This window comes from Arachis duranensis, chromosome 10 (genome assembly GCF_000817695.3).
Source record: "Arachis duranensis cultivar V14167 chromosome 10, aradu.V14167.gnm2.J7QH, whole genome shotgun sequence".
In the NCBI taxonomy this organism is placed as follows: domain Eukaryota; kingdom Viridiplantae; phylum Streptophyta; class Magnoliopsida; order Fabales; family Fabaceae; genus Arachis; species Arachis duranensis.
The window spans coordinates 91,311,070-91,383,158 of NC_029781.3; the positions used below are offsets into that span (position 1 = coordinate 91,311,070).

Below are 72,089 nucleotides of genomic sequence, written 5' to 3' on the forward strand. Positions count from 1 at the left end.
TTCAAAGGCTCTTTATGGCCTTAGGCAAGCTCCAAGAGCTTGGTATGAAAGGCTTAGTGCATTCCTATTAGAAAATCAATTTCAAAGGGGTGCCACGGACACAACTTTATTCATTAAAGCATCTAATGATGATATTCTCCTAGTCCAAGTTTATGTGGATGACATTGTGTTTGGATCGGCCAATGAGTCCTTGTGTGAAGAGTTTGGAAAACTCATGACTAGTGAGTTTGAGATAAGTTTAATGGGAGAGCTTACTTTCTTTCTTGGCCTCCAAATTAAGCAAACTCCTAGTGGTATTTTTATTCACCAAGGAAAGTATGCAAAAGAACTTATCAAAAAGTTTGGCCTAGAAAACTCTAAACCAATGGGAACACTAATGCATCCAAACACTAAACTTGAAAAAGATGATAATGGAAAAGATGTGGATGAAACACGGTATAGAGGAATGATTGGTTCACTAATGTATCTTACATCCTCTAGACCGAATATTATTCAAAGTGTGGGTGTATGTTCAAGATTTCAATCTCACCCAAAAGAATCTCATCTTTCGGCTGTTAAGCGCATCATTAGATACATTAAGGGAACAAGTGATTATGGCTTGTGGTATCCAAAATCTGATGATTTTTGTGCAGTAGGATTTTGTGATGCAGATTATGCGGGAGATAGAGTGGATAGAAGAATCACCTCCGGCATGTGCTGCTTCCTTGGAAGCTCACTCAACATGTGATCAAGCAAAAAAACAAGCCACAGTAGCTCTATCCACAGCTGAAGCAGAATACATATCCGCTTCTGCATGTTGCTCACAATTAATTTGGTTAAAAACACAGTTGGAAGATTACAAATTAAAGATCAATAGTGTACCATTATTTTGTGATAACATGAGTGCCATAAATATTTCAAAAAATCCTGTTTTGCACTCAAGAATAAAGCACATTGAGATTAAATATCATTTTGTTAGAGAACATGTGCAGAAAGGTACTATTGATATTCAATTTGTAAAATCTGAAGATCAACTTGCTGACATTTTTACAAAACCCCTCTGTGAAGACAGATCTGTTCATTAAGAAAAAGTTTGGGAATGATTGATCTTGTTTCTATTGATAATTTGTGAAATTCTGATTTTGTCTAGTTTTGTCTCGTAGGAATGGATGAGATAAAAACAAGAATGATGGAAGGGATGTGATCAAGGGGAGGCTGCGCAGACTTTAATTCTAGTGGGCCACACAAAATTTCCTTGACCCCACTCTGACCGTTTTGTTAGTTTTCCTCTATGAAGATCAAAATCTCTCTTTGTTGTCTTATCAAATCTTATTGGAAGTGGTTATTGTCAAATCAAATCTTTCTCTCCACCTAATCCCTTGATTCTAGGAAACCACCTTTCAATTTATTTCAAATAAAAGAGAAACCTCTTGGTTAATAATCGCACCATAATGGTCATTAACTTCCTTCACTATCTCTTTCCAATCAACATTTAATACCCTCTAACTCCTCCACTCACCTCACCTTCGGCTATCACTTCATTTTCCATCCACATTCTTTCCCTTCACTATGAAAAAAAAACGGCACTTAGAAGAAGTGGCCGAACCCCCATTCCAAAAAGTCCACCTTTTTCATCACCTCAAACTCACACCCATATCCACCTTCATTCCACATCCTCTTCTACTCATACACCCCTTTCCAAAAAGACTAAAACTATGCGCCGGAAAGTCATTGCTCAGAAAACTTCAGGGAGAGGAAAGACAGGAAAGAACAAGCAACAGAGTGTTGAAGAAGATGAAGAGGAATCACACACTTCACCCTCTCCATCACCACACAAAAAATCCACTCCACATGCATCCGGAAAAAGCTCTCAGAAGATGAAAAGTTTTGTGTTACATGATACAAGAGAACCTGCAAATTTGGAATCACTGGATTTCAAGAACAAATTTCACAAAACTCACTCACATTTTGATCCCTCTCGGTTCTACTCTTGTGCCTTTTACGAATTCCACAAAGAGGTGTTACAAAAACGTCATTTTTGTCCATCATACTTGGTGAATCTTGAAAATCTGGCTGCTAAAGGAATACACTTTTCTTCTCTGTTCGATGCCCTGAAGTGGACCCCATTGGTTCACATTCAGAAACTTGTCTACTCGGGGCTGGTCCGGGAATTCTATGTGAATATGCGTTTGATAGATGGCTCAATTCATTCTTACGTCAAGCATGTTTACATGACTCTCAATCCTCAAACCATAAGCGCTGCTCTTGGGTACGAGGATGAAGGACCAAAATTTACATGATTGATAAATGGGATGATCAGGTTGGAGTCGCACAGCAAACTGTCTTGCAACACATATGTGCAAATCTTTCTGGATTAGATGAATTAATCCCAACTCATAAAGCACTCGGTCCTGAGAACTCACTACTGCACCGGATCATCACTCACATCCTAACTCCACAAAGTGGTTCTCACCATAGAGTAACAGTTTCTGACTCCATTATTCTCTTTGCCTTTGTTACTTCTTCTCCAATTTCTTTTGCTTATATTATGATATGTAATATGTGGGAAGCATTTAAAAGTACTAAAAAGGCTAATCTTCCTTATGGAATGTTTCTCACATGTATCTTTGAGTTTTTTAAGGTTGATTTATCTAATGAAGCTGTTGAGAACAAGGTTTCGATGATTAAAGGAGGAGGAGTTTCGGGTAAGAAAAGTAAGCGTTCCATGCCCTCCGAGCCGTCACTCAGCGATCTTGAGAGTCGTCCCCCTGAACCATCCAAAGTGACTACATCCATCAGGGAAGTTCTTAATAAATTCCTCAACATGTCAAAGTTAATGGTTCAATCCCACAAGGCTGCCCGGAAGTTAGCATATGAAAATGAAAAGGCCTGGAGGAAATGTCATGAAAGGATGGGCTTCATGGTTCAAAGCTTTGAGGATGAGATGGGGATAGAGGATAAAGAAGAAGATTCTGACTCAGAGTTCAATCTTTCAGACGATTGATGACTATTTCTTTGTTTTCATTTGATATTGACATCTTTAAGCTCAATCTTATTTTGTAGAGGCATGACTTGATACTCACTGCTCTATGACACTTTGACACACATTTGGCATTTTATTATGGATATTTTGTTGTGCTGCCAATACTTTTCTTTGCAGGTGCCCCTTGATGACAAAAGGGGAAGGAAAATGATTCCAAAATTGAAACTGGAAAACAGGGGATGAAATTCTCTGTGAAAGTTCATGATCACCGCTGTCGATGATTGATAATGCATGCTAATAATGCATTTGGTTTATGATGTTTGATAATGCATTCGGTTTATCTTGATTGCTGCCAATATTTGATGTTTATCTTGGTAAAATGTGTGTTTACTGTGTTTATAATACATTTGACTTATCTTGATAAAAGGATTTATGTTGGATTTATTTTTGGTAGTTCCTTTAGTTCTTAATGGTGAAAGTTGCTGTGTTTGGAAAGATTATATCATGATTGAAAAATATTTTTTCTACCAAGATTGCTCTGATTTATTGAAAAATATTTTTTAACCAATTTGAACAAGTCCTCTTTCAAAAACAAATTTTGTTTGATTATGTTGAGTTTGAGTAGAAAATCAAATTATTGATAACAAATGAGTTTTGTATATCAATCCAACTCTGCTCATAAATCAAGCATTTAGCATCATGTGATAAATATGCTAAATAACATTGTTATTTGAGGCTTAATTAAATTGTTACAGGTTAATGCTTCCCTTGGTAAAAAGAGCATATATTAAGGAAAACTCTAATAATGTTGTGACAATTAGAAAGGGGGAGAAATTCAAATTCAAAGGGAGTACTCTATACTCAAATCTTTAAATTTCTTTCCATTTCAATTTTAATAATGTTTGTCATCAAGGGGGAGATTGATGAGTTTGGAAAACTCTAAATTAATATTTGTGATGACTAAACATTATTAAAATAATTAATTACAAAATTATTAATTTGATTTTCAATTAACATATATTAATTAATAATTTTGTGTTGCAGGTTTTATAATTGGGCCGAAATAAAAAGAAAATGTTGCTAGCCCAATGTTAAATATACAACATTGATATGAAGTTAGTCTCTTATGGCTGAATGGGAGAAATGCCACTTGGGCCAGAATGAATTTTATTACTCCAAGCCCACTGATGATCTATGCTAAGTGATCCAATGCTTGATCCAAAAATCCATCAGGAAAGCAAATGTTATCATTTGCCTTGAGCCTTCCAACGGATTCTATTTTCTCATTAAGGATGGATTTTAAAATTTAACTTGGTAGCATTGGAAACATAAATGAGAGAGAGAACATGAGTGACATGATTGATGTGTTCAAGCTACACGCCACTCTAGCAAGGAAAGTAAAAGCAACTTTTTATTCAATTGTTTAACTCATTTAATTGCTTTCCTTCCAAGTTTTTTATTCTCTCTCATCTCTTTCTTCATCTTGTTTCGGTCATTATCCAGGAAGCCATGGAAGCTACACCTACTCACCGAAAAGAAGATGAAGCAAGTATCAAGACCATCATGATGATGACAAGAAAACATAACAAAATAAAAGTATGCAGTGGCTGAGATTTTCACCAAAAATGGTAAGATTTGGTGAGGTCATCTCGAGCTCTTCATACCCAAAAAGAAAGAAGGAGATTCGGCCAGCAAGGAGGAGATCCTTGGAGGTGGGCTTGTCTTTGATTCTGCTCAACCACCACAGGAAGTAGCTAGAGTGGCGAAGTGATGGAAGAGGTAGAGATTGGAGCAGATGAAGCCATCATCATCATGAAGCATCAAGGGCCAGAAATCCATCTTGGAGAGCAAGCCAAGGATGGAGCGCTCAGATTGATGAAGAGTGATGACCAAGGAAGAACTAGAGGTATTTGCATGTTGGGTTTTGCATGGGTTACCTCCTTTCTCTCTTTAGCCGAACCGTTTTTGTGTAAAGGAAAAGGAGTTAAGCTTGGGTTTTGGTTTCAACTGTGAAGGCTTCTCTTCTCTATAAAATGGGTGAACAGTCACGGTTTGAAAAAGGAGAAAGTGTGAGAGTGCAAGGCACAGAGTTCTCAGAGCTACCCGAGCTAACAGATTTTTTCTCCTTCAATATATTCTGTTTTGTAATTTTTCTGTTTAATTTTGTCATGTCTTGAGTCTCATGAAAAAAAGGCAAACAGTGAGGTTTGTATGAAAAAGCCATAGAGCGGAAAAAGACAGAGAGTGCAAAATTAAAAGAAAAAGCCATAGATGTCCTTAGAGGTTCTTTGTACATCTGTGTTATGTTTCATGATTCTGTGAGAATCCCCTTGTAAGTTGGGTTATCACTTTACAGTTTGTAATCAGGTTGATTATAGTGAAATTCCATCATAGTTGTGATGGAGACTGGATGTAGGCTGCATTGCACTTAGCAACTGAACCAGGATATATCTGAGTGTAATCTTCTTTCTCTACTACTCTATTTCTGTTTCTACTGCACAGGAGATAAAACCAAAAATATCTCGTGCCAAGTGACGAGACAAAAATAAAAAGTCTCGTGGCTAGGGACAAGACAAAAACAGAAAAGTCTCCTCAAAGACCAGAAAGTGTAATCAAGTAAAAAGGGGGCTAAGATTCAACCCCCCTTCTCTTAGCCACTGAAACCATCATTTTTTTTTTTAGGGAAGTAGATATAACCATTGTGCAATAGAAAAGGGGCTTTGTTTTCTACGACGAACGAAGCTTTTTGGGAAATATTTATGTTGACAAAATGTGATTAATTAGAACTTCCAAGGTTCAAATTTTAAAATAATAAAAATAACTTTTTGTTATAACTATATATGATGAATAATATTTTAAGAATAAAAGATTATGTACTAAATATTTTTCAATTCTTATTATATATAGTAAATTACAAAGTAATATCCATAAATAATTTTATACATTTATGTTAGTTTAGTATATGATATTTCGTATAGAGCTTTTAGTTGCGAAAATAACATTACTACTATATCAAATTAAAAATTAAAGAGACACCAAAAAATAAAAAATTAAAGAGTGGATCAACCAATCAAGTTTTAACCAATTTTGGATGAGTGATGGGATGGTCTCTTAACATCTTTTCAATGTGACTTTTTAAAAATGCTGTTTAATATAAATTAAAATGATTAACCTTTAAACTTTTTCTCTTGATGAAAAATGACTTTTATATTATATTTTTGGATGGATCCAAAACAAAAATTGGTATAAAAAATAAATTGAAAATGTTCATGTTATCTCTCAGACATATATTATATTACACAAAATTTAAATTTTTAAATTAATTTTTTATGCTGAGTTAATAGTTAAAATAGTCCACGAAAAATATTTCGATTTCTATTTTCGTCCTTAAAAAAATAAATTAATCGAATTCGTCCCCAAATCAGTTTGTTCACATTCATCCTTCTGTTATTTTTTTTATTAACAGCACCAACAAAAAATGACATGGCAGTTATATTTTTTTTGTCAAGGCCTGGAACTAAACAAGTCCAAACTCGGAAAAACGAACTCTAACCACTATCCGATCCAGTTTCCTACTAGAACTCCCTCACTGATCGTCTTCTCCTACTTCTTCATGGTGGAACATTGCGCAAATCCTCACGTCTCTGCCATCACTGCCTTGGTTACGGTTGGTCCTGTCGCTGCCAACGACTCTACTTTCGTTGCCTCTACCCATGCCTATGCTCCCGCTACCGACGCCTTTGCTTGCGCTGCTGCTGCTGACACCTCTGCTGCCTCTGCTGACTTCGCTTCTGTTGCTAATGATTTCGATGCTGCCGTTGATGATGCCGGTGCGACCTCCGAAGTTGGCCCCCATCTCCGCTTCACTTCTGCTATCACACTCACATATTAGCTATGCTTTGAGCTCCTTCATGCGAAGAAGGAAGAACAATAAGGCAAGTGTCTTGTGAAAATACCCTAGATGGAGATGACACCATTATCCTGGCCAGAGATGACGGATTGGAATTAAAGCTACCCAAGAAGGGGGTGGGAGCCAATTCGAGAAGTCAGATTTATTATCACTGATTGTATTGTTATCTTCTGGTTCTGCCTAACCCCACTTTTTCATCCATATATTCACTTTTTATTGATAAATCAAGAGAAGAGAGGGACAATTTTCCAATTGATGAAATAAAATTCTTCTTGTTGGCATCATTAATTTTACGATTCATTGCTGTGTTTGACCAAGCATCCATGAAAATTCTTGTTTTATTAGATTGGAGAGTTTTCATAGAAACCAAAACAGGGTTAATGAAAGTTGGAGAGCACTTGTTGTGTTGTTGATCTAAGCACATTCTAAGCTCCAGAACGGACATACTATCAATGCTCTACAACTACTCTAATAGTTGCGGATGATATCGCGATCTTCTTCGTCTTTGTGATGGTAAGTCATGGGTTAGAGAAGCAGAGAGTGAGAGTGAGAGTGAAGAAAAATCCTAGACTATTTTAAGTGTAAAACGATGTCGCTTACTAAGCTGTGTTGTCATTTCATATTTTAGGTTAGTAAACCGTTAAAGGTATTGTCAAAAAACTAACAGAAGGATGAACGTGATTTAAAAAAAATTATTTAGGGACTAATTTGATTAAAAAAAATCATTCAGGGATAAAAATAAAGAATATGTAATCTTTCAGAGACGGATTTGACTTTTAACTTTTTCGATGCATCCAAATTGACCATTCCATTTGATTCATGCTTCAAATGTTCGTGATATGAAGAATTCAAGTGTTATTTAGAAGATATTAGTTTATATTTTTAGAATGTTTTAATTTAATTTGATGTATTTTGATTTTATTTATTTAATTACCAGATTGGGCCTTATGTTTATGGGTTTTAGGATTTTTTTTTTGTTTTAACCTAATAAGAGATTATAAATATTTCCTTAGTTATTCTTGTCATGGAATGATTTAGAAGTTTTGAAAACCCCTTTTTTAGTTTCATGATGGAATCATGGCGTGGACAATTGAAGTTGAGGAGTCCCGCTCTTGTTGCATCAGAGTAATTAGGTAAAAGGTTTAGGAGCTCCTTCGATTCAATTCTTAAACTATGGCATTGATAAATTAGGTTGAGGAGTCCCTTTTTTAATGCATAAAAAAATTGGATAAAAAGTAAAATGATTCTCTTTATACTCAATTTCAACTTATCTTTTTTGTTTTATTTCAATAATAATTTATCTTTTCTATTCAATTTTAATTCTTATCTTGTTTATCTTTTATTTCTTTATCACTATTTTTGTTATGTTAGTAGAATCAAAAGGTTTAATTAAGGCAAATTTTGTGGTACCACTATTAAATTAGTGGCATTGTATCATTTATATTATTAGATATCATTGATTGTGTTGTTCTATGGAAAGTTATTAGTTATTACACCATAAGAGAATCTGAAAAAAGAAGTGATGGTAACCTGAAAAAAAGGAGGTTGAAGTTTTGTAGATAATTAATATAGTTTTGGAATTGTTTTTTTTTTTTTGGTGACTAGTTTTGGAATTGTTTAGACTTATTATAAAATGTTCCATAGAACTCAAGGAAATTAATGGGCTAATAACATTTTATGATGTAATTTTTTCATAAGAAAAAATAAACGGATGTAATTTTTTATTATTATTAGATTGATGAAAAAAAAGGCTTAAATTGAAAAGATCATATTTGTTCCACCATTCCAGCTTTGCTTGTAAAGAAAGTTTTTAGGAAGTTTTTGAAGAAAAATAATAAATAATAAATAAATAATAGTTATAATTCCATATGAAACAAAAAGATAAAAAAAAATTAGAAGTGATGGTTTGCCTTGATTCCATTAAAAACTAACAATTAAAAATTGAATTTACAAAGACTAAAATAATCTGTTAATACTAAATAAGATTGTTTTAAGTTCTTGTATTATAGCAGAGAGCATTCGTTCAAGTTCTTTTCGGGACTTTGGTAGATATGGCGAGTAAGGAATAATGACATCTTTAATCCTCATGAAACTTGACCTCCGAAAAGGAGTTTAGGAATATTTTTGAATTACAACGTATGTCCCTTCCCTCTACGCTAAATGGTTTTTGGAATCCCCCATCCATTGGTACTTTTAAGATTAATTGTGATGCTAGTTATTTTGGTTCGGGTGATAGTGTTGGTTTTACTTGTGTTATTAGAGATTGTAATGGGAGTTGGTAAAGGGGGTGTTTGAGAATGATTGAGAGTAATAATATTTTTCAAGGAGAATTGTTTGCTATTTAGAGAGGATATCTCTTAATTTGGGATGTGGGTCATCGAGATGTTATTTGTGAGACGGATTGTTTAGAAGCATTTAATCTTGTTACTCAAGATGGTTTTGGGTTTATTGATCCATTGGTACTTAAAGATATCATGCATTGAATAATAAAAATTATTCATAGTTTATATTATTAATCTCTTTAATTATATTTAAAGAAAAAATGAAGTTTGGTGGTGCTGTAAACCTGGAAAGAACACAAGAGATGATTTTAAGATTTGAAAAAAAATAAAATAAAAAATTTTGATTTTTTTATTAAATAAAAAACAAATCTGTAATTACATCATTATTTCTTCCTTTTTTATTAATTTTTATTTCATAGTTGAAGAGACAAATTTTATGTAAATTCCACTTCACTTTTTTCTTTTTCTTTTTATTTTTTTTTATAAATCAAACAATAAAAAATTTAATTTTTCACCTATTTTTTTTAATATTTTCTTTCTTCTCATATTCTTTTAAACCAAACACAAGGTTAAAGTATTAATATAACCTAAATAACCTAAATACTCCGTGGAGGGCTGGAGGCTGTCCCAAACATTGGGTTAGCTGCCCTGTCCAACCATGTCGGCTGGCTCTGGATATTGATGGTAATAAAAAAATTTGATAAATAAAAAATAAAAATATAAAAATAGATCGTTATAATATTAATTTTTAAATTAATTCAATTCTTATTTTACAAATAATAATTCATTTCTAGTTCGATTAATTTTAAATTAAATTCAAGAATATTTTGTTTCAAACACACCATCTCTTGTATAGATATTTTGTTTCTCTAAAATAAATTAATAGATATTTTAGTCATTTTGAAATTATTCTTAAAAGGTTATTTAAGTTATTTAAAAACTAACTAAAGAGGTATTCTGATCTTTTTAAATTAGAACCAAATTTCTAATGTTTAATACAATCAAACAATCAAATTAATCTTATAAAGGTATTTTATTTTTTTTTAGAAATAATGCTAACCGAGTTTTTTTTTGGGTTTTTCCAAATGAATTTAAATCAATATTTTAGTCTCTTCATTTAACTATAATCTATTCTATTTATTCTATTGTATAAAAATCAGATTTCTGCACTTAATAATGTTGCTGACGTAGCATACTTCTAAAAGTGTTTTCCGATTTATTTCTTTTAACTCAATACAAGTTATTACCATAAACTAACTATATCAATTAATTGATTTGATTAGATATTTAAATATCATTTAATTTAGGGATAAGTACTATTTTTGTCCCTAACATTAAAGGTCAGAATCAAAATTGCCCCTACTGTATTTTCGATTTAGAATCATCCTTAACGTTTCTTTTCGTATTAAAATCGTCCTTTTAATTTTTTCGGACAAAAATACCCTCACCACTACCAGAACAATTACCTCCTCAACCAGCACCAACACCAACACCACCACCACAACCAGCACCAACACCACCACCAGCACCACCACCAACACCAATACCACCACCAGCACCACCACCAGCACCAACACCACCACCAACACCAACACCACAACCAGCACCAATACCAACACCACCACTAGCACCACCACCAACACCACCACCACTACAACTAGCACCACCACCAACACCAACACCAATACCACCACCAATACCAACACTAAACCAAGGAGTAGAAATAGATACAAGGAAGCAGAAGCAAGAAAGTAGAAAAGTAAGAAAGCATAAGCAAGAAAGCAGGAAGCAAGAAAGCATAAGCGAGGTTGCGAGGCGGAGGTGGCGAGGTGGTGAGGTTGCAAGGCGGCGAGGCGGCAGTGGCTCACATCTCCTCTCTCCCTCGCGATCCCCAACGGCGACGGCGGCTCCAAGCTTCACCGCCGCCGTCCCCCTCCCCCCTTTCCCTAACAGCAGGGACGGTTTCGATTCTGACCCTCAATGTTAGGGACCAGAACAGTACTTATCTCTTTAATTTATTATAATTTATATCAATTTGATTTAGTAGTATTTTTTAATTTATTTATTTTAATAGTCTGTTAGTAATTTTTAATTTATTAGTCATTAAAATAATAAACCTATGAATAAAATAGGCAATTAAAATATTTTCAACTAATAATTGAATCGAATCGAATCAAATCATATCATATATATTGAGCTAAATTCAAATAATGTGAATTAAGGACTAAATTAAAATGAGATAATTTCTTACTTATTCAAGTTGAGTGCAATAAATACAAATTAATTTTGTTAGATAATCACAGTTACCTGGTCTACTATATATAGATGGCCACACAAAATTATAAGAATCATAATTTTTATCACTCTTACTATTTCAAGTCTTCTTTTCTTCTTTTTTTTTTCCTTTATGTATAATTTCTTTTATGTATAAGTGTACCCAAAATGAGAAAGTACCGAAGAGTGTTTTATTGATTGTTTGTTCGATGAATATATCTCAATTTAGGCATTCTACTACTATGGATGGAAGTTGACCGGTAGCAATTCAAAATGGCAAATGTATTTTTTTATAGTATTAGATAGAAGAATATTTGTTAAAATAAATATACCCATTATTATGAATTTTTTTCAATTGTTATATTTTTATGTCAGTCGTATAAATTCTTTGAAAGCACAAGATAATAAAATAGGTTGACTTTAATATCATTAGAAGCTAAATTTAATAGTTTAAATAAGCACCACTAATTATGTTAAAAAGGTAATTTTATAATAATAATGTGATTTACATATTAATTTTTTCGAATAAATTTATTTCAAAATTAAATGTAGAAGTTAGACTCAATTACGCTAAAATTTAAAGGTAATATAGAATTTGACAACAAAATTAACATTCATTAAGGAAATAAATTTATTTATGACTATTTCCTAATTATAAATAATAACAAGATTTATGAAAAAATATTAATGTCATCATTTTTATTAATTAAATCATAATATTAGGTAGTTGATAGTTTTATAAGCGGAAATTATTAAGTAATTACGTAAAAATTAGCAACGAACAAGTAATAAAGATTCAGAAAAAATCGATTATATAATACTAATTTTATAATTAAAATATGTCATGTATCATATTCTCATATATTCTATTTATTATCTATTCTATCACATAAAAATTAAATTTCTGCACTTAATGATGGAGTTAACGTGACATGCTTATGAAAATGTTTAGCGATTTGTTTCTTTTAACTCATTAAATACAATTTATTGATTTGGTAGTATTTTTAATTTATTTCTTTTAATATTTTGTTAGTATTTTTTAATTTATTAAACCAAATTAATTATACTAATTATCTATATTAATGAACTAATTAGATTAATTAATTAATCATTAAAATAATAAATCTATCAATATCATAAGTTCTGGAGATATTTTTTACTAATAATTAAATCAAATCAAATTATATTTATTGAACTAAATTTAAATTATGTGAATTAAGGACTAAACTAAAATAAGATTATTTTTTACTCTTTCAAATTGAACGCAATAAATAAAATTAATTTTGTTAAATAATCATGTCTTTTGGTCTTTTATATATAGATAGTCACACAAAATTATAAAAATCATCATATTTTTTAAGTTACTACACAAGTATTATATTTTAGGTAATTGTATATTTTTTATGTTATTTTGAAAATTATTATACAATTTTAAGATCATTTAATTATGTTTATTTTTTTAAAAGCATTGTTATTATTGAGAGTAACTAATGTTTGCAATAGTCTAAAATTGAAAAATAAAAATACAAAATATTAATATACTGAGTTTTAAAAGTATAAATCTTGAAGTAAATATATGTGATTATAATTAATTATCATAATTAAAAGTCTTTATTTTATTTCAATTTGTTCAGGACATGTTTATCTTAAATTTTATTTCTTTATTAATTAGTATTTTTTGTACATTTAATTGTCATTAATTTATATAAATTAAAATGTATAACTTTAAAAAATAGATACGTATTTAAAAAATGAAAAAAATATATTTTTTATTAGTAAAAAATTTATGTCGCTTTAACTTTTTTTTGGCATCATATCTTACATTTTTACTATAATTAAAAGTTCGAGATAAATTATTAAATATAAATTAGCAAAAAAATATAATACTTAATGAATTATTCTAATCATATTTAAAGATATTTAAGTTATTTTTATATAATAAAAGTGATATGCTTCAAAAAATATTTGTATATTATTTACTAATAAATATATGAGATATTTATCATAATTTTATTTTTAATAAAATGTCATTGTATAAAAGTGATGCATTTTAAAGATGTATAGATGAGATTTTTATTAAAAAAATTTACAAGATAGTAAATACAATTTTATTTTAATTTTATCCTTAACATTTAGTTTTAATTTTTACCTTTAGAGTTTTAATATATTTCAATTATACCATTAGAATGAACAACATTAATTATAACTAATCAATTATATTATCTGATCTTTTAACCAAAATTAAATAAATATTAAATTATTTAATAAATAATAAATAAAAATAAAATAAATAAATTTAATTTGAATTATTTTTTATTATTTTCTATATCTAGGAATTTTAATGTGCTTTTATGTATTTTGATTAATAGTTCTCAAACGACTTACTATTTTATTTACTAACATTTTAAATTTTTTTATAATATTTTCATAAAATTTGATTAATAAGTTCTTTTTCACAATATTTTTCTTGAATTTTTTACAAAAATATATCTTAATTTTTGTCTTTTATCTTTTATATTTATTTATTATACTAATTTTTTTACAGTATATTTTTATCAACTACATACATTATTTTTAGTCTTTTTTTACTTTTTTAAATTATTTTATTATCTTATTTTTAATTATTTATTTTATTTTCACTCCTTGTATGTTTATTGTATTTCACTTCATTTTAGTTTTAATTTCATAGTTAACTTTCAATTATATAAAAGTCAATAGTTTCTTTCAAAACATGGTTAAATATATTATCTATTATATACAATCATTAGGATAAACAAACAAATATAAATTGAATATATAATTTAATTTTAATTTCAACTAAAAACTAAATGAATTGTCAGAAAAATAGCAACTAATTTTGTTTTTAATTTTTCTATAATTTATTTAAAGGTAAAAATCTCTTTATAACCACTAACATCGCCGATAACAAAATTATAAGTCTCTATAAAATAAAAAATATATAAAATAAATAACATATATATAATTTTAAAGTTATTAATCATAGACTATGGACAAATTTAAAAAAAAAATCTTATGGATCAACATGTAATTTTTTTTATATTTTTATTTTTTTCTAAAATTTTTCAGACTTCTCAAATTTTTTATATTTTTTATTTTTTTCAAAAATTTTTCAGACTTATCAACCTTTAAGTTGTCTATACATCACTTCTCAAAATATTATGATTTCACAAGATATAATATGTGGGGTAAATCACTTTTATAAACCATTTGCATACTAATTTTACATATATCCCTCAAATTAAAAAAGGCTACGACATGCATATCTCAATTTACATATCTATGTAAATCAAATTTATGAAGTTCGAATTATGTGTTTTCGTAGTAAATCGAATCTATAAGATTCGAATTACTTGGATGCTATCTATACTACTAAATCGAACGAAGGAGATTCAATTTAAATGAGTTGGATTGCTGCTAAGTGATTATAAATCGAACCTTATTATGCTTCGATTTAGCATGGACCACATAAATCGAAATTTATAGATTCGATTTAGTAGGAAATGACATAATTCGAATTCTTTGAATTCAATTTATTTTCGAGTCACAATGTCAAGTAATTCAAATCCTATAGATTCGATTTACTTATTACCCTAATTTGAATTCATTAAATTCGATTTATATAGAAATGTAAAAGGAGACAACTAGGTAACGTTTTTGGATTTGGAGGATTCAGGTAATTTTGGGGTGACTTTAGTTTATCAACGTAAATTAACCTAATATGTGATATTAGTTATTGTTATATATATGAAAAACGTGACTTATTTATGCATTGTTTGAATTAGAAGAATTTGTAGGAAAATAAACTGCTGGAGAAGAAAATATATGAAAGAAAAAAAATTTCTCTATTTTCTTTCCATTTATTTTTGTTTTATCTAAACAACACACAAAAGAAATATACTTTTCTTTCTTTCATTTTCTTTCTTTTCATTTTCTTTCCTTTTATTTTCCATCTTATATCCAAACAATAGTTTAGTGTTTATCCATTTATTTTCTATTAATATTGTTATAACAAGAATACATACGACTTTATAAAAATGATATAACCTAAACTCTGATTATCACAAAAATAGTCAAAATGGATATTTGCAGAGATCACTCGCGTTTTAGGGCTAGATGGGGACTTGTGAAATCCTCACGACCTACCACGCAAAAAAGGATAGGGACTAGGGGTGGCAAATGGGCCGAAACACATCGGGCTGGCCCGCATAACCTGCCAAAAAAGGCTGGTTGGGCTAAAATTTTGAGACCACCAAACTTAAAAAGTCTGCCTATCCCGCACCGCTTAATCCATGGGTTTCGGCAGGGCAGGGGCAGGGTGGTACAGACTTTCTCGCTGGGCCAAGCTTTTATTTTAATAGGCAATTTTTTTACAAATTTCTATGATGTTATTGATTTACGAGAGGATAAAGATGATAATTGAAAATGTTCTAAGTTATATTTTAGATTACGTTTTATGTTTGATTAATTATAAACTTGAAGATGTTTAATTATATATTTTGGATAATATTTATTTTGGTTTGAACAATGTTGGTTTTATTATTTTGTTTTAAAAAATTGTTTATAATTATGTTTATTACATATTTATAATTATTAAAATTTTAATGTGTGTGAATTTAAAAATTATAATTTTTTTATATTTTTAAAAATTATAAATTTATTGAAATTGTTGTGAAATTATATATATTGTTTAATATTTAATGGTTTATAAAAAAAAAGAGATCCCGCCAACCCGCCAGCCTATCATTAGGCAGAACGGGGGAGAAATTCAAGACCGCCTTACTAAGCGGGGCGAGGCGGACCAGTCCGCTAGATGGCTGACTTTTGGCGAGACAGGCGGGTTTTCCCAATTGTCACCCCTAATGAGGACACGGACATAAGTACCCACTTCATGGAACCTATTAAATATACACAAATATAAAATTATTAATTTATCCTAATTTATATATACATAAATCCATTTCTTAAATTTAGTAACCCTAATTTCTGCTTCCAATTCAAATTTTTTCTTCCAGACTCATTCTCAGCCTCAATCCTCTCACTCTAACTCACTTTCTCTGCCTCTCAAGTTTGTCACTATGTCGCTCAGTATCATCTCAAAAATGTATGTTATGTTATTATGTTGGAATATGTTTTTATGTTTTCTCTTTTTAAAATGTTATTTTTCATAACGAATATGTTATAAATTGTGTTGAATTATATTAAATTGATTATTTTATGATTATTATATTATGTCTTTTTGTGTTAATTTTTTTCAAAAGTTTTCAAAAGAATATTCATAGATATCCGAGAAGATCTGCGTTTCCTAAGGGATAATTAAACAAAAACTTGCAATGACAAAAAAGGAACGCGGGCATTTTTTTTAAAAATAGGAATGAGGGGTGGGAAGGAGGCTTCTCACGCTCCCCTAAGTACTCACTACTATATCTAACTAGCACTGGAGATCCAATTTGAGTTGATTTAAGAGGGGACGCGTGGACTTTATCTATATTGGGCCTTTAAGGTAATGAACCTAAGTTAGATTTGAAAACCTAACAATGAATTTTAGTTGATCCTACTTGCATTGCGGTCTTACTAGGCCCAAATATGTCTTGAATTAATATTTTGAGTCATTGTTATAACAAATACTATACTATTTGACATTATAACACTTAGTATATATAAAAGTTGGATATATTTACAAGACATTTTTAATTCAAATTAAAAAAATTAATTATCTCTTTTTTAGCTTTAAATATTATTTTCTAATGTAATGAAAAAATAAAAATAACAATAATTACTCACATAATTAAAATAGATAATCTTAATATATACATGACATTATATATATCAAGAATGATTATATATGATATATAATTTTTTTTCTGTTCTATAATAACTGTTTATATAATTTATTCAACAATTTTTTCATCTTAATATTTAATAAATTTAACATACAAAATATTATTTAACATACAAAATAAGTAATTTAAGTAATTATCTAATACAATAAACATAATAGTACAAATACTTATTTATTTATTAGTAGTGAAAAATATGTAAATAGTATAAATTGATATTTTTTAGTATAAAAGTAATAATAAAAATTAATTACATAATTAAAAAGTTATGAAGAATTTTTTAAATAATAATAAAAAATAAGATCACCATTTTCTTATATTACAAAGTTTATGAACAATTTTTTGAATAATAAATCAATTTTCAATAAATTATACATTAATTCTGTAAAAAAATAAATAATCAATACATTGGATATTATTATTTACGTACTAATATAATATATATTATCGATTATTAAGTTTATAATTAATTTTTAACCTAATTTTCGGTAATTAAAATTTAAATGATTGAAATTACTAAATGTTAAATATTTTGCATCTAACTAATTTATTTTTTATTGAAATTAAAAAAGGATGAGTTGTTAATCAATTCTAAATTTAAATTTAAATTTGAGTTAGAAAATAAAAATATTTGAATAACAAAAGTTATTATTGATTTCTCTTCACACTAACTAATACTCAACAATGGTGTTTCGGTACACCATGTTACCAAGAAATATTAATCGATCTAATAACTTTTGTAATGATATAAGTTTATGAATTTAAAAATTTAAAAATTATTTCATAAAATATGAAGTTTTAACGAGTAACAATGTTGGTCATATTGTTTTGACTTCAAAAATGAATATGTACCAACGAATAAAATTGTCCAAGTAAATTTCAATAAAGACAAAAAGTCCATAAGTATTGCTATTAATGATACTAACAAATAAAATTGTCCAAGTAAATTTCAACAAAGACAAAAAGTTCATAAGTATTGCTATTAATGAAAAATTAATCGATTTTAAAGACAAATACAATTTTTTTCTACAGATTCCTAACTCAGCAATTCGAAGACGGTTAATCCATTACATATTGATGTTAAGGGTTTATCGTTAACTAATGGATTATTATACACATAAGACGAGATTGGAACTCCAAATACTTCTTAACCGGACAAATTAAATAAGATATCATTCAACCAATCCAAATTGATTAAAATAAATATTAATTATTTTTAATACTTTTAAATTGTAAAATATTTATAATAATAATTACTATATATATTTTTATTTAAATTTTAATAAAAAATTTTGGAAAAGTCTAAGAGGCCAGCAGTTTTATTAAATTTTGGCCAGCATGTAACCAGCAGAGAAATGTGAGCCATTGGATGAAATCTCACACCAATCTCACACTATCAAATCATCATTAATGGCTAATTGATGGCTAACAATCACAAAAATTGCTGGTCCTCTAACATTGCTAAAATTTTTTTTATATAATTTTATGTATTATCCTGTATAAGGTACGAAAACATACACTAGTTCACAATAAAAATTAAACAAAGTTAATATTAAAAATATTTTTTATTTTAAAAAAAATATTGTTAACCTTAATTATATTCTAGCAATAAATGTCACTTCTTTATAAAGATGTCGTTCTGTCACCAAAAAATAAAGATGTCATTCTTTCGTTTTTAATTTTTAATTTTTTTTGCTGGTTGTCTTATTTACAATTTTTTATTAGTACTCCTTAATTTATGCAACTTTCTATTTTTTTTCACTATGGATAGTTTATATTGTTTTTCATATATATTACTTATGTTGCAATTTTTTTAGTAACATAAGGAATAAAAATGATTTGACTTACAATTGGATATTTTCTGTTAGAGTGAAAGAACAACATAGATAAATAAATATAAGAATGTTCGAAACACACAGACAAATTTATTTCATTGTTTCAAGATTCAAATTACATGTATTATTAATTTAAAAAAAATACTTAAAATTTTTTTTACAGTAAAAGAGAAACAAAATTTTAAACAGCATAAATGGGCTAAAAAATTCAATATAAAAATAGAATGAGTGATATATTTTAATATTATAATTTTTGGTATTTTTTAAAATTATAGAAGGTACATAAATGGAAAGATTTGATTTATGTCTAAAGACTTAAAAAAATTTGTAATACGGGTTTAATTTGTGTATTCCAATTTTTTTTAATTTTTTAAACACAAATCAAAAAGTCTGAATACAAAAGTCGAACGGTCCGCACCGAGTTATCTAGGAATAATGTGGGTTACCTTGGAATCAAGCACCGCTTGTATTCTCATTTTTCAACAATAATTTAACCCACTAACCTATAATTAAAGGTAACAAAAAATACCAATAAATTATAATTCAAATAGGCATAATTTTTTTATATTCATCCAAAAAATGCGAATCTTTCTATTTTTTATTTAAAATTTTATAATATACCATTAAAGTGGCATCATACTCTCAGGTTAAGAGGGACACCACAAAATTTACTCTTAATCAATACTATTCTTATCCAATGATTGAAACAAAATTATTATAATTTTATACTCAATGAGAGTTAATTAGATAAACATAGTTGATAAAGAATATCATCAACCAATATTTCTTAAAACTGCAAGTATGATTAAACACATACAACTGATAAAGAACATAATAATCACAAAATTACAAGTTTGATTATCATCAATGACTTGAACTAATAATTAGTACTAACAACTAAACTACTTCTAATAATCAATTCATAAAAGTAGCTAAATCTTCACGACAAAGCGGACAACTAGTTTTTCCAGAGTGTAACCAAGAGTTTATACAAGCCGAATGAAACTCATGAACACACACTCCAAAAGGTTGAATTAACTCTCCATCCTTAAACTCTTCAATACAAATAGGACAAAAATTGTTTCTCCGGTCGACTAATCCGTCCTCGTCCTCCTCCTCCTTAGCGAAGCTCTTAACCGGCGGCAATGCCTTCAAAGCAAGTCTAGCCATCCGCATACTCCGACTAAAAGGCAACTCCGTGAGTTCTTGTGTCTCTTCGGAATCAAAAGATTGAATCGTTATCATAAAATGTCCATCTTCATCCAACCAAGGAACCACTCTCATATTTCTTGTGATCTCAATAGTATTATTCTCCGATGAGCTACTATCCCTCAAATATATAGGCAAAAACTTGTCCGCTATAATAAATAGGATGTAGGCAACAACAAATATGAAATAACCGGAACCAATAATGATGAACTGAGAAGAAGAATTAGAATCTTTCCATTTAGGTCCACCTCCTATGCTTATAAGTGAAAACCCCAGAAGGAAGAACACATAGGGTATTAGCATCGTCGCCCAAAATGCCTTTCGAAAACAACCATAACGCATAGGCATTATAATTAGGGAAGTAAATTATACCAATTTGGTTATAGGAATAAATTATGTATGTACTTTGATAGAGAGAAATACTCAGTTTGTACAAGAGTTATAGTCTCTCATGCATATATATTTATATATGGGATAAAGAAATTTTGGTAACGAAATCTAATTAAGATAAATTAAAAAAAGATAAGATATGATATGATACCGTGAAGTGAGATAATAATAATTGATGATGATGAAGTTTTACAAATTTAAAATTTCGTTACGTTAAATGAAGAAAGAAAATAACAAGAGATTTAATGCGTATGAGATTAAACGAACCAATCATAAATGATAGCAAAATGTTTTGAGCTTTAATTTGATAAAGAGAGAGATAAAATAAATTAGGAAATATAATGATCGATGGTAAAACAATTTTCCTTTATCCATTAAATTTTTGTCACGTGATCAAAGTTATTAAACTAAACTCGGTTTACGTTGGCGGTGTTAGTGGTTCAGTTTAATTTGATTTTGAATAAAGACTCGACTATATATGAATATTCTACTGAATAAAATCAATCTCAGTTTGACTTTATTTTATATGGAAAATTGCTTTGAATAAAATAAACAAATTTAAATAAATTTGAATTGATTAAGCCGACTTGAATTTTTTTTATTTTTATAAATATAACGCAGAATCTTATTACTTGAAAAAGATCATGTCTAATCTAATGTTATGATTAGTTGACATATCTATTATATCTTATTTTATTCTATAATCTATAATCTATCACTATTTTTGAAAAGAGGATTATGTAAATAGTGAAATTTTTACGTGTCATTAATTATATATTTTTTTATATTTTTTTATTGAAAATTAAAAAAATTTTAACGTGTAATTTCTTAGATAAATATAAAAAAATTATTATTTAAATTATAATTTGTTAGCCAAATTTTATAACACTTTCTTCGAATATTATATTCTTATTAATAAATTCATATATTTATATCCTACCCGTCATATTCTCTCTCATGAATTTATAATCATTCATGTACATAATAGCATAAGTTAATATTCATGTTGATTCGTCCGAACACTGGAGGCCGAGCTCAAGCACTTCCGAACAGATCGCCGGTGAAGGGGAAGAGCTTTACGTCGGCCGGAATCAAACACCGCGGCGGGAATACCTGCACAAGATACTCCGACGCTCAAGTCAGTAGTGATTCAAAGTGAATGAATGAAATGAGTTTAGAGTAAAGAGTAAGAGACTGAGAGTGATAGAACCTGAGGTCTAGCCGAGTGTATTAGCTAGGTTTTATAGGAGTTGGTTTTACCCGTTGGTGGATAAGTCCTAGTTTGTAGGTTTTGTTAAGATATTCGGTTTTGGTGTTGTAAACCAGTTTGAGCACGTTTCTTATTTTCAGTTGGGTGATGCTGCTTCGGTCCTGATCATGTGCCGAGATTTTCGGGCAGCTGATACGGGACCGAGCTTTGTGATACACGTGTCTTTTTAATTGATTGGGTGAGGCCGAGCTTATCTGCTTTTGTTCCGAGCTTGTTCAATGTGGCGTCAGCTTCAGATATTTGCGTTCCGAGCATTCCGGGCGACCGAGGATACGGATAACGTATCATAGCCCCCAAGCTTGCCTTGGTTTGGACAAGACTAAGGCGAGCTTTGTATACTTCGGATGGCAAAATCCTCGGTCGCTTTATTTATTATGTGTGCTCCTTACATCCCCCGAGCTTGTCTTAGTTTTGGCGCATTGGTGTTTTGAAATGGCTTGTAGCATTAATTGCCTGCGTTGTTCTCTGTGCGGTAATGAATGATTGATTTGATTGCATTGTAAGTTTCGAGGAGCCCCTGACCGTTTGATCTGCTGAGCGTTGATCGTGGATTTTCTTAGGGTGTAGATCAAAGGAAAACGTTTCATATGTAACTGCCTTCCCACTATGTAATAAACGTGCTTCCTTTCCCTAGTATTTTTTGTGTTTTGGGTGCTTCTGCGTTTTCAGAGGAATGAGTAAGAAAGGTGAGTGTTGATTTTTTTCCCTTGCTGCCTCTTTCTTCTTCTCTTAATTTTGATTTTCTGCTCCCTGTTTTTATGGAAGGGAAAATGCCTAATGAGGGTGAGGGGGGTTTATATGGTTGGGTTGATTCTAGGGTTAAGGAGTATGTGTCTCAGTTTAGTGATAAAGAGTCTGTTGATATGCTGGGTTCGAATGTTTGGGTTAGGAGTGGTAGTGATATAAGGATAGAGATACTTCCCTGTGGTGTTGATGATCAGGTTTTTCATTCTCGTGATGACTGGGCTTACTTCTATATGTACAGCTGCCTTTTTACTGAATTGGGGGTTAGGGTCCCCTTTACTGATTTCGAATGTGGTGTGCTTTATTGGTTGAATTGTGCTCCGAGTCAACTTCATCCAAACTCCTGGGGGTTCGTTAGGGCTTTTGAGGTGTTAATGGAATTCCTTGGGCAGACGCCCTCTCTTCGGTTGTTTTTCTCTTTGTTTCAGGCTAAGGGGGTTAATCGGGGTCTCTGGGTAAATCTAAGTAGTTACCCCCGTCGTGCTATTTTTGGCCTCTACAAGTCTTCTTTTAAGGACTTTAAAACCATGTATGTTAAAGTGAGGAGTGTACCCGAGCAGTTTCCTTTTTATCTAAATGAATTTCTTGTTGAGAGGTTCCCTTTATCTTGGTGTTCCGAGCCTATGCAAGCTTTAGACGTGGATGATAGGTCGGTTGATGATCAACTTGTGATGGAGTTTCTGTTTGAGAAGTTGGGCCCAAAGGGGTTGCTATCTGTGTCCGAATTGTTAAAGTGGGATTTCGATAGAGAGGCGGTTCTGAGATATCTAGGTAAATTAGCTGTGTTTTGCTTAGTTGTTGTTTTGTCCTCGTTTGTTCTTACTTTGTTGTCTTTTTGGTGCAGGTGAGAAGGTGCCTACGATTACTACTGCTGGTTTGAAGTCATTTTTCAATCAGCGGAAGAAAGCTGAGAAGGAGAGTTCGGCTACCAATGCTGATAAAGGGCCTGTGATTCAGCCCGAGGCTGCTCTTAAGTCTAAACGAAAGAGGGGTTTTGCGAAAGAGAAGATTGCCGAGGCTTTCCTGAAGGAAGGGGATTCTTCTGTGGAGCTTCAGCGAGTAGAGTCTGCCTATGAGTCTCAAAAAAGATTGCATGGTTATTTGGAAAATGTTCATTGTCGTTCACTGTGGGGAAAATTGTATCCTTTTTCTGTCATGGCTGATGAGCTTTGCTGCTTTCCGGATGATATGAAGATGATCGAGGATGTCGGCCATGTAGGAGTGAGCCGCTTTATGCAGGTGAGGGTTGTATTTGTCATAGTTTGTGTTTGTCTTATTGTGTTGATGTCCTTTGCTATTGTTTTAGGTGATTGGTGCACGTATGGTAGCTGTTGGTCGTGCTCAAGAGCTAGTTTTTGAGAGAGAAAACAAGTCTACTCTGGATGTTGCCGAGCTATCCTCGGTTTTGGAGAAAAAGGAGAAGACTATTATGGAGTTGTCCTCCTCGTTGGAGTTGAAAGAGTCTGAGCTTGCTGAGAAAAAACGTCTTCACCTTTCTTGTGAAGAGGAGATGAAGACTGTTAAGGCTGACAATGATCGCTTGGGGTCTAGGGTGAAGGAGTTGCAGACTGAGGTTTATGAGTCATATGCTCAAGGCTTCGAGTGCGCTGTTTCTCAAGTGCGGGTGTTGTTTCCTGGGTCAGATGCGGACATGCTTGATGCAACTAAAGTGGTTGTGAACGGGCAGCTTGTGGATGATGGTGCTGCTGCTTCAGATGATAGCGGGGAGTCTAGCATTGGTGATAAGGCAGATTAGGCCGTTAGTTCATAGTTTCTTTTGTAAGCTTTGTGCATGATGTATTGGTTTTTGTTTTGAACAATCTTCTAGTTTTATCGTTTTGCAGTGGTATTTTGGCCTCCGAGCAGTTTGGTTTGGCAATGACTGTTTTATTTTTATAAAATATGATATTTCTACAACGTGATGAGAACCATATATTGTGCCGCGATTGCAATTTGTGTGTGTGTTTGCGTTGATGACAGTTGCAATTGTCTCTTGATTGTTGGTAAAGAGAGCAGTAGCTCCAATATAAGGGTTATAGTAGAGTGATCCCTTAGGACTTGTTTAAATAGTTTTGACGTTTGTTGTATTTACATGTGCTTCTCCGAGTGTTATGATCGAAACGCGCGTGTTGTTCTCCGAGTATAAAACTCGGATTTTGCGTGTTCATTTGTTAGAGATGAGGGGAATGTCGATGTATATTTGTCCGAGTATTATGCTCGGTATGCGCATGTTGAATTCCGAGTATGAAGCTCGGACTAGTATGTTCGTTAGAAAAAAATTTTGACTTGTTTTTGTGGCGGAGGTTTTCCGAGAAGTAAGCTCAGCTCGTGATGGTAAGGTTCCGAGGATTATGCTCGGATTCTCTGAAATGTACGTTCTAACTGTCAAAATGTGAACCGTTTTGATTGCTCAATAGTTTGTATGAGTACAATGATTTGTTGCGTCCGGCCTCGTTAAAACCCTCTCCGAGTAAAACCCATGTATGTTGGGAGAAAACCTTCGGAGGGGAAAAAGAGTACCATCATTCGCAAATTATAGATTACATCATGACTGATATTTCCTTAAGGAGGAGATGTTCCATGTTCCTGGAAGTTGATCTCCTTGAAGGGTTTCGAGCTTGTAAGCTCCCTTTCCGAGATTATGAAGTACTCGGAAAGGCCCTTCCCAGTTTGCCGCCAATTTGCCATGTGCTGGAGGTTTCCGGGCTTCCTCTGTGCGCCTAAGCACGAGGTCTCCATTGTTGAAAGATCTGGGAACTACTCTTCTGTTGTGTCTTTGCTCTAGGTATTGTTTTCTGGCTCGCTGCTTTATGGCAGAAATGTCTCTTTCTTCTTCGATGAGGTCCAATTCGGCTGTCCGAGCTTGTATGTTGCTCGTTTGATCATAGAGCTCGGACCTTAATGTTGGGACGCTGACCTCTACTGGGATAAGTGCTTCTGTGCCATATACCAGTTTGAAGGGAGTCTCTCCTGTGGCGGATTGAATGCTAGTATTGTAACTCCATAGAACTTCTGGAATGAGGTCTGCCCATTCTCCCTTAGCGTCGCCGAGTTTTTTCTTTAATCCCTGCAAGATAATTCTGTTAGCTGATTCAACTTGTTCGTTAGTTTGCGGATGCTCTACTGAGCTGAAATGATGTTTGATGTTAAAGTTTGTTAGAAAGGCAGCGAGCTTATGATCTGTGAATTGTCTCCCGTTATCCGAGATTATCTCTCTTGGTATACCGTATCTGCATATGATATTTTTCCATAAAAAAGATCGCACTTTTTCTGCCGTTATGTGTGCTAGTGGTTGTGCCTCGATCCACTTAGAGAAATAATCTATTGAAACCAAAAGGAACTTTACCTGGCCTGGCGCTTTCGGGAAAGGTCCGAGGATATCTAATCCCCACCTATCGAAAGGCCAGCTTACCTCTATGGTATGGAGTTCTTCGGCCGGGGTCTCTGAGAGTGTGGCGTGTTTTTGACAATTATCACACGCTTTGACTTTTGAGATGCAATCTCGCTTTATCGTCGGCCAATAATATCCTGTTCGCAGGATCTTTGCTGCTAAAGCTCGGCCACCAATATGGTTGCCGCAGACTCCTTCATGTGTTTCGGCCATGACATCCTCGGCCTCCTCGTTGCTAATGCACTTGAGTAGTGGTCGGGAGTGTCCTCGTCTGTACAAAGTGTTTCCTAGCACTGTATAGAAGCTTGCTCTTCTTCGGAAGAGTGGCAAGTTCGGCTCGTCATTTGGCGTAGTGCCTGTGTTGATGTATTCGAGAAAAGGTGTTCGCCAATCTGGGACTTGTGTAATACTCAGAATTGTATCCTGCTCAAAACTGTGTAATACTCAGAATTGTGTCCTGCTCAAAACTCGGTTTGTCAAGCGTTAGCTGGGACAGTGCCGACGTGTTTTCGGCTTGCCGAGTTGTGGCTAGTTTAGATAACACGTCGGCCCTGGTATTGTGTTCTCGGTTTACATGAATAATATCAAATTCTTTAAATTTTGAAATTAGGTCCTTTGTTATGAGCCAATATTTCTCTAACAAAGGATCTTTTACCTGGAATTCGCCCTTTATTTGATGTACCACTAACGAGGAGTCGCAGTAGGCTGTTATTCGAGGTATTTGCAGTTGTAGGGCGAGCTTTAATCCAGCGAGTAGGGCCTCATATTCTGCTTGATTGTTGCTTGCGTTGAAGCGGAACTGTAGTGACTGCTCGGCCACCACCTTGTCTCCTTCTTTGAGTAGTATCCCAGCCCCACTGCCTTCTTTGTTGGATGCTCCATCTACATGTATGGTCCATCTGACTTCTGTATTATGTGTGTCATTTGTCATCTCGGATATAAAGTCGGCCAGCACCTGTGACTTCAGCGTTTTCCTTGATTTGTACTGAATGTCAAACTCGGAGAGCTCGACCGACCATTTTATTAATCTGCCGGCGAGCTCGGGTTTGGTTAGTATCTGCCTTAATGGTTGGTCCGTTCGTACTATGATTGTGTGGCTCTGGAAATAGTGCCACAGTCTTCTTGCTGTTGTGATTAGTGCTAGTGCCAATTGTTCTATCTTCGGGTACCTTGTTTCTGTTGGTTGCAGTACCCTACTGATGAAATACACTGGGCTTTGCTTTTTCCCTGTTTCTGTTACTAGGACCGAGCTTATAGCATGGTTAGATACTGATAAATATAAGTATAATGGTTTACCTGTCTCTGGTCTTTGGAGGTTTGGTGGTGATGTTAGGCTTTGTTTGAGTTCGGTGAAAGAGTTCTCACATTGGTCTGTCCATGCAAATTTCTTGCCTTTGGAGAATGTTTGGAAAAAATGATAAGATCGGTTTGCCACCGCAGGTAGGAACCGAGATAAGGCGGCTATTCGTCCTGCTAGTTGTTGGACTTCTTTTATCGTCTTCGGGCTCGCCATATTCAGTACGGCTTTGCATTTTTCTGGGTTGGCTTCGATGCCTCGAGATGTTAGCATAAATCCGAGGAATTTTCCTCCTTGGACTCCGAAAGCACATTTGTCTGGATTGAGTCTCATGTTGTATGCTCGGAGTTGTTTGAAGATTTCTGATAAGTCGTCACAGTGTGACCCCTGCATGGGTGTTTTGGCTACCATGTCATCTACATAGACCTCCATATTGCGGCCTATCTGATGTTGGAATACTTTGTCCATCAGCCTTTGATATGTCGCACATGCGTTCTTTAGACCAAAGGGCATTACCTTGTAACAAAAATTCCCATGTTCTGTTATAAAAGCTGTTTTGCTTTGGTCTTCTGGGTGCATTAGAATCTGGTTATAGCCAGAGTATGCATCCATAAAACTCAAAGCTTTAAAACCAGAGGCGTTATCAACTAATTTATCAATACAAGGCAATGGATAAGCATCCTTGGGACAGGCTTTATTTAAGTTTGTAAAGTCGACGCACATGCGCCATTTACCTGAGTTCTTCCTTACCATTACCACGTTGGACAACCATGTGGTGAAACGAATTTCTCGGATGAAACCTGCGTTGAGGAGCTTTTTGGTTTCTTCCAGTGCTGCTTGTTTTTTCAACTCTCCGAGGTTCCTTTTCTTCTGTGCTACTGATCGGACTGTCTTGTCAATTGCCAGTTTATGGCAGATGACTTCTGGGCTTATTCCGGGCATATCATCTGGTGTCCATGCAAAGAGATCGGCGTTTTTGCGTAGTATCTATATGAGTTTTGCTCGGTCTTCCTCTTCTAATGCTTCTCCGATGTATGTGTATTGATTGTCATCTGTCGTTAGTGTTATTCGTTGGAGGTTGTCCATTGGGCGAGGTCTTTCGCCGAGGTCTTCTCTTGGGTCGAGATCGGCTAGCACGGTGGTGTCAGCCGAGTTATGTATGGATTGGACCTGGGGCCGAGTTATCTTCCTCGCCTGGTCCTTCTTTAGACAAGCGTTATAGCACTGCCGAGCTTCTTGGTGGTCGGTGTGAACCGTAGCTATCTTGTTTCCCTGCATTGGAAACTTAACACACAGATGTAATGTGGACACCACCGCTTTGAATATATTCAAGGCGGGTCTTCCGAGTATAATATTATAAGGGCTATAACAGTCTACTATTAGATATTGAATATCGATGGACTTTGACATAGGGATTTCTCCCATGGTGGTCTTTAGCCATATGTGTCCCATGATGGGGACTCTCTCTCCGGAGAACCCGATTAGCTCTCCAGAGGAAGGTCGTATTAATTTTTCAGATAATTTCATTTTTGTGAAGGTAGAGTAAAATAAAACATCAGCACTACTACCTGGATCTAATAATGTCTTTCTTACCAACAGTTCTCCGACTTGGATTGAAATTACCACGGGGTCGTCGAGGTTAGGGCTTGCCGATTTGAAGTCTGCTTGGTTGAAGGATATTGTGACATCTGACTCTTTGTCCTTCCTTGGTTGTATGGTTCCTTCGATTGCCAGCATTGCCCTGTAACTTCGTTTCCTGGCCGAGTTTGTTTCTCCTCCGCCTGCGAATCCTCCTGCTATGTGGTTAATGACTCCCCTTGGTGGATCAGGAGTCGTCCTCTCTTTTTTGTCGTCTGTCTTTGCTTGCTTATGCTCTATCCTGTCCGAGTTTCCTCTTTTGCCCTTCCGGGTCTCGATATACTTGTCCAAGAGCCCTTGGCGTGCTAGCCTTTCCAGGAGGTCCTTCGCGACGATGCAGTCATCCGTAGTGTGACCGAACTTTCGGTGGAAAGCACAATGCTTTGTTTTATCCACGAACCTCTGGTCCTGGTAGTTTCCTGCTCGGGCTGGTGGTTTTATGATTTTGGCGTTGAGGATTTCTCTGATAATGTTTTCTCTTCTGGTATTGAATCTGGTGTATGTGTTGTACTTTGAAGCAGGCTTGGAGGGTTTCTTACTGTCCCTGTTGACTGGCGATCTGAAAATTCTTTCTTCGTCTCTCCGATTTGGGTGTTTGTCCGATTTTTGAGCTTCTCGAAGTTCTTCGATTTCCATTTGACCTGCCGCCCTTTCACGGAACTCCTCCAGGGTCTTTGGCTTTGTTATGGCGATGGTCTCCCAGAATTTACCAGGTCTGAGGCCGGCTTTGAGGGCGTGCAGGTGAACAGCTGGGTCCAAGTCTTGGATCTCCATGGTGGCGTCAGCGAACCTGGTCATGTAGTCTTTCAGGCTCTCATGCTGGCCTTGTTTGATGGTGCCGAGATAGTCCGATCCGTGTACGTAGATTCTTGATGCGGCAAAGTAGTCGATGAATGATCTGGCAAGATCTTCGAAAGAGGAAATTGATCCCTCAGGGAGTTTGGAGAACCAGAGTAATGCAGCGCCGTCGAGGTAGGTTGGGAATGCTCGGCAAAGGACAGGCTCGTTCTTAGGGCCGTTGAAAAACATCATTGACTGGAACTTTTTTATGTGGGCTCGGGGGTCGCCGAACCCTTTGTACGGTTCCAGTGCGGTCGGGAGAGTAAAGTTTTTTGGCATCTGATAATTTGTGATCTCCTCGGAGAAGGGGTTGTCGAGGATGAGCTTCTCTTTTGGCGGGGCGATGTTCAAGGGGTCTGTGGCACCTTGAGCCGAGTTTTTGGAGCTTTCTCCATTGTTCTGCATAGACAACTCGGCTATTCTTCGTACTTCCGCCTGCAGCTCGGCGATTCGAGCTAGGAGGTCATCCTGTGAGAGTTGTGGGCTTTCCTTGTCAGCCATGTTCGAGGATCGGGAATCCTGCAAAATAGGGTAGAAGACTAAACAAAGAAGAAAGTGGGGTTAGATGTACTCCGGCCCCATGGTGGGCGCCAAGTGATTCGTCCGAACACTGGAGGCCGAGCTCAAGCACTTCCGAGCAGATCGCCGGTGAAGGGGAAGAGCTTTACGTCGGCCGGAATCAAACACCGCGGCGGGAATACCTGCACAAGATACTCCGACGCTCAAGTCAGTAGTGATTCAAAGTGAATGAATGAAATGAGTTTAGAGTAAAGAGTAAGAGACTAAGAGTGATAGAACCTGAGGTCTAGCCGAGTGTATTAGCTAGGTTTTATAGGAGTTGGTTTTACCCGTTGGTGGATAAGTCCCTAGTTTATAGATTGGTTAAGATATTCTGTTTTGGTGCTATAAACCAGTTGAGCACGTTTCTTATTTTCAGTTGGGTGATGCTGCTTCGGTCCTGATCATGTGCCGAGATTTTCGGACGGCTGATACGGGACCGAGCTTTAATGATGCACGTGTCTTTTTATTTGATTGGGCTTCAGATATTTGCGTTCCGAGCATTCCGGGCGACCGAGGATACGGATAACGTATCACATGTATATAAGTCATTAGGCTCTATTTGATTGTTATTTTAATATAAATGAGACATAAATATAAATATATAAGAGTATATAAATATAAGAAGATATTAATTTTATATTACACTTGAAAGTTAGACAGAATAAAATACACAATTTATTATTATATAAAATTTTAATTTTATCTTTATTATTTTAACATTGACATTATTGCTTTTACATTTTTTTATTTTTCTTTTAAAATTATCGAAAACTACCACTACTTTTAAATCAAATCAGAAACTATAAAACTCTGATTCAAACTAAAATTTAATATGTATAATAATAAAATTAAATTTATAATAATGTGATTTTTGGAATGATTCAGAAACATCTATTTATATTTTTACACAAATTCAAATTAAATTCAATAAATATAAAATTTAATTTTTTCAATAAAAGATAAAAAAAATTCAAATTCAGAGACTACATATATTGAAACGACAAATAATGAGATAAAAATAGGACAATGAGGTGAAAAGAGGACGAGAGACAGAACCGTAAATCTGTAGTTATTTTTCATGTGCAAAAATCTTAAAGAGGAACAAAAAGAAACGTTCTTTTTATAAAATACGAATATCGTCAAAAAGAAATTGAAAACAGTACCATTGTAACTCTAAATCAACGAAATAAAAGAATAAAATTGTAAAAAAATTAGAATTTCAAGTTACAAATTTATGTTTCAGTATTTTTGAAAAACACAAAATATATATTTTTAATTGGTACTTATATATAACCATATTTTTTATAATTTGTATCTCAATAAACAAATATCATATATATCTCTCCTATATTTTCGTATCTATAATTTGATGCACATGTGTATCAAATATAAACGCTGCCTTATCTAACATTAACAGCGCTCCAAATTTCATTTTCAATTCAAATTCATAGTTAAAATTAAAAAAATAGTATTCCATCAATTGCTAAACAATAATGCTAGGAAATCAAGATGGTTCAGCTAAAAATTAATCAAATACCTATGAGTGAATTTAAAACTTCTACGTGAATGATATTTATACTAGGTATTAGAATGTTTCTTTTCTTTATAAATTGGATGGTTTTAAATCTGTTTTCTGATTTATCATGTTTTAGGTATTTGGAGAGAGAAGGAGGGTGAAGAGACGGAAGCTAATTGAACCAGTTTCCATGATTTACGTTGCAATGATACTGAACGTATCTCATCCTAATTTGGATGTGGTGAAATATTTAATAACTAATATTTTAAATCATAAATAAATAAAACTAATTACTATATTTATAATTAATTAACTCCGCCTATGTTACACTTGCGGTACATAGCCGGTCCCAAACCCGGATAAAGGAGGAGGGTTGTGTTAGGTCTTCGGCAACCAACATAAAAATATAGCCGAACCCCCATGACATGAATCAAAGACATTATTGCGCTAAAGCTAGGTCGTTGCCCGGAAGCAACGCGCCGTATGGGTCGAGTACGGTGTCAAAACAAGAGCCGGATGTAGTGTTAAATAAGTAAGGGTTCTCACGTTTTCGTGAACGGATGAGGGTAAATAAGCTAGTTCACAAAGTAAAAGGTGAAGGTCGAAGCGACAGAAGGTTGAGATTTGTGACATGGAACATAGGCACTCTAACAGAAAAGTCCATGGAGGTGGTGGACACCATGACAAGGAGGAAGATTAACATTATATGCCTACAAGAAACGAAATGGGTTGATGCAAAGGCTAGGGAGTTTGATACTTCTGGTTTCAAACTTTGGTATATAGGAAAGGTGAAGAATAGGAATGGGGTTGGAATAATTGTGGATAAGCAGTGGAAGAAGGACGTAGTGGATGTCAAGAGGGTTGGAGATCGGATCATCTCTATCAAACTTGTGGTGGAGGGAAGTGCTTTCCATGTGATTAGCGCCTATGCACCGCAAGTAGGTTCGGACGAACAACACAAGATAAGGTTTTGGGAGGATCTAGAGAGTTTGGTTCAAGGCATACCTTTGGGAGATAAGATTTTCTTAAGAGGAGATTTAAATGGCCATGTTGGGAGAGAAGTGATCGGATATGAGAGTATTCACGGAGGCCATGGTTTCGGGGTGATCAATGCCGAGGGTAAAACTATTTTGGACTTTTCCTCAACCTTTGATCTTCTCATTGCAAATACATGTTTAAAAAAGAGAGACGAACATCTTATAACCTATAAGAGTGGCATGACAAGCTCTCAAATCGACTTCTTCTTGTTGAGGAGAGTTGACCGGAAATTTTGCATTAATTGTAAAATTATCTCGGGAGAGAGTTTGACAATACAACATAGGGTGCTCGTCATGGATTTTCGCGTTGAGAAAAAGTTGAGGAAAAGACATCATACGAAGAACCCAAGGACGAGGTGGTGGCGGATGAAAGGTGAGGAACAAAGAAGCTTCCTAAGACGAGTAGGAGAAGAGACAAAGTGGGATGGGAATGAAAGCGTGAAAGAGATGTGGAAGGAGATGGCAGAAGTTATTAGAAAAACAGCAAAAGAAAGTTTTGGTGAATCTAAAGGAATAGGACCAAGAGACAAGGAGTCCTGGTGGTGGAATGCGAGTATACAAGAAAAAATAAAGATAAAAAGGGAATGCATTAAAGAGTGGTCTTTATGCCGCAATGCAGATAACTGGAAAAAATATAAAGCGGCTAAGAAAGAGACAAAAGTGATTGTAAGTGAAGCAAAAACAAGAGCATATGAAGGTCTCTACCAGTCTTTAGGCACGAAAGAAGAAGAAAAAGGTATATATAGAATCGCAAAGAGCCGGGAAAGAAGAACGAGAGATTTGGATCAGGTTAAGTGCATAAAGGATAAGGATGGAGAGGTGTTGGCTCAAGAGGAGAAGATTAATGAAAGGTGAAAGAGCTACTTCTACGAGTTATTTAATGAGGGACAAAAGACTCCTCCGAGCCTTGGTCGATTATGCACAAGGGAAGAAGATTAAAACTTTGACTACTATCGAAAGATTCGAGACTTCGAGGTAAAAGAGGCTCTAAAGCATATGAAAAATGGCAGGGCAGTAGGACCTGATAATATTCCGATTGAGGTTTGGAAGGGGCTTGGAGAAAAAGGCATCAACTGGTTAACCAAGATTTTTAATGAGATTTTAAGGTCAAAGAAGATGTCTGATGAGTGGAGAAAGAGCACATTGGTACCTATCTACAAGGATAAGGGGGATATACAAAGTTGCGAAAACTATAGAGGGATTAAGCTTATGAGTCATACTATGAAGTTATGGGAAAGGTGATAGAACGGAGGTTGAGAAAAGAGACACAAGTAACAGAGAACCAATTTGGATTTATGCCAGGAAGATCTACCACTGAAGTGATATACCTATTAAGAAGGATGATGGAGAGGTATCGTAGTAATAAAAGGGATCTACATATGGTGTTTATTGATTTGGAAAAAGCGTATGATAGGGTACCAAGGGAGGTCTTATGGAAGGTTTTAGAAAAGAGGAGAGTAAGGATCGCATATATTCGAGCAATTAAAGACATGTATGATGGGGTCACAACTAGTGTGAAGACTCAAGGTGGTGTGATGGAGGAATTCCCTATTGGTATAGGATTACACCAGGGATCATCCTTAAGTCCATACCTTTTCACATTAGTCTTGGAAGTACTCACAGAGCACATCCAAGAGCCTGTGCCATGGTGTATGCTTTTTGCCGATGATATCGTCCTTATGGGAGAGTCAAGGGAAGACCTAAATAAGAAGTTGGAGTTATGGAGAGAAGCTTTAGAAGTGTATGGTCTGCACATAAGCCGTAGCAAGATGGAATATATGGAATGTAAGTTCAGTTTGAGAAGGAAAAACCCCAATATAGAGGTGAAGATTGGAGAAAACATTTTAGGAAAAGTTAAAAGTTTTAAGTATCTTGTGTGCATCATACAGGATAATGGAGAGATTGAACAGGATGTAAATCATAGGATCCAAGCAGGTTGGTCAAAATGGCGGAGTGCATCTGGTTTTATATGCAACAAAAAAGTGCCTTTAAAACTTAAAGGTAAATTCTATCACACTGCTATAAGACCGGCTATGTTATATGGTACGGACTGTTGGACAGCTAAGGGAGAGCACGAACATAAGCTGAGTGTGGCAGAGATAAAGATGTTGAGATGGATGAGTGGTCATACACGATTGGATAAAATAAAGAATGAAGATATAAGGGAGAGAGTTGGAGTAGCACCCATTGTGGAAAAGATGGTTGAATCGCGTCTCAGGTGGTTTGGACATGTGAGAAGAAGACCGATAGAACATCCGTAAGCAAGATGATCAGCTCCCGAAGATTGTAAATTAGAAAGAATGCACCATATATGTAAATAAATGCTGCTATTTTTTATTAAATTATTAACCATGTTGCATGTACCATATGATACTTTGTGTCTTTCAACTATTATCATGCAACCAATCATTATATGATTTAACATGTTATTTATAATATTGATACTGCTTTGATATTATTCAAGCACATTTAATGAGATAAACTTAGCTATGTTTATTTAGCTCCATTTGCATGACTCTCAAGTCTTGCATGCAATTGCACAATGTTTTCTTGTGTCTCCAATTGTTAAATTTTGGATTCTGCCAAGAATTCTATCATTTTTTTCCTGCTTTAGTTAGTAATCTCCTTTCTTAGAATAATGGTTAATTTTAGGGGTTTGTTTTCCATTGGTAATAGATGCAAGAAGTTAGGAATCTAATACTAAGTGATTGTTATTTCCTAAGTCACAAGGGTTTGGAAGCAATTACTACTAGATGCAAGGAACTTACACATCTTGAAGTCAATGGATGCCACAACATTCGGGTTTTGGGGCTAGAATCTGTTGGAAGATCTTGCCAGTATGTATGTAAAATAAGAAATGCATTAACCATTCAATAAATAGGCAACATAAGGAAGCATGGGACACATGTTTGGCCTCTTTATATTTACTTTTGGTCAAGTTTTTCATTGCTTGTTATGTTTGTTTTTCTGTATATTTTTCGTTTGTGGTGCTAAGCTCGACTTTCTATTTGCAGACGTCTGATTGTGTTGCCATTACTTTACTATCAAAGAATTGTTGATGTTGGTATTCTTCAGGATTGAGAACAATGCAAGTTCTTACAAACTCTTCAACAGGTAAATTACTCAAACTTTGGGAATGGTGCTATATATGGTATACCTATTGGCTGTAGGAATTTAAAGAAACTTCATATCCATTGCTGTTATGAGGTACTTCATCTGCATGCCTATTTGGTTTATCTTGTTAAACTTCATTTAAAAACGAATATTTTTGGGATGGCTCGCTTTCAAAATGCTCTGTGTGTAATGTAATGTAGGAGAATGACTATAATTCATTTCGTCTGAACACATAATTTTACCAATTTTTTCTTTATCTAAATGGCTTCTTTTGTTGATTCTACATTTAAAACTAATGTTAGTAAATAAAATCCGAGAACCATGAGAATTTGAGACCAGTGAGCTACATGAAAATGAATGTCAAAATGCAATATTTAACTTAGTTACAGTAATTTATTCACGTCCCATGCATAATTTACCATTTCTTTTAGATCTATTTTATGGTCCAATACTGCATTCCTATTCTGGACACACATGAAAGTGTGTTATATTTTCTATATATGATATAATAAAATTAATTGGTATATGCTATGATGTCTATGCAACTTTAGCAAAAATTTAAAATATTGAAATTAAAACATACTTTTTAGTATGTTACTCATTTTTGTTGAGTTTGAAGATTAAAAGTGTTTTATCTAAATACAATTTTAGCATTAGTAGTAGGCTTTTAGCCTTTTTTTTCTTTTCTTTAGTTTCAATGTTTCCTAAATTTTTAAAAGGTGCAGATGATTCTGCTACAAGTTGAGGTCATTGCTGCTTGATTTCGATGGCTGATTTATATATAGCTCTATTGCACCAAGTATCATTTGTTATATGTACTTTCTCATTTTACTTTATGAAAGTATCTTTTTCTTCCTAAAAGATTAATTCTTTGTTGTTAATAGTATATTTTTTGTTACTCTATCTTGAATCTGCTTTGTTATTTTTTATCTGTTCTAAATCTGCTTTGGTATATATAGCATATGATTTTTTTAATTTGTTGATTGTTACATGTCTTTGATTACTACAACCATTAGTAAATACATATGATGCAGGCATTCATTTATTTATTTTCTAAATTTGATCTTTTTTATTTCTTTTGCTTTTTTATATTTATTATAATTTAAATAATACTGTATATTATTGTTGGTTTTAACCTTTTTTCTTTTTCTTCTTTTAGAAAACTATTATAGAATCTTTTAACTGATCACCCTTATTTTTATTTATTTTTTATTTTCAGATTTTCTTATTATTATTTAATTCATTGGCTAAAACATTTGAAATTGCTTAGCACCCAAATTTTCAGATAAATTTAAACTATAGATGTAGATGAGTTTGAGTATAATTTTGATAATTTGGGATTTAGTATATTTTAAATTGTATTCAAAAAATAAAAAAATAGAATTAATTTCGAATAATATATCTTTATCTTATAATAACTGTTTTATTTTATTTTAATTTTTCATGTTAGTGCAATGGTTGGTTTTATGATTTGCTCAACTAAGGAACCACCCCTAAATTTCAAGTATACAGTGATTCCTATAGACGAAAAGGAGTTTTAGAAGGGCCATTGAAATTTTACATCAATTGATATAAGCTTAAAACAATTTTTTTATTATTGTTAACTATTGTTACGCAATTTTGATTTCTTTTTCTTTTTTATTATTTAGTATTTTTTATGGCATACAAAATAAGTTTTTCTCTCTTTATTTTACTTTTTTTTCCTCTACACTTTTCATTTTCGGCTCCCTACAATAATTATTATAGATGGTTTTAATGAAATAGCACGTTGCTTCATGTCTTGATTTAAATATTTTGCACTATTAGGTGTTAAAAGGATCATGTCAATGAAGATAAGTAGTCTAAAGTAAAAGGTAAAGTGGTTTGCATGATGAAAAAAAATGATACAAGAAAAAATTAATGGAGATACACTGTAAATTGATTGGTAAATGTTGTACTTATCAAAATTAACGATTTGAAGCTGCTGTTAGATAACAAGAATATAATTGAATGGATAAACTCAAAAGCCAAAGAATAAGTAAACTGGAAGATGCAGTTTTTGAGGAACAAAACAATTAGCCCAGGCATATATTCCAGGATCTAAGCATTGTGGCCAAACGTAATAGAAAATTCAGAGCCAAATTAAAATAGATTGGGATTGAACTAGTTGTGAAAGAGAAACGAATGCGTTAGATGCTACGAGAATGTAATTTATTAAGGAAAATGACATAATGTAACGGTGCACTTAATGTTAACGATTTTAGAGACAAAATGGTAAGGTGTGCATGAAGGACATGAATACTAGTACTGGGTCTATTTTTTAGAATAGGACAACACGACAAGACTAGATAGAACAAGACACAAAAAATAGAAATATAAAATTTCATATTTTTGTATTTTGTTTGGTGATAAACCAGAACAAATTATGAAAATATAATTTATTCTCATTTTTTTTATTCAAAAAATTTTAAAAAAATATAATAATAAAAAAATTATAATTATGAAAAATTAATAAGAATAATAAAAAAAATAAAAAATAAATCGTGTTCTTTGTTAGTATCTCGGTGTCCTTTTTGTCAGGATAGACACAAAATACATTAATTCAGTGTCTATGGATACAATGTCTTTGTCTATGTCTCATCTATCAAACACGATTTGTATCTCTATGTCCCTGTCTCAGTGTTGTGTTCTGTCTCTATAAACAAATGCAGCCTAGGAGACTATCACGGACTGAACCAGTTCTAAAAATAGAGTGATGCTATTGTAAAAAAATATTTTGTATTCTAAAAATTAATTATTATATATTATATATATTTATATGTATTAGTTAATAGTTTTTCATTATTTAAGTTAATTGAATACATTCTATGCCTTACAATTTTAATTAGCATATATGATATATTTAATATTTTTTTATTATTTTTGTATCATGTCTGTGCAACTGGATTGATGCACTATGTCACGGTAAATTTTAGAAAGTTAGATTTAACGGTATTTGTATAGTTTTCTAAATTGTTTGAGAATGCTCTAGATGGTTCTAGAACATTCTAGAATCTTCTAGAAGATCCTGAAATACCTTAGAAAGTTCTAGAAGATTCTAGAAGGTCATAGAGTATTTTAGAAGAGTCTTAATATATATAAAAGTATGAAGAGTAGTATGAAATAATCTAGAAGTATTTAGAAAGTTGTGGTAGAATAGATATTTGTAATGAAGGTTCTAGATGATTAATTTGGACCGTTGATTAGATTTAATCCTAACCATCTATTAAGGAGCTAAATTGAATGGCTATAATAGGAGGTGAGAATTAGTGTGTGAGTCATTTGTAACAAATATTTGAGAAATAAAGTATTCTTTCTACTAAAACTTCCTATTAAAAATATATATTATGAATGGCGCAATGAACAGGCAGGGCCAGTTTATGACATACCAAAGGGAAGAAAAGATGGAACAAAGTCCAAAATTGAGGATACCATGAATCTGCCATCTCCCAACTTCAATGCTTTTGATCTCATCAAGATGTTTGGCCAACATGGCTTTTCAGCACAAGAGATGGTGACTCTCTCTGGTAATTAATATACATATATGTTTCTATGCTTCTATTTCTATCTATACATGCTTGTTGATGAATAATGAATATCATAATTAAGGAAAACTTTTTGACAAAGGCTTCTAAATTCATAATTACTAGCTTTCACCGTGTCATTCCTCCTGTTACAAAATATCTATATATTAAACTATAAATGCATATAATTTTCAAATAGAATAGTGGATTTAAATTTGGACTCAAAATTTGCAAAGACACTGTCCAGAACATACAGTGATAGTAATAATGCTGAGCATCCCTTTGATGAAACAAGGAATGATTTCGATAACTTGTACTTCGAGGCTTTTGATTTCCGTCTCACATCGGATCAAACATTGTTCATTAGTCCAAGAACTAGGAACTTTGTCAACTCTTATGCACAAAACGAAGCCTTGTTCTTCTTGGATTTTCAACAAGCCATGATCAAAATGAGCTTGCTTGATATCAAAGAAGGTTTCAAGAGTCAAGTTAAAGATAACTGCTGCAAAATAAATTGAATTGGAAGATCTATCTATACCTTATTTAAAATTAATATATGATCGATGTATTTATGTCTATAGTTTGATAAATATTACATTAGCACATAAACATAATTGACAATTATCGAATTCAATAATTTCTCCAGAAATTTTGTAATTTCATTGAAATTGAATATGATACATACTTGTGAATAGTACATTGTTCCACCGAGATTGGTATCGAATATATGAATACTCGGCCTATGTAGGTTATGCCTCCTCAAAAAATTCCTATGGACCAAACCCCTGGAGCTTGGGAAAAAATCCAATAGAGGAAAAAAAGTCCATCAACCATGCATAATTTAAGGAATAATGAAAAAAAAAAGCTCAACAATTGTTACAGATACCTAACTTAATTAGTTAGCAATTAATTAGTCATTCTTCCTACTGTATAGCAGTTAGTTAGGCTCTTAGCTCACTTGTATATATATACCTTGTAATTACTTACGTACTCAATGAAATCATCTTTTTTCTCCATTCCCTTTTCACATTCCAATATGGTATCAGATGTAATTCTTTTTCACACTTCCGCATTATTCTCTCCCTTCATTCTTTAATTTTCTCAGGAAAATTTCCTAATTTTCCATTCTTCTTTCTCGCTCTTTCTCGTTTTGGCAAGAACATTCTTCCTCAATCGATACCTCTTCTTTTCCTCTATTCTTCTACTCATCAATCAGAATGTCTCCAATTTTTGTATCTACAGTTCCTTAGGGAGACTCCAATACTCCTCGAGTTCTGGCACCACCTTCGCCGATTCCTGATGCGTATCTGCTCCAGTCTGGCGATCACCAAGGGCTCGTGCTTATTTCACAACCCCTAGAAGAAGACAACCACGCTTCTTGGTGCAGATCGATGAGACTTGCGTTGAGTGGAAAATGCAAAATCTGCTTCATCGATGGCTCCCTCCCAAAGCCAGATCCAGTTCTTGACCATGCGCTCACTGAATCGTGGCAGTGCACAAATGACATCGTCACTACGTGGTTGCTGAATGCGATCTCCAAGGATATTGTGGCAAGCGTCATCTATGCTGGATCCGCGGCTTTACTCTGGCAAGATTTGGAGACTCGCTTCTCTCAGAACAACGCACCTCGCATCTTTGAGCTGAAGAGGTCACTCGTGTCTCTGACTCAAGGCTCTCTCTCGGTCTCACAGTATTTCACAAAGTTGAAGATACTTTGGGAAGAACTCAACACCTTCAAGCCATTGGTATCTTGTTCCTGTGGTGGCGTTAAGCCGATTCAAGCTTTTTTTTTTATCAAGAATATATGATACTGTTCCTTATGGGTCTCAATGAGAATTTGGCAAGTGTTCAAAGCCAGATCCTATTGTCAGATCCACTGCCTCCGATTGGAAAAGTCTTTTCTCTTGTGTTGCAAGAGGAGAAGCAGAGAGCACTCACCTCTCCAAGCCAACATATGGCTTTTGCTGTTAAACAGTATCCAAGACCCACCGCTCCTTCTGGACCCAAGGTGAAAGGGAGGAAAGATCGTCCACTCTGTGCTCATTATGGGTTGCTGGGACATAATGAGGATAAATGTTATCGTCTCCATGGATATCCTCCTGGATATTCCCAGAACAAGCCTGTGAATGCCAAATCCCAAGTGCATCATGTTGCCAAGGTCGCTCATGATCAAGAAAGCCAAGATCCATCTCCAACATCCATCTTTTCACTTACAGCAGCTCAGTCCAACCAATTGATGACTCTCTTGCAAACTCAGCAGGCTCTTCAGGACATTGAACCTGAAATTTGTGCAGGTGAAGTGTTTTCCTCATGTTATTCGAATCAAATGGCAGAGGTTAGTTCTTGGATAATTGATTCCGGAGCTACCACTCACATCACTAATTCTTTTAAATTTTTGGAAAATGCCAAACCTCTTACAAATCATTTTTTTACTTTACCTGACCATACCAAAATTCATGCCTTACCTATTGGTAATGTTGTTATTAATTCTTCTTTAATCCTTTACAATGTCATATCCATTCCCTCTTTCCGAGTTAATTTGATTTCTGTTAGTTCTTTGTTGAAATTGTCTAACTGCAAAGTTCTCTTTTCTGACTTAGCCTTCATCATACAGGACATGACCTCCAAGAAGGTGATTGACAGAGGTGATGAAACTGATGACCTGTTTCTGCTACAATAACCTTTCACAGTTCGTACTAGGAGTTCTGTTCATAGCTGTAGATCAGTAACCAATGTTGATAGCACTATTTGGCATGTTCCTTTAGGTCACACTTCAGAAAAAGTCTTTAACAAATTGAGTCCTCTTTTGTCCAATAAAACTCTCAAATACAATCATTCTACTTGTGAAGTCTGTCCCTTAGCTAAACTCAAGCGTTTGTCTTTTCAATCCAATAATCATTTTTGTAAGAATTCCTTTGATTTGGTTCACTGTGATATTTGGGGCCCTTATAGAGCTCCAACTTATAATAATCATTCACACTCTCATCAATTTCTTTAATATGATTAAAACTCAGTTTAATACTAGGGTAAAGCAGGTGAGATCAGACAATGCTGGTGAATTAATGCTCCTTGATTACCTGAATTCCAAGGGTATGCTTCATCAATTCTCCTGTGTGGAACGGCCAGAACAAAATGCCGTTGTTGAAAGAAAGCACCAGCATCTACTCAATGTGGTCAGAGCATTGTTCTTTCAGTCCAAGGCCCTAATTGCCTTTTGGAAAGATTGTGTCTTGACTGCCACTTTCCTCATCAATTGCTTACCAAGTCCAGCACTCCAACACTGCTCTCCCTTTGATAGACTCTTCCTTAAGCAACCTGACTATCAGTCTTTGAGAGTCTTCGACTACTTGGCTCATGCATCTTCTCTTCTATCTCAGAGACACAAGTTCTCCCCTAGAGCAGTGCGTGCAATCTTCATTGGCTATCCTTTTGGTTACAAGGGATACAAGTTGTATGACCCAATGAACAAGAAGATTTTCATCTCCAGAGATGTTTCCTTTATCGAAAATGAATTTTCCTTTCGGCAATTAACCGATACTTCCAGGCCCATGGTGGACAATTTCCTTGACATAGTTATCCCATCATCCATCACTGATGCAGTCCCTCTAACCACACTTACCAGCCCTCATTCTGGCCAACCACCATCTCAACTATCTGTGGATATGCTAGTCACTGAACCTACCTCACAAGTCACAACATCAATCTAATATTCCAAGCTCACCAATTAACTTGAGAAAATCGTCCAGACAACACAGACCACCATCTTACCTCAAGGATTATCAGTGCAATATTGTCTCTCATGGGACTCTAGATCAGTTTCAACATATCTCACACTATCACTCTCATTTCATAACTAATGTTATTGCAATTCCTGAGCCCTCTTTCTTTCATCAAGCCATGAAGTACCCTAAGTCGAGGCAGGCTATGGATGAGGAGCTTTAAGCCATGAAGGCCACTAATACTCGGACTTTAGTTTCTCTTCCACCAGAAAAACATACCATTGGATGTCGTTGGGTGTACAAAGTCAAGTGTAAGGCAGATGGCTCAGTGGAGCGCTATAAGGCCCGTTTGGTTGCAAAGGGCTATACGCAGCAGGCAGGCATTGATTTTAAGGACACCTTCTCTCCCGTGGCCAAATTCACCACTGTCAGGGTTCTCCTTTCTTTTGCAGCCATCAACAATTGGTTTTTATTGCAACTAGATGTGAACAACGCCTTTTTGAACAGTGACTTGCTCGAAGAAGTTTATATGGACCTGCCTCTTGGTTACAAGTCCAAGAGCTCTGGACTCGTATGCAAGTTGAACAAGTCCATCTATGGTTTGAGACAAGCCTCAAGACAATGGTTCTATAAATTCACTTCAGCGCTGCTCACTCACAAGTTCAAACAGTCCAAGCATGATTACTCTCTCTTCTCTTATGGTAGTGGCGACAAGATTATTTACTTGCTGGTTTATGTAGATAACATCATACTAGTGATCCCTTCCAAGGATATGATGCATAAGGTGCAGAAACTGTTAGAGGCCTCCTTTAAGTTGAAGATTCTGGGTGATTTGAAGTATTTATTAGGCTTGGAACTAGCAAGTCCAGTGATGGAATTGTCCTCAGCCAAAGAAAGTACACCTAAGCATCTTGGAGGACACTAATTTTACAGATTCCAAGTCTGTTTCTTTGCCTATGGATGCTAACCTCAAGCTGAGTAACTCCGATGGTGATTTACTTGCGGACTCATCCATCTACCGGAGACTAATAGGGAGGTTAATGTAGCTCACTATATCCCATTCGGACATTACCTATGCGGTGTCTACCCTTAGTCAATTCTTGTCTAAGCCTATAACTACTCACATGAATACATTTCACCATCTCTTGAGATACTTAAAAGGAACCGTGGGTCAAGGGTTATTATTTTCTGCAAAATCAGAAAAGAGGCTAATGGCTTATGCGGATGCAGATTGGTCGGGATGTCCCGACATTAGGAGAAGCGTTTTAGATTACTGTGTGTTCATTGGGGACTCTCTAATTTCCTGGAGGTCAAAGAAACAACTAACAGTTTTCCGATCATCTGTTGAATCTGAATACAGAGCTATGGCAGCTGTGGCTGCTGAATTGACTTGGTTGACAGGACTCCTATCTGATTTTCAAATCAAAGCACCATCTTCCATGCTGTTTTGTGACTCTATGTCAGCCATCTACATTGCATCAAATCCCACATTCCACGAGAGGACCAAGCATATTGAGGTAGACTGCCATTTTGTTTGAGAGAAAGTTGTGGCAGGATTCATCAAACTGATCCATGAACTCAGCATCAGCTTGTCGATGTCTTCATGAAGCCAATAACTCTAACCCAGTTCCACAATCTCATCTCCAAGTTTGGCATGATCGACATCTACCTGCCAACTTGAGGAGGGATGTTACGGATACCTAACTTAATTAGTTAGCAATTAATTAGTCATTCTTCCTACTGTATAGCAGTTAGATATACCTTGTAATTACTTACTTACTCAATGAAGTCATCCTTTTTTCTCCATTTTCTTTCACATTCCAATAAAAAATTTATAACCTCATATAACTATGCTCTAGAATAAAGAATACCCTTGGAGTCGGCAAGAAGAAGGTGAGTGAGTTCTGGCGGAGGCCTATTCAGAAGAGAAAATGCAGAACTCAAAGAAGAGCCAATCTTTGCCAGAAAATCAGCACACGAATTTGCTTCTCTCATGGCATGGTAGATAGTGACATCCCACTCAAAAAGCATGAACCGATGAATTTCTTCCACAATGTCTGCGAATTTCGGAAAGTCTCCGGCATTGTCATGAATAATCTCAAGAGCTACCATGCAATCACTTTCACATTCCACCTTTCTGTACCCAAACTGCCACGCCAACCACAAACCATGGCAAATAGCTACTAGTTCCGCTACGACACTACCGGCAAAACCAATATGACTGACGAATCCGACAATGCAGCTGCCATCTTGATCTCTAAGCAAGCCACCACATCCGGCTCTTCCTGGATTTCCTCTTGAACTTCCATCCACGTTGAGTTTGATAGCCCCTTCAGACGGTGGAACCCAGCGAACTAGCATCCTTTGCATACAAACATAGTAAATTGTCAAACTAAACACAACTATGTCTGATCTTCATTGCAATATTCAAAGATGCTATTATAATCTTGCAACGATTTTGTACTGTGTACATAGCTAAGGAAAACTAATGGCAAAGATAAAAACATGTGGGCACCAAACCACAGGGCTTTAATTTGGATCAAACTTGATCATACATATGTGAAACATTTTTTATATAAAGTGATATATGTTTAATTTGTAGCCAAAATAAAAATATTAAGTAGTAATAAAGAGATTATTTACTTGATTTCAGACTGGGTTGGATCCCTGATTGAGAGGAATAGAATGATGTGATGAACAAAAACAAGAACTAGAACTTGAGTGCGTTGTGGGTTGATGGTATAACTGTAAGTGAATGAAATGGTCAATTATTTTTATTCAAATTTAAAGAGATTCCTTGAAATGAAATGATTTGTCGCGTCTTGTATTGTTTTCAGTGAAAGGTACGAGGCCTTAGTTGGAGAGAATGAGAGAAAGAGGGATTTGAGATGAGTTGAGAGTGTGAACTTCATATTGTAATTATATTTGTTCAACAACTGCTTGAAATGCATTGCTTAAATAGCATAGAGTAACTAACTGAACTCTCACGTGTAACTAACCGCTGATTCTCAAGTTATTTTATTTAGAGTAATTCTCCACATACAAGTAATTTTCAATACAAGTCATATAAGTCATTTATATTCACGCCATTTTACGTTTTTTTGTGCCTCTTTTTCTTCTTCTTCTTTCTCCGTGCTTCCTTTTCTTCTTCTTCTTCTTCTTCTTCTTCTTCTTCTTCTTCTTCTTCTTCTTCTTCTTCTTCTTCTTCTTCCTTCGTGTCTCTTTTTCTTCTTCTTTGTAATTTTTCTCTCTCGTTATCATCGTCATCAACATCACCTCTTCCTCCCGCTTTTTTTTATTGAAATTTCTTCTCCTCTTTTTATTTTCTCTTTCTCCTTCATCAAAATCACCAGAAAAAATGAAGAAACATTATTCAAGGTAATGTTTTACTATTCTTCTAGATTTTTTTTCTAGATTTGTCTCTGTCATGTGCCTCATCCTTAACCAGCAAAACATTAAAAGATTTCAAGAAGAAATATACTGTCTCCCCCTATATTGGGTGTATTTCTTAAATCCTTTGGGTGTATTTATTAAATCCTTTGGATGTATTTCTATAATCTTTTGGGTGTATTTCTGTAATTGTTTGGTTTATTTCTGTAACTGTTTGGGCGTATTTCTGCAATCCTTTGGATGTATTTCTGTAATCGTTTGGGTGTATTTTTGTAATCATTCGGGTGTATTTCTGATGTTCCATCATCTTCAAAACAATTTCAAAGTTTGATTTCAGAAACCATGAAAATCGAAAAAAACAGAAGGAGATTGAAAGCAAAGAGAGAACGCTTTTCCATACAAATCATACAAGTCATTTATATTCACGCCATTTTCACGTTTTTTTCTTCTTTTTCTTCTTCTTCTTTCTCCATGCTTCCTCTTTCTCTTCTTCTTCTTCTTCTTCTTCTTCTTCTTCTTCTTCTTCTTCTTCTTCTTCTTCTTCTTCTTCTTCTTCTTCTTCTTCTATGTCTCTTCTTCTTCTTTTTCGTAAAAAAGGAAACGAAGATGAAACACGCGAAAATGATTCAATAACGCGCGTGTTAGGCCCAACTTGTAAGACTTGTAAACAAAAATGACTTGTATGTGTAGCACTCCTCTTTTATTTATATGTCTAGTATAGAAAATCATATACTGACTGAATCTCCATTTTGAAGAGGTATTTTTTTTGGCAATATATATTTCTGTTATGTAATTTGAGCGACGAAATCCTTACAAAATGTGTCCCCCTAATAATTACTAGAGAAAAGGACAAATAGGTTCCTGATCTCTTTATTCGCGGACATTTTCGTTTTTGATGATTGAAAAATACATTCATGTCCCTGACCCTTTAAAAATGTGGACAAATCTACCCCCGTTAAACTCAGTCCATTAGCCCCGTCGGAAAACGCTGACGTGGCTCCCATGGCGCTGACGTAACCGTTACGGGATGACACGTGGGCTAGACCTTCTGAAAATATGACGTATTAGTCCGTAGGCTCCAAAACGATCGTGTTTTTCATGTCTTGCTTCCATTGATGCTCTTCAACGTCACCAAATTTCTTCTCTCGCCGGTCCCTTGCATCACTCAACCCAAACCTTGCAATGTGCTCATCCAACCACAACAAGAACTTGCAATGGGGTTGTCTCATCTGCACAAAATCAGTCCACAGAACTCATCATAAAAAACTGGTTTTGAGACCCTAACACTAACAGAGTTCCACACACTTATACATACCTTATAAAACGGACATCCGAGAAATAATCTGTTAGGGTTTCTGTTCGTCTTCGACATGAAGAGGTGGCATGTTCTTCACAGAAGCACTTCAGTGAGATGCCATCTTTGCCATCCTTTCCCTTAGGACCCAAGCCTTCAGTAAATTGCTCCTCTCTTCCTACACCTCCGCTTCTTCTCGAGCTAGATAATACCCCATCGGATGTCATGCTCCCTTTCTTCATTCACCAGCTTCACCCTTTCTGTGCAATCAGGAATTAGGGATCAAGAATTTCAAAGATTGAGGGTGGGGGATAAACAGCGTCGTTTTGGAGCCTAGGGACTAATACGTCCTATTTTCAGAAGGTCTAACCCACATGTCATCTCGTGACGGTCAGGTTAGTGTCACGGGAGCTACGTCAGCGTTTTCGGACGGGGCTAACGGACTGAGTTTAATGGGGATAGATTTGTCCATATTTTTAAAAGATCAAGGATATGAATGTATTTTCCAATCGTCGAAGACGAAAATATCCGCAGAAAAAAACTCAGAGACCCATTTATTCTTTTCTCTAATTACTAATTTCCCTTATGTCGTATACTAGCAGATAGGGTCTAACATAAATCTAATAAAAAGTCTAACATAAATTAGGAACAACAAAATTAGAGATATATTAAAAAATTCTAGGAAATTAAATACATCAAATACATCACTAATTAAATAAAGCTAGAATTATAGTGCAAGGAAGGTACAGATGCTCGCTGACGGACTGAAATCGGTGGAGCCTGTCGCCATAGCAGAAAAGGCAGAGGGAGGGCATATTTAATTAGGAAAGGGTAGGGTTTTTTTTTAATAAAACATAAATTCACAAATCTTCTTTTCTTTAAAAGAAAAAACGAAAGCTAATGAATTATATCTTAAATAATATAGTCTTTCCATACTCATCTAAGAAGTCGCAGGTTTAAATCTCACTCTCTTTGGTAAACCAAATGTTAAAATACTATTTGGTTTATGCTTAAAATTAGCTGTCATATCCATTTAGTTTTCCTTTTGTGCTTGAATTTTAGGCAGTTCTCAAGTTTTTGCGCAATCGAAAAGCTTAAAAGTTTGCATTGGGGAAGTTATTTGGATAAAACACCTTGAACATGTGAGGTACATTAAAATTGTCTATTTTACTAGATACTCTACCTCTGAATTTATATGCTTTTGATATTCATGTATTTAATCAACAAGTTCACTTTATCCACATTATGTGAAGAATTCAACTCCAACTCTTATGTATTCTTAAGTGGTTTAACAAATATTCCCGAAAACACTTGGTGAGAGAAACTTTGGTTGGGCTTTAAAGGCTTAGATCAACGTTGTGCTTATGTATCAATAAATTTTTTGCAGATCCTGTTTGAAGATGGCTGTGTTGAAATTTTGGACATGTCCAAAGAAGATTGGGAACTCACAAGTTTGTGACACAATTACTTTTGAGTGCTGCACTACCACTTACTTCCTTTTTAGTATTTTTTCAGTATTTATCTTTGTGACACTAGTAGTGTTTCTTCCGGATTATGTGCTTGTTATGATAGATTGACGCCTTAGGCGTTGATTTTGATTACTATGCTTTTTTTTTTTATTTGTCTCCCTTAGCTACTTTTAAGGATGTTCTTCGCATTGAGGGTAAGTTTGATAAAGTTTATTGTGTTTGATAATTCAAAAAGACCGTGTACTTGTGTTTTTAGTTTTTAAAAGTATTAGGTGCTTTTGAAAGCACCTATGAAGATATTTTTTAAAGCTAGTTTATTCTTTTCAAAATTAAGAAGTCTAATATAATTTTATTATATATTAATGATTTTCTAGATTTATGCTTACTCTTTATTACATTTACTTTTATGTATATTAAAGTCATTTCAAGTTTTAAAACAATTTGACCAAACATAATTTTACCCAACCCACCCTGAATGCTTGCTTTGATGAGCAGTATTTTCCGTTCTAGATGAGGATTCTAAGCTAACAGAATTGCTATAATGTCATTGTTCCTGCTGCGATAATTTTCTTGTCATTGTAGGATACAAGAAATAGGGCTATAGCTATGCCCTCTGTATTTTCATTTATTTTTATATATATAAATAGGGAAAAGCATGTGAAGGGAATTAAGTTCCTTACTTATTTCTGCTAAATTGTGAAAATGAAAACCATTTGAACAGAACACCACACATTTCCTTAAGCCAAATTCCTCCTAAGATTGCTATAACTAGTGAAAATGGAGGCATTATTCTTTCATTTCATGTACATAATTCTTTGGAGTTGCTGAGGCTCTGAAAATTCATTCTGATAGAAAGCTTAATACCTAGACTAGAAGATTGTTGTGTTACTACTAGAGATATTTTGTGTCTCTGCAAATCTTGATTGTACTATAAAATGAGAATTCATCTTGTAACCTTACCTTGGATTTGCACAATTGTTGTATCCATTAGTTCTTTGATTCAAAGAATCTTAAAATTTGTGATGAAATATGAGGGGGTTTCCTATAGTGAATGCAAGCAGGCTTATGTCAATAAAGAGAAGGCACATCAGTGTTGTGCTTAGCATGTATTTGTGGAGATCCATTTTTAGTGTTAAATTTTGTTGTTTCCACTGAGACATTATTTGGCAAAATTTATGGATACAGAACTTGGGATAACATGTAATTTGATGATCTTGGAATGTAAGAACAAATCCATTGTTGCTTTAAATATATGGTGAATAATATTTATACCAAATTTTATGGAAATAGACATTAATAAGCATATAATAAAAAATTCTTGTTTATTTATATTTTGAATAAATATATTATGTTAATTATCATGCATATATCTTGAATAAATTACGTTATTTGATCCTTATTCATGTATAAACTAGATTCTAATTCAAAGTTATGAATAGTATAGTGTATAATCTTACCTTTACATATACACTTGAAAGGAACAAATCTGATTATATAACTATGCATAAATTCAACATATTATTTCATTTCATTTGATAAAAATTGAATACAGTGAGAGTAGCATGCTGATGCTCATAACATATACATACGGAATAAAAGACCTCTCCCACATGTAACTTAGACGCGTATGAACCACTATACTAACTCACACAATAACAGTAATTATAACGAAATAACCAATTTTCAAAATAAATTTTATTATAAAATTATTTACTTACATCAAAATTAAACTCAATAAAATTATACATAGGTGAACACCCTTATTACGTGTCAACTTACATGCAAATGCAATCACCATGCATCCATATATAGCATTCATATTGACCAATATGATTACGTAGGATTCAAGAAATTTAGAAAACAAAAGTAAACGATAAACCACTATACAGATATTTAATTTTTTTAGCCTTTCAATCTTATCTTAATCTAATTTTGTGCTTATTTTGTATATTTTCAATCATTATATATAGCACACATATACATATTTATATAGTAGTTGTGTTGTATCATTGATTAATATGGTGTACAAAAGGCCATTTAAGTGTTTGAAGACAGTGATGGCTAATTTGGTGACAGTGTTTGTTGTGATGGGAATTATAGTGAGTGGTTTCAGAATTGGAGCAGATGGTTTGAACATGAATTACTATTTTGTTGAATCTGTTGTTAAGGACATTGTCAATAGGGCATTGGAAGATGATCCTTCACTTGCTGCTCCTCTTCTTAGAATGCACTTCCATGATTGTTTCATTCAGGTTCTTAATTTCATTTCTATTTTAATCAAGTTTTTGGTAATTAATAATGATCGTGTTGTTGTATGGCGAAAATATTCAGATGAGTTTGTTATTAGGGTGTCAGTATCATGTTCGGAGATTTTGTTTTGGAGTTTCTGTGAGTAATATATTAAATAAGAGAGAAATACTTGCATGTTCTTAAAACATATTTAATGTGCGTTTTATTTTAAAAGTATTTATAATTCTTCATTTTTTTAATGTTGAAAAATAACGTTAATGACTTAGTAATTACAAATAATTTTGGAATAAATATCAAATGTGTCGTAAAAATTAGAAATATTTCTCAATATTAATATAAATTATGGTTTTTTGAGGGGGTTTTTTACTGCAAAACAAACATGCTTCTTTTTTTGTGAGTGTAAGTGATCAATAAATTATATATTTAAAAAAAATTCGAACATATGTTATCATTTTAATTGAGAAACTTAATATACTAACATGTTTTGATTTTCTTTGAGAATTGAATGGAATGAGTGAACAAGAACTTGAATGTTCTAAAACAATGAAAGACAGAGTGCAGAAATAAAAAAACTACTGATAACTCATAAGAATAGAGGTAGTTATATACATAATGCACAAAAAAAGTGTCATTCTTATTAATTGGTATAGTAAATAAGTAACTCACTAAAAAAATGTCATACATGTTGTATCCATTTTTCTGCCATAAAATTGAGCATATATTGCAGATTATAAATATTCTAACAAGGTCCAAAATTGAGGATACCATTAATCTGCCATTTCCCAACTTGAATGCTTTTGATCTCATGGCCAACATGGCTTTTCAGCACAAGAGATGGTGGCTCTCTCTGGTAATTAATATACATATATGTCCCTATGCTTCTATTTCTATCTATACATGCTTGTTGACGAATAATGAATATCATAATTAAGTGAAACTTTTTGACAAAGGCTTCTAAATTCATAATTACTAGCTTTCACTGTGTCATTCCTTCTGTTAAAAAATGTCTATATATTAAACTATAAATGCATATAATTTTCGAATACAATAGTTGATAGAGATTATGCAACAAGGAAACATTTTTAATACTGTTTTGTGGTTTTGAATTTTTAGGGGCTCATACAATAGGAGTAGCTAGGTGTTCTTCTTTCAAGAATAGACTAACAAAAATAGATCCAAATTTGAACTCAGAATTTGCAAAGACACTGTCCAGAACATGCAGTGATGGTGACAATGCTGAGCAGCCCTTCGATGAAACAAGGGATGATTTCGACAACTTGTACATCGACGCTTTGGTCTCTGGCAACGGGGTTCTCGCATCTGATCAAACATTGTTCACTAGTCCAAGAACTAGGAATTTTGTCAACTCTTATACAAAACCAAGCCTTGTTCTTCTTGGATTTCCAACAAGTCATGGTCAAAATGAGCTTGCTTGATATCAAAGAAGGTTCTAAGGGTCAAGTTAGAGATAACTGCCGCAAAATAAACTGAATTGGAGGATCTAGCTATCCTTATCATATGATCCATGTATTTATATGTCTATGGTTTGATAAATATTACATTTGCAATGATGAACATAATTGACAATTATTAATATAGAATTCAACAATTTCTCCATGAATTTTGTAATTTCATTAAGGTTGAATATGATACATTTAAATAGTACATTGTTCCACCAAGATTGGTATAGACTATATGGATACTTGGCCTATGTAGGTTATGCCTCCTTAAAAAATCCCTATGAACCAAACCTCTGGAGCTTAGGAAAAAATCCAATAGAGGAAAAAGAGTACATCAACCATGCATAATTTAAGGAATAATAAAAAAAGAGCTCAAGAATTTTTATAACCTCGTACAATTAAGCTCTAGAATAAAGAACACTCATGGAGTCTGCAAGAAGAAGGTGTGTGAGTTCCGGCGAAGGCCTATTCATAAGAGAAAACGCATAACTAGAAGAAGAACCGATCTTTGCCAAAAAATCAGCACACGAATTTGCTTCTCTCATGACATGGTAGATAATGACATCCCACTCAAGAAGCATGAACTAGTGAATTTCTCCCACAATGTATGCGAATTCCGGAAGTCTCCGACATTGCCATGAATAATCTCAAAAGCCACCATGCAATCACTTTCACATTCCACCTTTCTGTACCCAAACTGTCATGCCAACCACAAACCATGGCGAATAACTACTAGTTCCGCTGCGACGCTGCTGGCGAAACCAATATGACTGACGAATCCAACAATGCAGTTGCCATCTTGATCTCTAAGCAAGCCACCACATCCAGCTCTTCCTGGATTTCCACTTGAACTTCCATCCACGTTGAGTTTGATAGCCCCTTCAGACGGTGGAACCTAGCGAACTAGCATCCTTTGCATACAAACACAGTAACTGTCAAACCAAACACAACTACATCTGATCTTCATTGCAATATTCAAATATGCTATCAAGAGATATTTACTTGACCTAAACTTCGTTAATGTGATGCGATGTGATGAACAAAACTTCGAACTAGAACTCTGAATCGGTTGATAGTGTATGTAATCCTATGCGAATAAAAATTCTGTTCTGGTTGATAGTGTATGTAATCCTATGCGAATGAAAGTTCTGTTCTGTTCTTTAATTCAACAAGTTCTTGTATATAAAAAGGAATGCTTCCGTAAAGACGCCTAAAACGTCTTTTTGTAAAGACATTTATATATCGCATTATTATTGGACGTATTAATGAACTCGTTATTTTTAATTTTTTTAACAAATTAGAATAAAATTGATTTTTTTATAACAATAAAAATAAACCCAAATTTTTTTAGGGATTTAATTATATTTTTAAATTTTTAGGGATTTAAATGTTTGAAAAATAAAAAATCATGGATATAATTGTCTATTTATAAAAAAAATTTAAAAATATTCAGTTTAAATGGTATAATTCGATCGGATCAAATCGGATCTAATAATTATAATGCAGACAATTGGATTATTATTATTATTGCTATAATAAACCGATTTTATTCTGATTTATTAAAAAAATAAATTATTAACCGATTTAATAAAAATATCCAATAATAACATGACATGTACGAATGTTTTTAAAAAAAGATATTTTAGTGTCTTTATTAAAGTGGTCTCCATATAAAAATTATAGAATGTGACCAAGTTTTCTTAAGAGAAAGTATCTAATAATGTATTGATTTTTAATTTACGAATCTTAACAACCTGCAACTAGGGATGTCAATGGGGCAGAGCGGGGGTGGGAGATGCCTCCCTGCTCCCCATTCCCACCCCCAGATTTACTCCCCGTCCTCGCTCCCATTTTTCGCCGTGGGGGAATATTGCTCCCCATCCCCATTCCCTACAAGGCTCCATTCTCCGCGAGGACCCCATTCCCCATCTATCTGATCGTTCTAACTAATTATTAATTTCCATATGAATAGAGATGTAAGTATCTATTTTATACAAAAATAACAAGATTTTATACAAAAAATCTAAACGACAAGATGGTGACTTCTTTCGAAATGACGCAGTGGGGGAGCGCAACGGCGAGCCAGAGGATAGAGAAGTGGACAAGGTGGGAGACGCGACAACAGAGAGAAGAATGGACACGACGACAAAGTTACGAAAAGGAACGCCGCAAATAGAGAGCACGACGTAGTAAGGATCATGGCACGGTGAGGTGTGACGATGCGGTGAGAAGGGAGAGCGGCGAGAGGGTGGCTGCAGAGAGGTTAGATGGAGTATGGATAGCATTAGGGATTTCTGAATTGAAGAAGAGTTATGCAAATGAGGATTAGGAGTTTTGGGTTTCTATATATATGTGTGTGTGTGTGTGTGAAATGACTAAAAACATATATAGAAATAAACTATTAAGGACAATTCAGTAAATTTATGAACTTCGGGGATTAGCGGGGATCCCCGCTCGGGTCCCCGCGCTTGCCTCGGGAGAATTTTGTCCCCCGTCCCCATCCCCACGGGAAAAATTTCCCATAGTCGGATCCCCATTCGGGGCATTCCCCGCAGGGATCCCCGTGTCTCGGAGAGTTTTGCCATCCCTACCTGCAACCTTAATGATTTTCAATTTTTCATAGGATTAATCTCTACATATAAGTGATTCTACTATACAAGTCTTACAAGTCCTCTAATTGATATTACGCTCAAACGCGCCTCTAACAGATTTTTAATTTTTGAAAGGATTCTATTTCCTTTTTGGAATTTCTTGCCTTCTCTTTCTCCTTCTTCATTTACGAGCTTTTCTCTCTGTTCTCTTTCTTCGTTATTCTCGATTTCCATTGTTTTTTGACATTAAGCTCTGAAATCATTTTTGAAGTGTTTCATCTTCATCGTCGTGTTTCTCCTCGTTCTTCTTTTTTATCTTACAACATTATGTATTTTTTTCTTCTTTGTTTGATTTTTTCCTCCCAAAAAAAATATGAGAATATGAAATAAGAAAATGAAGAAGAAGAGAAGCAGAAGATGAGGAGGAGAAAGAGGAAGAGTTCTGAATTATGCATAAGGTGTACTTCAATGAATTTTGGGTGTATTTCTTAAATACTTTGGGTGTATTTCTTAAACCCTTTGGGTGTATTTCTGTAATCCTTTGGGTGTATTTCTGTAATCGTTTGGATAAATTTCTATAACCGTTTGGGTGTTGGGTGTATTTCTATAATCGTTTGGGTGTATTTCTGAAGTTCCATTATCTTCAAAACAATTTCAAAGTTTGATTTCAGAAACCATGAAAATCGAAAAAAAAATGAAGAAAGAATACCAGTGATAAATGCAGGTAAAACAACGAATGAAAAGGCAAAGAGAGAACGCACGAAGGAGATCGAACAAATTTGGCAAGAAACTCGTTTTCATGGAGGAAGAAGAAGAAAAGTTGTTCATAATGCATGGTGAGTAGCACGCTTTGGAAACAGAAAGTGGATGAATAACGTGCGTATATTTACTCTTAAATGTGGGAGTGTAATGCGCGTGTGTTTTGTTGGACTTGTACCAACTTGTAAGACTTGTAAACCAAAATGACTTGTATGTGTAGCAGACCTCTAAAATTTTCATATTGTGAAAGCAGGATTCGGATAAAATATTTTTCATTTTGAAATTTCTGGTATTTTCAAAATTTGATATAGATATAATCTCTATCCAAATATACTAAAACATTAATATATCAATATTTTTAACTAACATATATTTTGAAGTTGCTACAAAAATAAAATTAACAATAATTTAAGTCAATAATATAAGTGTCATGAAGCATTGAAATAACTTATTTGGTATCATAAATTCGTTAAAAATATTATAATATATTGTTTTAAGTGAATAAAATAGGAGCTGCTACCGTGCTGAAAGAAAGATTCTTCAACAGGTGTGGATATTACATGTCTCAACGTGATAGAAATACGTGTTCCGTTGAAACATTCATTGTTTCTGCAGGTGTTGCAGTCGAAGGCATCTGGTGCAGCAGAGAGTCCCACAATTCAGTAGAGATGCTGGAATCAAGGTTGTTAACAAATAGATTAAGAAGTAACAGTAAGTTAATTAATTGAAAATTAAATATAATGTAATATAATTATTTTTTTTGTTTTTTATGTTTGGGCCTGGATTAGGTGAAAAAATTGAATGGGCTGGAAGAAATTTTATACCCAAAAAAAGGAGAAGAGAACCCTACCTGTAGCACCTCCCACACCCTCCACTTGTGAAGTCACCCCAACCCCCCTATATGAAGCAAAGTAAATTAGTACCAAATTAAAACCTTATAATCATAATTAGTTTTTTAATTAAAAAATTAATAAATACTTATCAAATAAAACAATTATCTTAGTCTCTATAATTTTTTTTATAATTTTTTATGATTTTACATCTAACAAAATATAAAATTTTCTACTTTTAAATATTTTGTTAATTACTTTACTTCGGTAAATGTTTATGTGTAGCAAGTTAAATTTTTATGTTTTATATCATTGTAAAATATGACGTAAAATATTATAAATGAATTTCACTGATAATTGTTTTGTGTGAATTTAAAATATACTAAAGCATGTTTATATAATAATAAGGGTAAAAATTAATAGAAAAATAATAAAAAAGAAACAACTAAAAAACCAATTAAAAAAAGAATAATATTATTATAAATAACATTAAATTTTTTTATATGATTATAGATGTTCAAATTAATTTTTAAGAAATAAATGTAAAAAGAACTCTAAATCAAATAAGAAAATACAAATAATATAAATGTATATAGAGACGTTTAAACTCTAATACATGATGAATAATAACTCTTGTTATTATTACGCTATTAAATTTTACTTTATATAATGCATCTATTATAACTTCATTATATGAGTTTAAAATTTGTTGGGGGTCAAGGCCACTGCTTGCCCCCTTAAGTCCGTCCTTGATCGTACATACTATTATGTTTAACCAGGTCTCAAATTAATTGCACAAATAAGATTAATTAATTTTTATACATTAAGATTTAAAAATAATATATTTTTTCTCTGTATTTTAAATTATAATTAGATATTCGTGTATAAAAAACATACAATTAATAATTACAAAATTAACTTGAAAATGGAGTTTATACATTTTACAAGAAAAAACTTTATTTTAATCGTAACAAATAATATCGGGACACATTTTGATTTCTGAAATTACTAATACAAAGAATAAATTATAAATTATCTACATATCGTGGAAATGATAGAGAGAAATAGAAAAATATCACGACATAGACGGGAATATTCAGGAATGGAGTTTATTAGTTTTTGCGGTTTTGTAAATTAACAACATTAAAAATATATAATCAGTGCCAACATCAATTTTTAAATAACCTACAATGACATAATAAATCTCAACAATATTTTAAAAAACCAACAAAAACATAAACATAGAAATAAAATTATGAATTAGTTAAAATAAATTATATTTTGAACATAAAACATTTTATTAAAAGAATACTAATACATGAAAACTATATAAAATATCTAACAAATTGAATATATTATAAGTCTAACTCTAAACTCTAAACAGTATTTTAAATTAATAATATTATAACACATGAAATTAATAATATTCAAGACAGTCGCAGACTTCTTTTTTTTTTCCCAGTGTGGCGGTCAAATACTACTTCATTCTTTCCTTCATAGAACGTTCTTTATCTCGACACTCTCTTCCATGCAATTTTCATCACAACTTTTCTTTTGCTTTTTTTTTTTTCGGGGCATTCCATAACCACTTTTTTATCATAATCCAACTATCCTTTTGAGCCTACCACCTCTAGTCCAGGCTGTCCAGCCAACTTTCTTCAAATTCATCTCAAACCTCAATAAAAATCTAACTACCACACTCCATTTAGAATAATAAAGGTTAGGATCTAAAACCTATCAAACAAAAAATTTTAAGTCCACACCGATCCATATAAAACCCTGCCTGTGGCCCACTATGCAAACACTCAATTAAAATTTTTATCACTCTATTAAATCAACTAATTAATATCAAGTGTCACCATCATCTAATATTGAGGGACTCGTATCTGTTCCATTTTGTGCCTACTGAGCCGTGCAGAATACACCCATCCATGACACGTGTAATTCGCAGGTGTTGAAGAATCTTCTCTTTAACACCTTAAAACTTTTTGAATAAAATAGATTAGAATCTAATAATTATTTAAAATATTATTATTTATTATCGTCTACATACATACATAAAATGTCACCTCTTATAAAAACCGAATCTAACAAAAGAAAAATTTAGTAATGATTCTGTTAGAGACTCCAAAAATGTTTCTAAAAAGAATCTTGTCAAAAAAATTTTATTTTATGCTCAGTTTAGATTCAATTTATTTTTATCTAAGAGTAAGATTTAATTTACTCAGGTAATTCAAACTAACGTTATCCAATTTTCTTATTGAGATCGTTTAGTTTTAGCTACGACTGGATTTAATTGAAATTTTTATTGTTTCAGTTGTGGATTAGATTAAATTTTAACATTCTTTTTATCTGAATTAAAAAAACAATCCGTTCTTAATTTTTTTAATTTAAAGATAAATAAGTTATTGACTAATTAAAAATATAAAAGTATTTTTTACTTTTTAAAATATGAGACATCTAAAGTTTAGTTTGGTAAAACTTTTACTTTTCAATAGTAGCTTATAAAAGTTAACTTTTAAAAGATTGCTTTTTAAAAGTTGTAGTATTTATATTTGGTAAATTAAATTAAAAATTACTTTCAATAAACACAAGTAACATCAATTACGTTTGGTAAAATAACTTTTAAAATTTAAAAATACTATAATAGACATAAATATAAGTATTAAATTTGAAAATTAGTTAACATATAAGGTTATATTAGACTTTTAAATTTTGAAAAGTATAAGTTAACTTTGAAAAGCTGTATCTTAGGTGCTTTCAAAAGTACTCCGATCTTTTAAAAACTTCAAGCACAAGCACATGATTTTTTTAATTTACCAAACACAAAATGAGGAGCTTGGACTTTTAAAAAGCACAAGCACCTCTTCAAAAAGTTTTACCAAATCAAGCCTTAGCATTTCTGTCTAATAAATAAATTTCTGGAAGAGACTTAAATATTGTAATTTAGAAGGTAAAAAATGTTTTTGTATTTTTAATTTATCAAAAATTTATTTGTCTTTGAATTGAAAAACCTGAACTTATTTGTTTATTTTTTTAAATCATATTTCTTTTGGAAACAAATATTTTGGGCTTAGTTATAGGGTTTGAACTCAAGCCTAGATATCTCAGATTACTCCAAACTCCAAAGTTTTCTCAAGAGTAAATACCTATAGTCGTCCCTGAGATTCGCGTAAATACTCAATCTAATCCTCAAGATCCCAATTTCTCCATTGTAGTCCTCCAGATAGAGTTTCGAGCACTCAAAGTGGTCCCTGGCCATATTTCATGTGATGAGGGGTCCAAAATGTTGTCGTTTTGGTTTGACACCCTTCTTAGCCAAAAACGACGCCGTTTAGATGTTATTTAGTATGAAAAACAGTTTTCTCTCCCAACACAAACACTTCACTTCACTCGTCTCTTGTTCTTCAATCCTCTGACTTCATCTTCATCTCTTCATCAATGGCGTAGCCATAGGGTTCTATTCACTGGTTTGAAAAATTTGAGAGAAGAAGTAATTCGACCAAAAGTTATTTTCGTTCTTCCCCTCCTTCACGAGAAGCACGAGGTTCTGACTTTGTGATCGGACTCAAGGTAACCTTCCTTTTTTTTACTTTGTATTTTCAATACAGTGTTGGTTGATGATATACAAGTTGTTAGTGTAGTTGAGGTTCCAGAGTTTTAGTGTCATTGTAGTGTCTAAGATTTGAAGGTTGGCTGGAGTTTGTGGGATTGCTCTATTTAACCCGAATGAAACAGGGATAAAACAAGGAGATGTATGCAGGATTATTGGAAAACATGTGTTCTTGTGGTGATTTTTTTTAATGCATGTAAGTTTTCAGATTTTGCCTGTATTAAGTGAAAATTTAAAATTTCTTGTATATGGAAGAGAAGTTGGACATCATGTTTCACCATAGGGTGACTTCAAAAAAAAATGCAGAAGAAATTATGATATATTCTCCAGATAACAAGGCCTGTTTAGGTGATCTAGACATTGATACTCTAGATGTCTTCTACATACGAAACTACCATAAGGAGCTTGGGTACAATGACATAAAACAGTGCTAGTGGCATGTTCCTGAAAAAGGCTTGGATAATGGGTTGAGAAATGTAAATAGTGACAAAGAGATAAGAGAGATGGTAAATTGTGCTAGGACAAATGAGGATTGATTGATGTATATTTCAAGCATGGAGTGTCAATGCCGGAGGTGTTAGAGGGAGATAACACAGTTGTGTACTTGGAAGACAATGGTGGAGAGGGGGTGTAATGCAAGTATAGATGCTAATGTGAGTCCTCCACTCAAAGAGACTCATGCACTCATAGTTGCTCCTATCCCGAAGGTTGCACCCAATAGTTCTTGCAAATCCAGTCCCAAAAAAAACAAAACATCTCTACGGCAATCACAACCATCACACTCCAAAACCAAGATGCCTACAAAAAACACTAATCCTCCCAAGACAACCAACCCTCCCAAGAAGACCAAACCCCCAAAGCCCACCAAGCCCACCAAAATCAGCCAACCCACGAAACCCAGTTAGAGCAGTAAATCAAATAAGAGCAACCAGCAGAAACTGTCGAAGAGATCAAGTATTTCTAGGAGACCCTGTATGTAAGAATTGCAATTAATCGAACCGGTTAATTAAGTGGTTATGTTGTCCAAATTTGATTCTGAAAAGTTAGAGTGAGAATTTGAGGTTTTAAACATCATTTTTGGACTCAGAGGGTCTTTTCGAGTCAGAAAATGTATTTTCTGTGAAAAACCGTGAAAAACCGCGAACCAGCAGTTGAACCGGTTCAAGTCTACCCGGTGCCGCACGAGAAAAAGTCAAAAACCTTAGAAAAATAGTAGAAATGGAAAACCGGGCAGTAATTTTAAAGGTTTGGCCCGAAGTTGAGCCAAATGGGCTAAAAACGCTAACGGGTTGAACCAGACCCAAGTTGGGCCCAAGTCCAACATATATAAAGGTTCATTTAATGAACCCTAGCCTCATAAACACACACACACTCATAGTTGGCAGAACCGGACCGACCCGGTCGGTCGGATCGAAAAACCGACGAATCGGTGCCATAACCGGTCCAGGTGAGACATCGAACCAGACAAGGAGTTGAACCGGCGAGACCCGTAGTGAACCGGCCGGGTTTGACCGAAACCGGTGAACCGGCGGGTTTCGTTTAACCCGGACCGGTTCGAAATTTAATTTTTTTTTCGATGGGGTTAACCCTAGCCTCCATCCCAGATCCCCTTCCCCTGTTTCCCACCATCACCATCACCATGACACCATGAGTCCATGACTCCCTCCCCTGCTACTCGCCTACTCTGCTCAAGCTCCAAGCTTTCAGCCACCTCGTCGCGCCGTTCAGCTTCAACGACGCGGCACTCACCTCACCACCACATCCAGAGTAGTGCGCCACTCACAGGTCTCCCTCCAAGTCTCCCTCTTCTCTGCTCGACGCTCGTCGCTCCATCCCTCCAGGTCTCCCTCTTCTCTGCTCGACGCTCGTCGCTCCATCTCCAGGTCTCCCTCTTCTCTGCTCGACTTTCGTCGCTCCATCCCTCCAGGTCCAGGGTCCAGTCGTGCAGCCGTGCAGGTAAGTATTTTTAATTTTTTAATTTTTTGAAGTTAATTGATTATTGTAGATTGATTAGTGATTATGGTATTCAGGCAGATGACTTGAGACTTGAGAGCATGTTTGATAGTTTACATATGTTTGATTTTGAAGTTAATTTTTTGATAGTTTGATTTCTGTTTTGGTAGTTTGATTTCTGTTTGATAGTTTACATATGTTTGAAGTTAATTTTTTAATTGGTGGTTTCACATATGTTTGATTTCTGTTTGATTTTGGTATGCTGGTAGATGAGAACATGAACACTTTCACTGTTTCACATGTTTTTTTGTTTGATCTCTCATGTTTCTTGATTTATCTTTTGTTTCTGTTCAGTACTTCAGTTTGTTGATTATCCATTGTTGGTTGTTGTTGGATGTTATTCTTAGTAGTTAGTGACTTAGTGGATTGTTGTTGTGTATTATTCTTGGAGATTAGTTTTTAGTCCTAGACCCTGGTTGATTAGGAATTTAGGATGTCTTCATCAAATGCACCATCAGAAACACCAACACCAACTTCTCAGGAACAAGGATCAACTCCTGATCCAAGTCCAACAATTGGAACCCAAAAAAATAGTAACAGAGGAAAAACGGATCCTACATGGGGCCATTGTAAACAAGTTTTGGATAAAGGAAAAACTGCTCTGGTATGTATTTATTGCGAGAAGCTTATTAGGGGTGGAGGAATTAATTAACCGGATTAAACATCATTTGGCTGGAAAAGGCGGAGATATTGAGGCATGTCGAAAGGTGCCAGCTGTGGTGAGACACCAATTCAATCAAAACATTGAAGATCTTCGAACCAAGAAAAGGAAAACTCAAGAAGAATATGCAGAAAGTTATGGTGCTTGTGATGATGTTGAAAGGGAATTTGATGAGATTGAACGTAATGAGATGCGACAACAACAAGCATCAAGAATTCCAGCACCTAGCTTTAGAAAGGGAGTTGGAAAACAACTCAAGGGATTGCAATCCTTTTTTCCATCGGCAGCAACACCTGGAGCTCAACCAAGTATTAAAAGTGTTCTCCAAAGCAAAGAAATTGTGGAGAAGTGTGATATTGCTATTGCAAGATGGATGATGGATGCCTCTGTGCCATTCAATGCGGTTAATTCAGCTTATTATCAGCCGATGATCGATGCTATTACAAATATGGGTGCAGGGTATAAAGGGCCAAATTACCAAAGAGTTCGTGGATATTTGTTGAGTAAATTGGTTGAAGATGTAAAGAAGATGATTGAAGGTTATCGTGTGATTTGGAAACAAACTGGATGTACTATCATGGCTAATGGATGGACTGATCGTTGTAGGCAGACTTTAATTAATTTCTTGGTTTATTGCCCTAAAGGAACTGTTTTCCTAAAGTCAGTTGATGCTTCTCATATCTCGAAAACTGCTGAGGCTTTGTTTAAGTTGCTTAGGGATGTTGTGTTATTTGTTGGTCCTGAGAATGTTGTACATGTAGTGACGGATAATGCTGCAAATTACGTTACTGCTGGAAGGTTGTTGGAATCAGAGTTTCCTAGATTGTATTGGTCTCCTTGTGCGGCACATTGTATTAATCTGATGTTGCAGGATATTGGAAAGTTAGTGGAAGTGACTGAAACTGTGTCACAAGCTTCAATGATTACGAAGTATATCTATAATCACTGCCATCCTTTGTACTTGATGAGGCAGTTCACAGGCAGCCGAGAAATACTTCGTCCAGCTCCAACCCGATTCGCCACTAATTTCATTGCTTTGCAAAGTATTTTGGCTCAAAAGGATGCATTGAGAGCTATGGTGACATCTAGAGAATGGACAAGTACAACTTACTCTAAAGAAGCCAAAGCAAAAAAGTTTGTGGATCAAGTCTTAGATTCTAAATTTTGGAATCAATGCACTGATATTGTTAAGCTTACGGAGCCACTTGTTCATGTATTGTGTATTGTGGATAGTGAAGATAGACCTGCAATGGGTTTCCTTTATCAAGCTATGAATAAGGCTAGGGAAGACATGGTGAAGAGGTTTCAAAAAAAGAAAGAGGGTTGTTGAACCTTATTTGAAGATTTTAGATTCACGTTGGGATTCACAACTTAAAAGAAACCTTCATGTTGCTGGTTATTGGTTAAATCCAGCTTTTCGATTTAATTCTGCAGAATTTGATAAGCACAAAGAAACAATTTCTGGCCTACTAGATGTGATTGAGAGATATTCTTACGGTGATGCTGATTTGAATACTAAATTAACAAGTGAGAAGAGAATCTTTAAAAATGCTGAAGGAGACTTTGGGAGAATGTCTGCAATACGTGAGCGAAGCACAATGATGCCTGGTAAATTTTGTATTAAAATTAGTTTTTTATGATTGTGATATGTTTAAGATTTGATTTTTATGATTGTGATTATTTTCTTTTTATGTTAAGATCAATGGTGGGAATCTTATGGATGTGGAGCACCAAACCTGCAAAAGTTAGCTATTCGTGTTTTGAGTCAAACTTGTAGTTCTTCAGGTTGTGAGCGTAATTGGAGCATTTTCGAACACATTCACTCAAAGAAAAGGAATCGGTTAGAGCATCAAAAGCTTAATGATCTTGTTTATGTTTATTACAACTTAAGGCTACAACAAAGGTACTTTTTATTCTTCTTTCTTGAAGGCATTATTTAAAATTTTTAGTCATAATAAGAATAATCAAATTAATTGATAACATAGGAACCGAATGAGAAAGCAAAGTTATGATCCAATTTGTCTTGACGCATTTGAGGATCATTCGGAATGGATAATGGAAGATTCACCACCATTTTTAACTCCTGAAGAAGTTGATGCTTTGCGGAATGATCTTGCAAATATGTCTCTTCAATTAGCTTTAGATGATTTGGGTATGTTGTTGTTAGGGATGATTTTGTAATGCTTTAACCAAATGTTTTGCCTTATTATTGATTATGATTTGTGAAACATTATTGAAATGCTAGATATATTGAATCTGGAAGATGATCGAGATGATGGTGAAGCTAATAATACTCCTATGGAAAATGCAAATCAGAATGAAACTAATCAAGATGTAGCTCCAGATTTGTCAGATGAAGAAAGATATCCAGACTTTGAAGTTACTCCTTGGATATAATCCATGACTTGTTATTTTCATTGTGTTAAATTGAGTTGTTCATGTAATAGACTAATAGTACTAAATTTTATGTTTATTTTCGTATTACTACTTATTTTTAGGATTTGAGACTTAATGTTTATTAAAATGTTATTGGAGATATGTTTTTTAACTGTTAATTTTTTAGTTTTTAGTTATTTTATACATTTTACTTATGTGGGACCGGGTTAACCGGTTCAACCAGTGACCCACCGGTTGAAACAGTGACCCAGTGACCCAGTAGCCTGACCGGTTTGATCACCGGTTCGGTTCTGACAACATTGCACACACTTCAGAAATTGAAAGAGGGAGAGAAGAAGAGGTTGAACCCTAATCACCTCAATCTTCTCAATCTCATATCTTGAGTTCTAGAGCTCCGATTTGCGTGCCGTCAGCGGCTACGCATTTCTTGTGAAGAGCTCTACAAAATCCATACAAGAAACTTTAGAGGTAAGCTCGAAATTCTTCCAGTTCTTCTCTCCAAAATTTTGGGTACCTAGGGTTTTTGATTAAGTGAGTTTTTGTGATTCTTGATGTTTAGGTTCACTCTAATCCTTGCTTAGCTTTGAGTTTTGCCATCCAAATCTGTTGGGAAAGGTAAGAGGCTTTGATCTCTTGTGAACTTTTGATTTATGTTGACCCTAGGTTGATTTTGTGGTGATTAATATGTATATAGCTTGGTTATTGTGGGTTTGGAGCTTGTTGGTGCTTGTTGGAGCTATATTGGTGGTTGGATTTTGGTTGAAAGCTCATTTGATTCATATTGGGAATTGGCCAAGGTATGGTTTTGGTTTTCTCTATGTAGTATATAATATTCATGGACACTTAGACTAGTGACCCAAAGGATAGGATTGGATTTGAATAGTTGTTGAATTGTTGGATGTGATTGTATGATGATGTTGATGACATGATGATTAATAGTGATACTATGAGAATAGATGAATTGTGAAGTTGAGGAGTGAATTGTGTTGATAAATGTGAAATTGGTGGATTGATTGGTAATGTATTTGGAAATTGTTAATGAAGTATGATATATGAGATATATTGATATTGATGTTGTGGATGAGAAAAAGTGAAGGACAAATGTGGTAATTTTGGTGTGGTATGACCTAGAGGGTTGATTTTGATGAAAGGTGGAGTTTGGGAATGGTTTGGTTTGGTTTTGGTTGTGTTTTACAATGCAATTGTGAAAGTTGTGATTTTGGATAAAAGTGGAATTTTGGTAAATTTTGTTTGATCATAACTTTTGCCTCGATTTTCAAAATTTATTGAAATCTATTTAGAATTAAAGATCTTTGAAAAACCTTTAAATTAGTATAAAGTTTGTGAAATTTGGAATTATGTAGAGAAAGTTATGATCATTCAAAAATTGGTGTTGAAAATTGGAAATTATGCAAAGTTACAGAATTCTGAGTTTTCTGGTATGTGCGCACGCACACTCTGCGTAAATGGTGACATGTGTGCACGCACAAACTTGTGCGTCCACACACGCAGAGGCAGGCAGTCTGCTTGCAGCACTGGCACAGTTTGTGCGCGTGCACACCACATGAAAAATTGCAACCTGTTCGAACGCACAGACCTGTGCGTACGCACACGTTGAGGAGGCCAGTCTGTTGGGGGCGCTCGCACAGGTTATGCGAGTAGACAGACCTTTTTATATTTTGACACTTGTGTGTACGCACACTTTTAAAAATTTCCTGGGCGTGCGCACGCACACCCCTGTGTGGACGCACACGCCCTGTTTCTCAAATTTCGCATTGTTTTCAATTATTTCACCTTCCCGACGAGGTTGTAAACTTCTATAACACCTTTTAAAGATTTTTGGGTGTTCAAACATGGGAAATGGCTTAAGGATTGTAAACACTATTCTTTGGAAAACGTTAGTAAACAGAGTACTAGGTTTCTATTGTACTGGGAAGGGTTTGATGATGTGTGAAGAATGGTTGATGGATGAAATACGAAAGTAAGAAACTGAAATGTGAATGAACAGTGGTTGAAAACGAGTCTAAGACTCTGAATGGAGTGATGGATCCATCTTGTACTAAAAATATTTTGAAAACCACTGTACCACTTTTTCATTGAGATTATGAGACACTATGCGCCCGGCAGGGGCCGAGGTTGGATCTTGCCTGTCGAGATAGCAGCAGCGGCGTAAGGGCGGTGGCTCGTCCCGCTTGCGCTTAGATTTGAGGTCGGTGGCAATAGATCCCGCTCGCATCTCTTCGGATCATCAGAGCGTACAGGCGCAAAATCCTGGATAGTGATCCAAGCACTATATCTCGGGGGTTCCCACACCATGAATCCAAAGGGCAACATCTCTATGGAGATGTGTCGAGTTGGCAGTTGTATCGACAATGTGATATCACAGCCAGTAAGGTAGGCATTCATCATATGAATTTTTTACCTGTTTGTATGCTTTGTCGACTTGCTATTGTTTCTCCCTATCTGTTAAACATGTCTAATTGCTACTTGTATTAATTGCTGTATATGCCTCTACTTGTGTTTTACTTGTATTCTATATACTTGTGCTTTACTAAAGTTGATGAGGTTTGGAAGGCGGTGGCGATGGGATCGCATGGCGGATCGGTTGGCGAAGGTTGTGGGACAGCGGTGTTTGATTAGAGTAGAAATTTTCTAAGATAGATTACCCTGTTATGGTACTACGGCTTAAGTTGTAATAAGGAATTACATATTATGCTGATTTGGTTTAGAATGCGTTAAGTTTGAATTCTTGTGATGGATATGAAGTCTAGGATTGCCTTTGGCGTTCCGGAGTCTTATATCCCACATCACTGGGTACTGTTACCATACTGAAAACCTCCGGTTCTCATACCATATTCTGTTGTATTTTTCAGATGCAGGTCGTAACCCACCTCGGTGAGTTGTCTGATTGGTGGCAGGAGCAAAGGATCTGGATTATCTTTTGGAGTCTTTTGATTTAATATATATATATGTCTCTCACTTTTGTATTTTACTTTGGCTTAGAGGCTTGTATTGAGAGAACAAAACTTGTATAAGCTGTTTTTACTGTCTGGTTTCATACATGGTCTGTATATGGTTAGCCGGCTCAAACTCCGCGAGTCGTGGCTAGCGTCTTATGATATTATACTATTATACTATGATGTTTTGTTACTCGGCACCTGTTTCTTGTGCTTTAAGTTAGAATCTTTGCTAGTATGTTTTGCGCTTTTCAAATCTGATTTTTGAGCTATATTCTCTATCGGGCTTCTAGATATTATCAATTTCTTCTATATATAATATATGTATAAGCTTAGAACTGTCGTAACCTTTTATTAACCTTTACTTTATGACGCGAGGTAAGGCTTAGGCTAATTAGGGTGTTACACTGTACACAGTCTGTTGCTAGAGGATTCAGGAAGTGTTTAACAATGAAGTTCCCTTTGATGCATCTTCTGACTCCTCTGACAGTGAAGAAGATAGTTTGTTTAAGCCAGGTCCGGATGAGGGTAGTTCCTTTTATTCTAAGGCTGTAGGGAATGATCCTAAAACTGGGAGTAGGATTAGGAGAAACATGGTACATGCAGAGGTAGGATCCAGAAATCCACTAGGTAAAGGGAAGGAGAAGATATTGCATGAAGGCGACGGTTTGGTGCAGGAGGTGAGCAACTCTGAAATTGACCTTAGGTTTGTGGGTTGTGTTCATGAAGGTGCAGAGGATGGACTAGACCCAGGTGTTGACTCAGATGGCACCAATTCTTGGCACTCAGAGGAGATGGAGACGCCTCCAAACTCAGAAGATGAGATGGAGAAAGGAAATGATTCTGAAGGGGCATGTCCACTGTTTAGGAAAGGTGCAAGGTTTGGAGAGTTTCACCTTGAGGTTGGCATGAAGTTCGGAATGAAATGGAAATTTAGAGAAGCTGTGAAGGAATACACAATCCAAGAGGGTAGAAGCATAAAGCTAGTGAAAAATGAGAACATAAGGTAGAGGACGGTGTGTAAGGTCAAAGAGTGTCTATGGGTGGCTTATGCATCAAGAGACTATGAAGACACGTGTTGGCAAATTAAGACCTTCAACGATGACCACACTTTCCCTTAAGGCTGCCAACAGAAATTGGGTATGCAGCAAGCTTGTAAAGAAGGTGAGGAAGTATCCAAATTTTAGACACTGTGAGGCTACAACTTACTTCAAGACACAGTTTGACTTGACACTGAACAAGAATTCAATATCCAGGGCATTAATGGATGCTAGAAGTGTAGTGTATGGGGATGAGAAAGAGCAATATAGGATGGTTAGGGATTATGGTATGACACTGTTGAAAACTAATCCCGGTTCCACTGTACAAATATACACCACCCCCCAACCTAATGGTGAAGTTACTTTTGATAGGATGTATGTATGCTTAAGCGGCTATAAAAACGGGTTCAAGGCTGGCTACCGTCCTTTGATAGGTCTGGATGGTGCTTTTCTGAAGACAAGGTTTAGTGGCTAGATTTTGTCAGCCATAGGTTAGATGCAAATCACTATATCTATGTAATAGCCTGGGCTATTGTGAGAGTGGAGAATACAAAGACATGGTGATAGTTTCTTGAGCTACTTCATTAGGACTTAGGTTACTATAAAGATTATGATTGGTGCTTCATATCAGATATGCAAAAGGTATGAAGCACTTATATTTATTGTCATGCTTTAATTTTATTGGATATTGATGGTTAGATGTTCCATTAAGAATTGTGTTGTTATATGCTTATATGCTTATATGGAGAACTTGTAATTATGCTGATATACAAAGATTGCTGTTAGATGCGACAAATAGGTTAATCTTCTGAATTATTATGCTTGTATGCTTATATGGAGAACTTGTAATTATTGGTTGTCTGATTAATCAGGGTGTCCTGTAAGCATGTTATATACTTCTTGAATCATTTTGTGCACGCTGGATAAAGGTTAGGGACTTGTATGGGTCACGACTATGAATTGTAGGGACCATTATAACCACTGCATTAATCCAATTCCGGGGCAACCACTATGGGAGCAAGCAGAGGATTGTAACAGGCCACATGCCCCTAAAATCAAGACAAAACCTGGAAAATTAAAGATGAAGAGGAGGATGGATGCGAATGAGAAGAGTGGTTTTGGAACTAAGAAGCCTAAAGTTAACCCAAAACTGTTGGACAACACTGGAGACGGTGTACACCTGAAAAGACAGCTATGGGCCTTTACATGCAGTTTCTGTGGTGAAAAGCGGCATACGAAGAGAGGCTACAAAAAGAAGAGGGATGCTGATACTATCGCTGCTAATGCTGTAGCTGCCGCTGCAGCCGAGGTGGCTAAGAAGAAGAAAAAGGATGCAGGACATCCTGCGCTTGAGCAGCCTGTTGAGCAGCCCCACGACGATTGTGGCCAAGCAGATGTGCAAAGCAATCTCGTGGAGATCAAGATAACTCAGCCTATTCCTTCTGAGCAAGAGGATTCTCAAAATGTAACTAAAATTTTTTATGTTTAGGACTTTATTATTTTTGTCGATCAATTATACTTAATGCCAACTTTTTCTCATATAGAATCCTGGACTGAAAAGACCTTACGAAGCTGTCACCAAGAAGAAGATCCTCTCTGCTGCCAACCTCACCAACAGTGAACCCCTTGCAGGGTGCATCTTCAGCAACAGCTACAAAGTTTGCCAATTTGATGAAATTCATCCCAACGCCAGGAGTTAAGCCACCAAGAAAGAAGAACCGAAGACTTTTGATAAATCTACTTAGGAGTTTCTGTTTTGTGTAATTAGTCTTTTTCATCATACAATGACTATATGGTGAATTCTGATCCAAAGGCGTTTTTGAGATGCATTGCTTTTGATGAAACTACAAATAGCAGCATTCATGGTCCTTGGCTGCCTTTTATCTTTGTCTTTTGTTGTTTTTGATAAACAATGAAATTTATCTTAATACAATATGCTTTGTGGTTTACCAATCACTTTCTTGCCTTATTCGGCC

General features: G+C 34.4%; 2 protein-coding genes and 2 pseudogenes across 2 annotated transcripts; 2 read left to right on the top strand and 2 right to left on the bottom strand.

The window, feature by feature from the left end:
• Positions 1 to 20,036: 20,036 nt before the first annotated feature.
• On the bottom strand, positions 20,037 to 20,633 carry LOC107470824 (RING-H2 finger protein ATL57-like). Its single transcript, XM_016090250.3, has one exon. The coding sequence runs from the start codon at positions 20,631 to 20,633 to the stop codon at positions 20,037 to 20,039; it is 597 nt and encodes a 198-aa protein (XP_015945736.3).
• Positions 20,634 to 28,409: 7,776 nt separating this feature from the next.
• On the bottom strand, positions 28,410 to 30,401 carry LOC127743026 (uncharacterized). Its single transcript, XM_052255687.1, has one exon. The coding sequence runs from the start codon at positions 30,399 to 30,401 to the stop codon at positions 28,410 to 28,412; it is 1,992 nt and encodes a 663-aa protein (XP_052111647.1).
• Positions 30,402 to 39,315: 8,914 nt separating this feature from the next.
• LOC127743027 (peroxidase 47-like) lies at positions 39,316 to 40,188 on the top strand (annotated as a pseudogene).
• An 11,411-nt stretch (positions 40,189 to 51,599) lies between these two features.
• Positions 51,600 to 53,295, top strand: LOC107470825 (peroxidase 47-like; annotated as a pseudogene).
• The last annotated feature ends 18,794 nt before the right edge of the window (positions 53,296 to 72,089 follow it).

Excerpts from the sequence above, each read along its gene's own strand:
- LOC107470824 (XM_016090250.3), bottom strand. The coding sequence starts at position 20,633 with ATGCTAATACCCTATGTGTTCTTCCTTCTGGGGTTTTCACTTATAAGC.
- LOC127743026 (XM_052255687.1), bottom strand. The coding sequence starts at position 30,401 with ATGGCTGACAAGGAAAGCCCACAACTCTCACAGGATGACCTCCTAGCT.